General features: G+C 46.2%; 1 protein-coding gene and 1 long non-coding RNA gene across 7 annotated transcripts in view; both read right to left on the bottom strand.

Annotated features, from left to right (window-relative positions):
- The window catches only part of LOC135315179 (uncharacterized), a 12,077-nt gene extending 4,954 nt beyond the window's left edge, over positions 1-7,123 (bottom strand). Inside the window, exons 1-3 of one of the 2 annotated variants that reach the window (XR_010374613.1) lie at positions 6,336-7,123; positions 4,805-6,220; positions 1,587-1,662 (exon numbers count right to left, since the gene is read on the bottom strand). This is a non-coding gene — a long non-coding RNA (uncharacterized LOC135315179). Of the gene's footprint in view, positions 1,663-4,804; positions 6,221-6,335 lie in introns of both variants that reach the window. The other variant, XR_010374612.1, reaches the window with a different exon arrangement.
- A 7,061-nt stretch (positions 7,124-14,184) lies between these two features.
- PDGFA (platelet derived growth factor subunit A) lies at positions 14,185-51,431 on the bottom strand. Of its 5 annotated transcripts, XR_010374610.1 has the most exons (8): positions 50,516-51,430; positions 49,248-49,344; positions 41,731-41,835; positions 39,382-39,569; positions 31,151-31,277; positions 29,430-29,512; positions 28,312-28,425; positions 25,004-28,204 (listed from the first exon to the last, which is right to left on the bottom strand). XR_010374610.1 is itself a non-coding variant. In XM_064461685.1 (7 exons), exons 1-6 carry the CDS (start codon positions 50,576-50,578, stop codon positions 23,107-23,109), a joined length of 714 nt encoding a protein of 237 aa, XP_064317755.1. In that variant the 5' UTR covers positions 50,579-51,431; the 3' UTR covers positions 14,185-16,947; positions 23,067-23,106. The 5 variants fall into 5 exon arrangements, 3 of the variants coding, with proteins under 3 accessions (XP_064317755.1, XP_064317756.1, XP_064317757.1); XM_064461685.1 differs by lacking the exons at positions 25,004-28,204; positions 28,312-28,425; positions 29,430-29,512 and adding exons at positions 14,185-16,947; positions 23,067-23,240 and having other exon boundaries at positions 50,516-51,431; XR_010374611.1 differs by lacking the exon at positions 29,430-29,512.
- Positions 51,432-71,288: the final 19,857 nt, after the last annotated feature.

Raw genomic sequence — 71,288 nt, 5'->3', positions numbered from 1 at the left:
TCAGAGGGCACATAAAGCAGCCCCACGTTATCTTCCCAAAATGTCAGTTATTTTCTGCTTAATGGCATCTAACTTGTGGGGAAAACCTCTTTGCATGCAACAGCCTTCGTCCTAACTCTTCATTCAGGAATAACAATGATATACGGAAGATCACAGGTTATTTCTAAACTAATACTAAGCCTAAAGCAAAGGTAAGTAGGGCATGACACATGTGAATTTAGAGGCAGCCTTTAGCTGTGGTTAAAGATTGCTTGCAGATGTTGGCTACTGATATTTTTTTTTCTTCCTTGCTCTGCCTCTTAGAATATTGTTTTCAATGTCCTCATTGTCTCATTAGCTTCCCTTCCCCCTGAATCCAGCGACATGCAAAAGGAATGAGGGTAGATGTTACTTTTTCCTGCTCTGTGGCAGAGAGGAGTGTAGGGTTTCAGAGACTGTAAACTATTTCTTCTGCACTGAGAGATTGACTGCATGGGTAGAGCCCATTAAATATAGCTATGCTGACAGTATCGCTTCGGAGAGTTCTGTGGGAAAAAATCTGTCTGCACTATGTTGGTACCTCCAGCCAGGCAGCGAGCTGTCTTGATAACTCATTCAGATAATGAATAAAATGTGGAATGAATTCCATGTAGGATCAGCGCTCTGTTGATGTGAGAACCGGTTGCAAAACGTACGACAGGATCCTCCTGTGGCTGTTGTTTTAAGCTTGGCAAATACCGTGGATTGTATATGCTAGAGTCAGGATATTATTAAAATAAACCCCCAAAACTCCAGAGAGTTAAGATATGATGCGGCTTCCTTTGAGCTCAGGTCCCCTTATTGCTGAGATATGTTGTATGTGAATGCAATTTACATGAAATTCTTCAAGACTGGAACAGCCTGTTATTTCTGCCATGCCCAGGAAAATCAGGAAAGGTATGTAGCAGTAATAAATCAATTATTTCTTACAAATTAGACCGAGATAGCATTGCCTAACAGCAGTCTTCCAGATGGTTGGGATGAAAGGTGGACAGGGCTGGAGGGAAAGGGAGGATTTCTAGATAACCAGAATAAATGGGATACAGTTTAGCGGTAGAACTGAAAAGATCCAGAGGAATGACACCTGTGTGCGAGGAAACAGATATTTGAGAGCTTAGGTTATGTCAGTGGGTTGGCAGAGCAGGCTTAAACAAAGACATTTCCTAGACATCGTCAAGGAGGCAAATTCTTTACGGTGTTGAATTAGGAGTAACCATGGGGATAGGAAATGACAGATTTAAATAAAACCAGGGTCATTTCTAAAAATTAGGGGCAAACTATACTTTTCCCTAAGAGAAAAAAAAAGCCAAGGGAGGAGTGGAGGGGCAGGCGCTAAAGCAGGCGGTAGGAAGCGGAGGAAATGGGAGGGCAGCCCCACAGCTAGCTGCTCCACCGTGCAGGAATCAGCTGCCGGCCACCTCCAACGCTGCGTGTCCCTGTGGCCAGGGCAAGACTGAGTGCTGTCACCCGCTCTTCTTGGGCTAATTCCCACTCTGCCGTTGTGCGTGTGGTGGAAAGCACTCCCTTGACAGACAGGGAAGCCTGTGATGTGGCGTGTTTGTACTCACCCAGTAGCCCTCCCTCAGATGACACAGGATGCCTTCCAGCTATGGCTAGGAGAGATCGGTCCAACATGTCCTCAGACTGGGATGTTGAAAACAATAGTAATTCCAAAAAAAAAAAAAAGGTTTTGATACTGCAAGTCTATTTCAAATGTAAATCCCAGAAGCGGTAGATTTTTCAAGCAAAGCCCATAAACAAAGAAACCTGATGCTGATTAGTTAAAAATCAATGTTAACACATTAATTAATTAATAATATTTGGATATAATATGAAGTATATTAATATTAATATATTAATATTATTTTTAAAGTTTATCTGTTCCTAATCACAGGAGTAAACCATTAATGTTACTGAAGAACATCTATACATCAGTTCCCAAAAAGCAGCATAGATCACTGAGCAAGCTTGACTGTCAGCAAAACAGGCAATTGCGTGAGTCCCTCAAGGAGGCAGAGGTTCAAAACCCAAAAAAGTCCCTGACTACCCACCATGGGTGGCCAAGGGGGAGTCCAAGTAGCTGAACACAGGCTATGAAGTAGTTTTGTATGGTTCCCGTGAAAAGCCAAGTGGCTAAAAAGTATTTTTGCAGGTATTTGTCAGCAAGGACTCGAAGAGTCTGGTGAAGCACCGCACAGATGCCAGGCCCACCTCTGAACCCTGGCTGGGACTAAGAGTGGCTCTGGAGCGTAGGGAAGCTGACTGTGGTAAACCAAATAATCCCTGCTAACTCTCTGCATAACAGGCCAACGCCTCTCTCCCTGCTAACTCCAAGAGGGAATTAGTCACACAGATGATTTGGGATGAACCTGAAGGAACAGCTTTTCACTCCACGGGAAGCAAGAAACACTCAACACCATTTTGTTCCTACACCTAAAATACTGGTGAACAAATACATGTTTTACCAGAGGCATTTTTTCCCAGTGTCTCTCAAATCTCTGCCACTTTCCCAGCATTCCTAAGACAATTCTTCAACATAATTCTTCCCTCCGTCACTAGGTTTGCTCGGGTCTAATTGCACTTGGGCAGCTGCTGAGAGCGCGCAGGGCAAAAGCTATGTAGCTCAGGGCGGACACACTCCAAGGAACAGGGCAAAGAGAGACAGAAGTTTTATGTCACTTCTACTCTATGGATATTCTGGCCTGAACTTGGTCCTGGTACAACATGGAATAGCCCCAGGTTCTGCTATAATTTAATTAGTCTCCTCACAATTGCCTCCAGGATGACGTGAAGACCAAAATCAACTGAGGGCTCTCACCTGGTACTCAGGTCTGACTCTGCACTTTGCATATGCTCTGCATCGGTCCCACTGTCCTCATCAAAATGGCTATTTTTCTCCTTTCAAAGATGGAAAACACCCACATCTGCCATATTTAGATGCTGGACAGCTGAAAAAAGAATCACCCATGAAAACAGCCTGAATGAACCTGCTGAATGGCAAACCACTGCCAGCTGGACAGAACGATTTTTCTTGCAGAGATGTTTTTGCTATTTTCTCCTCTGAAAGCAATAGAAAAGGATGGGGGAAAGAGCTGGTTTCTTTTCTCATGCACGCACCCATCATCAACAGCTTTGTTAAGTCCAAAGAACAGAGTCTCTCTTCCCAGCAATTCCAGTCCAGAAATTTCAGGGACAGAAGTATTTTACACAGACATAGTGAAACAGAAACATTAATCTCTGAGAACGAGGCAAGAGGACGAGGGATTGTTCTGAGGTCCCCCTTGCGAGCGATGAGGGTGGGTGGTGCAAGATAAAATCAGGGGGTTGACTTCTCGGGACAGATGGATTTGAAAAAGAAAAAAAAATCTACAGGCCAAACTAAAAATGGTTATCATGGTGAAGTTATGGGCTGTTTCAGGCTGCCAAAACAAATAGCTTGCATCCCGAAGCAGCAAAGGTTACATGCATGGAAAATGGAGCTATCCCTGAGGACTAACTAATATACTGCAATTATTATTATAATTTTTTCAGAGATCTTTGAGAAAACCAGGGCACACTGAGCTACCTAGTCTGACTGCATCTACAGAAGTCTTAAGAGGAGATGTTCCAGACTAGAAATGTTTTCTTATTCCTAGCTTGGCTAAAATCAGCTAATGCTGTTTGAGAAGAAAAGGGTATTACTTTGGCAATTACAAGAACTTTCTGAGGTTACTGATACACTAAAAATGCTTTGAATATAAATAAGTTTGAAGTTATTTCCTAATACAGCTTGTACCACTTCTGCAGGCGATACACCCAAGTAAAATGCAATCACTTCTGGAATTTCAGCTAAGTATGGGTACTACAGGGGAAAAAAAAAATCCACACTTCTGACAAAGTTGTATCAATCTCCACTTATCTGTTGTTTTGGTAAGTCTGCCAAGGTATTCTGAAAGGCACAGTCTCCAGCCTTGCACTTGCACTTAATGCAGCCTTTTGCCAGAGTTTACTGCAGATTAGTTATATTATTATGTAATTATTATAGATTTATATTAGTTATTATTAAGAATATTGCTTATTTTGGAGCAACCTGAACAGTTGTGTGAATTTCCCCATGTCCCATTTTTCTTCTAGGAGAAGTGTAGCCTAACAGATAGAGGACAGGACGGGACACTAGGGTCTCCTGGGCTTCTTCCCCAGCTGTGCAAACTATTTAGGGATGGCTTCTCTTCCACAGAAATCAATGAAACTCTGTACTGAGCTTTCCTGGGAACATGATAAAATCCTTAATCTCTCTCTGCCTTCCTACCCTATCCTGCAAGATATCAAGCACACTAGCTGAGCCCGTCCGGCAAAGCCCTTAAGCATATGCATGTTAAGTGCGGAATTGCTGCAGCCAAAGGCTGTGCTTGCGGTAAGTGTGTTTCTAAGTGCGCTGCCGTTTCCAGAGCCAGGAATGAGTGGGGGGCGATTACATTCATCTACCTCTGAAGGATGTTTCAAACATTAAGTAACAGGATTCTTGGAGACTGGGCACAGGATGCAACAGAGTGAGTTTATCATTTCTATCCCTATTCTTAATACCTATTAATGGAAATAGACGATACAGTATCTATATCTGCACATACACAACATCTCTCCCATCCTGTCAAGGCAGAGCATTATCTGGTAAAGAAGCAGTGGTTTCAAGTTTGAGGAGGGGTTTAAGAAAAAGGTTTAAGAAAAAGGAAAAGCTGTTTATTACACATTAAGCAGACACTGTTTGGAGGTTTACACTATCGTTCTCCCAGGAGAAGCCAGAACCTACCTACAGGGTGTGTTGAGTTAGTTCCTCATTCTTTCTTTCTTTCTTTTTTTTTCAAACCTTCTTTTGAAATCACTGAGTGTGGAGCATGCCTTGCCCCGGGGGGACGTATTGCTGAGCTGTTACTCACACTATAAAAGGGTGCCACTTCTCGCTCCTCCCTTTCTTTGAGGCCCCATTTTGAGGTGAGGAAAGGGCTGACTGGCCAAACCACCAGACCCCGGGGCTCAGCAATCCTGGGGCACACAGGGGGATGCTTTGGGGGGCTCAGCCTTGGCGCCTGCCTCTGAGGAGCTTATTCTGTCTGGGAGTGCTCCAGCCTGAGATCACGGTGGGCTTCAGAAGCATAGTCTGCAGGTTCAGCATGTCTCCTGAAGTTGTTCTAGACTGGAAGCTGGGATTGGCTTAAGAATGAGCTTTCTTTGGGATGAATACTCTCATATGAAAGACTGCAGTTTCTCTATCCTGAAATTTTCCCCCTCCTTTAGACAGGCTGGGGATTGGAAAGGGGAAAAGAAGGGGATGTCCTCTGAAATTTAAAGCTAAAATCCCTCACTCTCTGTTTCAGCGGACTTTACCCCTCTTCTGTTTGCTTTTCCCTCGGTGTGCGCCAGAGGTTGGCCCACAGCTGAGACCGACACAGGGTCACATTGATGCCCTAGTGTCAGCAATCTCAGGCACTTTCCCCTTCCCCTTCAGCGCAACACGCAGGCGAGGCACATCACAGGCCTCAGGGCTGCAAGGAAAAAAAGAAATTCTTTGCAGTTTAGAGACTTCATTGAGTTCAGACATTCCCATGAACCTGCAGCCTTCCAGCTCCCTAACGCACTGCAACACAAGCTATGTGAATGAGGAGAAAATCATCAATGTAGTTAGCAACCTACCATGAAATTCACTGATTAAATCACTGGATAAATATTTGAGTGGATCTAGCTGACAGGCATGTCACGCATGCAGCCTTAAAATAGGAAGGTAATGGGAAATGAGGGAGAAATGAGCCAAGGAACAGGAACAGGAATGTGATTTCTGGTAATACAGCTTGTGTTCATCAGTGCCTTTTGAGCAATATAGAGGACGTGTGTGGTGAAACTGAGAGCGAGGCACCATCGTTAAAATAAACTGAGAGAAATTGCAGCTCTGAAGAAACAGAGCATTAAGCAGCAGTTCTCCAGGAATAAAGTTGGTGAATGAATTTATGGGGATTTATGTCGGCTGAACCTGGCAGGTAGTTTTTAACATGCTCGCAAGAAGCAGGCATGGCTATTTCCAGTAAAATCCTGGGAAGCTCTGGTGGGTGTGGGCTCGCTGGAGAGGCACGATGCTCACACCAGCTTCTGACGGCGCTGGGCTTGTGGCTCCACATTGACTCCACCGCCTGCCATCTCCACGAGGGGTTGTTCCTTCTGCAGTCCAAGGATCCTGTGTTTAATTTAAAAGATGAAAGGAAGAGGTCAATCCTTCAGTACAAATGCATCAGGCTGCCACACGGCAGCCAGCAAGACTGCTCATGAGCTGTTGAAACAGGCACACGCACCACTCCAGGCGGCGTCAGTGAGGGCAGGATTAGGCATCACCACATCCATCGGGTCAAGTCCGTGAAGGCCTCTAAGGACAGGCCGATCATATTTGTGTCATGCAGAGTAAACAGTCTGGAAAGTAATTGCTTTAAACACATCTAATTCATTTTTGACCGATTTTGCAAATGTTTCCGCTTTCCTCAATGCGGCATTGACTGGCCCTGCAAACCATTTGGCATTGGCCTGTGTGGCATGTGCAGTCGCTTTGCTTCTTGATGTTACCTCATCAAAGAGCAGTTGAAAATGATATTTCCAGCCAGACGTTGTTCAAGTGTGGCCGGTGAACTCGCTCTGCCCTGTGCCCTCCAGCTCGTGATTAGATAGGTTTCCTGTATGTCAATTCAGCTACAGATCAGTGATAAATTTAAGATTGTGACATACTGACCAAAAATAATAATAAAATCATGACAGGCTATTTTTGGTTTCAAAAGAAATTCCTCTCACAAGGTCTTTTGAAGCCCTCACCTCCATGTACAGCTGCAGCGGATAAGGAAAACAGGATGCAGGGTTGTAGTGTTGGAGGAATCGAGCGTAAATCAAAGGAGACAAGCTGGTCCCTGTGTGTTGCCTGGGTTAGACCTCAACATTTGAGCAAGGTGAGCAGTTGTCGCTTGCTGGGGACTCTCCCGCTAACAGCACTGCCCAGCTGCCGGAGCGTTTATAGTGGGCCGTAGCCGCATCTCACTTTTTCCTCCCACTGTGTCACCTCCTTCCCTTGTGCTGACAAGTGATTTAGACAGCCTGCCCTGCTGGCCCTGCATTTGAAATGTAAATCAAACACATGGGACATAAAGCTGGGTTTCAAAGTTGACTATTAACTAGGGCGGAAGGGGTGGCGTAGCAAAAACAAACAGTTCCAAGTTCAAGTCTGAAACCATAAGAGCAGGCTGAAAAACCTTCCTCCTCTTCCATCACCAGCCAACATGAGTGTGAGCACTTTTCCTAGGGCAGAACATATTTAGTGGTTCCCTGATTTCCTAACCCAGGTGCTCAGACTCCAAACCAAGCCCGGCAACCGACTTCAAAGGGAGAGGATGCTGGGGTGCTAAGGCTGGCCTTACCCATTAGTATGCAGTGGCTTTAGTCAAGGGTTTCTTGCAGTTCTTGATGTCCTGAAAGCTTTTGACATAGAGCTCTGTGGTGTTCTTGGGCCAATATGTAACACTCCAGAATGCTAAATTAACTAGTCTCTGATACGGAAAATCTGGTGTTTAAAAGTAGTGTTTACTCAGTTTCCCCCAGGAGAGTTAATGACCGACCATATCTCGTAAGGCATGGGAGTCTTAAACCTGGAGGCCCCCTCTGCTGTCCTAATGCTTTCAAAACCAGTGGAAGTTTTCCCCAAAAAATATTGGAGGTCCAAAGCAAATCGGTATGAACATGTTTTTTATCAAGTAGGAATGTACCTCTACCACTACAGAATGTAGTTTAATATTTCTTTACCTGTCACCTCAAATAATTTTGTGGAAAAAACCAACAGCAAATCCTATTTCCTTTGAAATAATTTCTGGCATGACTTAGATAATTTATCTTCGATAATTCTATAGTGACACTCTTACTATGAAGGTCTAACTTGGAAATCAGAGACATGAGCACAGTTCTGCTAAGCCCACCCATTCGGGACTGAAGCAGTTTCCTGGGCTTGGCCAGGTGAGCAGCAAATTCTGTCTGGATACGAAGCAAGGTTTTGTTGCTGTCAAGGACAATCTAACAGGAAAGAAAATCCTCATCTTTTTCTGAACTCCTTAAAGAAGTATTTTTAATGCAAATTTTCTGTAAGTGAGAGATGGTGAGAAGAGCAGCTGGGAGAAGTGCTGTCCTCCAGCGAGTAGCAGTCGTCCCAGCGCTGCTGGGCACCAAGCTGGCTGAGCAGGGGACGGCTCAAGCCTTCAAACACCTTACTCTGATAAATGGGTCACGGCCCCTGGTAGACAGGGCAGTGTCCTGGGACTCCAGGCAGCACCTTTGACTGTCAGCCAGGGCAACCTCGGACACATCATTGCATCTTTCTGCACCTCAGCTTCCCGATTTGTGGAGTGACAACACTTAACACTTTTGAAAATTGCTTTTGGGGAAGGAAGCAGCACTGTGGCACTGCTGAGCGATGTTTCCCCATGGACTCGGTTCTGTATTTCTGTCCACAACACCCTCAACAGCGGGAAGGGCTCTGCTGGCATATGTGCATGCACAGGCGGCTTTTCCATCTCAGGGATCAGCTGCACCCCGGTTCTCTCTGAAGGCAGAAAGCACTAAGTGCAATTTCACATGAGCCGCTAACCAACATACCTGTTAATAACATTCCTTTGTTGATAGTTTGGACCATTTTCAAACAGGCTTTGTCATCTCCTCCAATATGGGAAAGCGTTGTCCAAAATCATATAGGATTATAATTATGTAGTAGTCTTCCTGTAAATAACGTGTCGTTCTAGTGAAGCAATCCGCTCTGCTCCTCATCAGGCTGCATCGCAGAGCAAGTGGAAGCCAATTTACTAGAGCAGCAGCGAGGACATCATTGCATGATCTTCATTTCCATTGAACAACTGGATCTAACTCTCTCTTACTTTTAGGCTAACCATGCTGAGCTTTAAAATTGCCTTGATTATAATGTAGCTTTTAAATGATTTGTGGTGCCTGATCATTTTGCACATGAAAGTTGCTACTAGCTGATTAGGAAAAAAAATCCACCATTGCTTCTTCTATTGCTTAGGAAATTGCAATCCTCAATCTGCAGCTTGAAAAGCATGTTGCCATGGAAATGATGCTTATGCTGTCATAAATAAAAGTATTCTAGGGTCACCAGGGTCTGCGGCATAAACAGGGGCACAAATACTGCCTGGAAAAGTGCCAGAATGGTTTAAACATATAGGAAGATAATTTCAGTGGTATCTCACTTTCAGCGTTATCGTCAGAAGGACTGATGAAGGTTAACATGTAGCCGTAACCTTTGCACAAAAACAGAGCAGAAGAAAGTCTTAGCTATTGGTATTAATAACAGAGTAGAGAAAACAGTATTTTAGCCCTCCTGACCAGTATTCCTCTGCTCAATTGGATCAGTGTTCCTCTCCCATTGTATTTCTCACACATTCAACAGTGAAATCTAATGTGTATTTGTTCAGGGGTAGTTCTATCGAATTCATGGGCACAGCACATGAGAGCTTAGGGAAGCCAGTGATGTTACACAGTGCTGTATCACGGGCTACCTGATCATGCAGTGAATCCTCCCCAATTCCCCGGCTACATCCCACCTGCAGCCCAGGAGCAACCACGGGAAATTGGCTTTTCCTTGGAGGGGAGACACTTTTGAACAAGAACCCAGCAGAGGGAAGGAGCCCATGTGTCTTGTGCTGCTCCTGTGCAAGGGCGATGCAAACCATGTCCACGCGGGACAGAGAGACAGCACTGACACTGCTTCAAAGGAGAAATAGAGGGGCCAGCAATGGATGGGGTTTGGGATGGGTTGGTTCATGTGAATTTTCAGGAGGAAAGCAGGCAGTTACTGTTTCTGGTAGGTTCTTAGTTGTTCAATGGACTGCTCAATGGCATTAAATGGGCCATACCATGAAGCTGCCTTGGGCATGCTTTTCGCTTTGTATTTTTATTATCCACACAAGCATTTAGAGCACAGGCAGTCACTTTAAATAAAACTACAGAGATTGCAAATGCCACAGCTTGCTTATTTACTTACTGTCTCTTAGTCTGCCCGAAATGTGGAAATAATGTTTCCAGAGATGCTGGAATTCATGTGCCTGTTGCGGATCCTGGCTCCTGTCCTGGATGATATTGCATATTCAAGGGATGATTCGCTCACTCCTGAGAGGGAGGAAGGACTGTACCAGCTGTACCACCTCTCCTTCACTGATTGACAGCGTGGTGATGTTTCCACAAGGAAGCCTCCTGCCTCCAGGTTAAGCCAGCAATTATGGAACAAACAAAACAGAAGTAAAATGGAGAGATGATTCACAGGGAGAAAAAAATAAAAAAGAATTGGAATGGTGATGCCAAGACAGACTGACAACAACATTTTCATTTGTTTCATCCCAAAATGTGCAGACAGGATTCTGCATTTCTTTTGTGTGTAAATTAACAATGTCCTTTGCCATCTGCATGGGAGGATCCAGGAGGGAGCAGCTCAGTTTCTAGGGCTTTGCCACCCCACTCCTGCAAAAGGGTGTTAAAACCTACAGCTGGCAGCCCTTAGTTAAGGATGAGTAAGACCCAGCCCCGATACCCTTGACTGCTCCGTAAAGCAACTTAAAAGTTCAAGAAATGGGTTTTCCCTTTTGCACTCCAATTTTTAAAAAATGTCATCCCTGCTGGGACAGGAACTCTGTGGGATAAGGGGGCCGATACCACTCGTGTTACACCCCTCACTGTGGATTTATCACAGAAGGGCTGGCTGAGGCTTTGAAGACAGCTGATGGCTCCCAGTTAGCCGGGGACTCGCTTGTGTTCTTGATGGGAACAGGGTGGAAAAGCGGGGCTCAAAGGTTGCCCAGAATGACCAAGAGAGAAAAAATTCCTCCTGCCACTCCTGTGCTAGTCAAAGGGGTGTGGAGAGGAAGTTTCGATCTCTCATGTCCTGCACTGCCAAACAGGAAAAAAAAATAAAATATATATATACACACACACACATATATAAATAACACAGCCAATTCCTATACTAAGGAAGAAGCCTCCACGCTATCAAAATCAGCCTTGAAATTAATCTTGCCTGTGGTAGATGGAAACTGAGCCAGATAGCCCAAACTCCCTTAAAACGTCTTTCAAACACACCTAATCTGTTTACTCCGGGCTTTTACTGCTGGCGGTACCTGGGACTTCGCCTCAGAGATTTCCTACAGTTTGTGATCTTAGCAGGTCAAAGTTTCCAAAGGTGGGGAGAAGAGAGGCAATCCCTTCCCTGCCTCTACGAAAGGTATGTGCCTCTGAGCTACTAATTTAGAACCAATGAATCAGAAATAAGTAACATAAAAACCGTCTAACATCTATGTTTACAGAGCACCTCCTCTAAGCAGACAAAAGCATGTGTCAACAGGGAAACTGCCATGTAGAGCCTGCGTGGCAAGCGGCTCGGCGTATTTAAACAGCTTTTGCAAAGATGTTAACATGTTGCTAGGGAAGCAAGAGCCTGCACGGATATGGGTGCCCTCCTGCACCAAGACCCGCCGTCCTTACAATAGGAAAATGGAGCTGCCCCTGCGCTCACAGCTTTTTGTTTTCAGCTCTGCAGCCTAAAAAAAGGCAGTTCTTCCAGCAGCTGATTAATGGTCCTTCTGCAGAAACTGCATTTTGCACATATTTAAAAGTCTTGGGCTAGATAACACTTTGACCTAAAATATAATAGGGTCTTTTTTATTTTTTTCTGATAGTGTCTGACATTTGTAAGTTTTAATACCTTATTTTTGAAAAGAGTCTTTTCTAACTTGACAAACAAAGGTAGCCAGGCTGTGGCTCTGGGTGCGTGTGCACTGCCCTGCACGCGTGCGGCTCATGGGTGCTCTGAGCACGTCGCCAGACCAGCTCTGGGACATACAGACACATCTCAGACCACCGGGAGAGACGTCCCAGTCTGGCAGCAGGAGGACCTCCTGGGTTGTGGAAGTACGCCCAGCGCAGTTCCCCCTCCCATGGGGTGTGGTCCCTGGGGAAATCAATGTCGTCCCCTGCCTGTGAACCATTCCCCAAATTTTCTCTTCCCCGAGCTCTCTGTCTGTGTGTGATACAAGCCTCAGTTATATTAAGCCCATTGCTCAAAGGACCAGAAACGGTGGCTCCCATGGTCACGTAGCAGCTACATTACAGAAAGAGTGAAAACTTCAGGGAACAAGCGGCACTGTAATGTATCATACCTACCCGGAATATATCTATCCATGTACCGATATCTATAAACACACCCATTTCTCCATATGGGTGGGTATATATTTATATGTACCCGTCCCAAAATACCGGTAAGTTTTTATTAGCCATTTGCAGTGCGGTAACAACGACAGACAAAGTGCTGTGGTCCCTTTGGCTGCTCTTTCTCAGGAGGGGAGAGTTTGGGTCTTCTCTCTCTAGGAAAGGTAAGAGAGGGAGTTGAGCTTTCCCAAAACCCAAGTAGCTCCTTGGTGCAGGAGTCTTGCTCAGCTCTCGCTTTGAATCATGCTGGCAAATAAACATGAAAGTGAAAACGGTATTGTGAGACAATTATGCAAGAGCGGGCGGATCCCAGGACCGAGCCATTGTTCCAAACATTTAATTAACATTATGAAAGCTGATTAAAGGAAAATCTTTAACCTCCAGGGAAATCCCATTTTCCTTCACTTCCCATACCTCTGCAATATTCACAATGTAAGAAGGAAAGTGTTATTTCAAGGCATGATTCATATCAGCTACAACCTGATCTTTGCCACAGCCATGTCCTGCAGCTTAAATAATCGCTAGCAGTGACACTAGATGGGGACACTTCTGAGGCAGCATTTTTCCCCGGTTAAACCATGACCCGAATTGCCATCATAATTTCTAGACTTTGTGTCATTCTGGCACGATGACAAGTGTTCACCCACGCTCAAGAGCTAAAAGTTAGTTCGCAAGGACAGCGATACCTTCCCAGATGCAGCATCTCAGATACAAAGTGAGAATGACAGGCCACGGTCCGGCTCTGTAACAGCAGGGGCTGTTTGCTTTGGTCGCTGCAGCGAATTCCTTTGAAGGCATGAGACTGAAGCTCCATCTCCAGTGACTCCTCATCTAACCTTCAGCAAATCACTTACCTTTTCTCATCTTTCAGAGTTGGGGATGAAGGCAGTGTTACCTCTCTCGGGGGCACTGCAAACAGCAATGAATGTAACCAGGCACGGGAGACATTTGGGTGGAAAGTGCTAATGCAAAGTTATGTTAGTGGAGAGATTTGCTTTCAGCTGCAGTGGGTTTGCGAGCAAGCACAGCCCCCCCAGTATTCAGCTGTGTATGGGTTGCACATTGCCTCTCTGCTCTCCTAGGCCTATTTTAATTATATGGCACGGCCAGCTTGTCAGAGACCTAATCCCAGGATCTAATCTTGGAGGCAATGGACAGCTGACTGTCTGCACTGGTTACTCGGAGGAGTGCCCTCGGGGCTGCGTGGAGGGCCGATGGGGAGGGAAGGCATGCACCCACCCAGCACGCAGAGCCCAGCTAAGCAGGGATCTGCCCAGGGGATAGCCAGCACTCTGCTCACCCCGCCTGGCCGGCCCTCAAGCTCACCGGCCTCTCTGACAGGGATGGCAGGTGGGTGGCACTGGGAGACCCCATGGCCCTGGGTCCTCCCCCAGTTACCACAGGCCTGGGTGGAGGATGCATCTACAGACACCCAGATCTAATTCTTGAGACTACACACAGGTTCAGTCCTTCCCAAGCATCAAGCTTATATAAATACACACACATATAAATACACAATATAAATACTGACCCTGGCAGCCATAACAATCTCATAGGCAGATTTTCAATAGTTCTTCCCATCTATAGATCTTGCAGGACAAAGGCTTCGCAGAACTTCAAGGACCATTCTGAAAAGGGCAACGATTATCTTTTCCCACTGTTGTCTGGTGCATCTGGTGTTCATCTGGTGCAAAAACCATTTTAATTATGATGTGGCAGGATCATCCTCACTACTGTGACTATGAAGAACAGGTATAACTTCTGCTCACAGAGAGACATCGATAAAGTAGAAGCTTTATTTACAGGATGAAATCCCTCCTTCAAAAAGCACTAGAGATGAACCAGAGGAATATTAATGCAACCTTGTGAATACCAAATGCATGAAATTCTGACTCAATAAAAGGCAGGCAGCTGGGTATTCTGATAAAAATGGGCCTTTATTTTTAAATTCTTCCTGTCATTACCTGGATTCTGTGTTTGTCAGAGCAACAAAATATAGTTTCTTTCATATGCGGCAAATCTGAAAACAATTCTGCAAGTAGCACAACACAAAAACTCCCACAAAAAAGGGAAAGCTATAAAATTTGAGAGGCGACGAGGCTTTCAGAAGTGCCAGTTTCCCAGTGCAATGGCTGGAAGGGTGGCCTGGCCTGGCGGCAGTTCAATCATTTTGTAACGAAGGACAAATACTTTCAACATCCTGAGAAAGAGGGCGGGGGGGAAGGGGGGCACGGCTCCCTTGCTTTCCCTCCTCCTGCTATTCTTTCTCCTCCCTCCCCCCACCCCTTGGATTTTCAATAGCTCTTTAGTGTTTCCATCAAAGGCTTTTACCATTCATCCTCCCTTCTGGTGCCTGCCTTCCACCTGTCTATCCATCACAGCCCTAAGCCAGGTCCTTTTTTTTCCCCCCCTTTGCTATTTTTCATGCGGTGGGATTTGTTTATAAGCTTCTGTATTACCTAAGCTTGAGGGGAGGAGGCTGCTGGGAGGAAAGTGAGAAAGCAGGATTAAGGAGTAATAATTCAGCTCCGTTGCATTTCCATCTGAACAGTCATAAAATGTGCAAATCCTGTTCCTGAGAATTTCATGTCAGAGGCCCTCCCTGCCATTGCCCTTCCCGTGCCCCCTCTCTTCCCCCACTCACGCAAAAACAAGCATCGAGAAAGATGCTTATAACTCCACGGACACCAAAGCCACGACGTGTGCACTGGCGGGGAGGAGGCTCCCACCAGCACGCGTGCAGGGCAGACACTTCAGATGTGGCCGTAAACTACAGACGAGGGGGTGGGAGGCAGCAGGGACTGGATCTGGCAGGACGACAGGAATAAGCAGGGAAAGGCAGTTTAATACGACAGCTCCCAACACCCCCAGCTATAATTAATTAGCCTGGGGAAAAAATAAAAATAAGATAACTTTCTAGGCTTGTTTGTTCTGTAAGAAAAAGATATAGAAATTATATGTGATTCAGACGCCATCAGCTTGAAGAGCTTCTGCTGTCTCCTTTTTAGCTTATCTACCATCAAAAGGCACCAAAATAGACATGGGCTGGCTTTCTAGATCCGAGATCCACCAACAATCCATCTTTGACCAAACCGCAAGACAGAAGAAGGACCACTGCCATATACAGGTCAGTGAAGCTTTGTCATTGATTCAAGCAGGGGTCAACGCAGCTGCATGTGGCCTCTGGGCACCCTTGCTGCCTGAACAAACATATTCAGAATAGCAAACAGTGCTAAAAAAGGGAGTGTCCCTTAACCTGTCCCCACCCTAGTGAGCCCACACACCTTTTCTTGGTGGAACTTCATGTCACGTCTGCTGAACCTGGCAACAGCTGGCAGTTTTCTTCCACTTACAGACACATCTTGGACATACTAAGGATCACCCAACAGGTAGCACATGTCAAAATAAGTTCCTTTGATTGATAATTATTTATTATTTTTAAATAAAATGAGAAGAGATTGAATTGGTTGCCCATCAGCAGCTCAGTTCTTTGTTTGGCAACTTCTTGGACAGTTTGACCATACATATGACAACACAAAATAAATTTCACTTGCTTGCAGTAGCAGTTTGCTATAAACTCAGTCCATCAAGGATTTATAATTCTAGCAGCAGTGGGATATACGAAATGAGAAGCCCTTTCATCCTTAAACTGCTCTGCAGTCTGGTCGAGATGATGAAAGTCACTGTTTCTAAGGCGAGAGAAGAGCAGCAGTTCATCCAGCCAGTTCGGCTGTGCTAGGAGGAGGCGTGCAAATGGGGTCCAAAGACGAGAGGAGGCCCGGAGAAACAGCAGCCCTTGGTTTTGCAGAACAGTCAAAAAGAAATCCTTAATGATGTCAGCCTTGCTTTGCAGGCTGGAGGGGAGCAGTATTTCCATCAACTAAATTATCTCAACTCTTTGGCTTCCCTGAGGGCACTGCAACAGGACAGACAGCGATCCCTCACCAGAGTCACTCTCAGATGTTTGTGTTCTTCCCGCCCACCAGCAGCCTCGAACCGGAGCACGTCTTTGGCACTGCAGGTGGTATCCTTAATCCCACGGAGGGCCAGCCCGAAGCGAAGATTAGCAGAAGAATTTGTTTTCATTAAAATCCAACCTACCATTACCATCCTATCTGATGGTTCGGGTTTAAAATGCGCAAGTCCGGCTATTCTAACAGCTCTGTTTCTGCAGGGAAAGGGCAGTTCAGCAACCTGCCTCTTCACTTTCTAATGTCTTTCTTTTAATCAACAAGTAACCAAGACAGACACATCGAGGAATGTTAAATACACCTCCTCCTGCAGAATTTTGCCAGCAAGGTCAATGGAATTGGGATTTCACCTTTATTATGTTTCTTTTGACCCTGGAACTGGTCTGATTTTCTTCCCAAAGAAATTTTTTTTAATGGGTCCATGAAAAAAAAACAACCAACAAAACAGAAAAAGACATACGAATAAACACTAATACACGTGCAGGAAAAATACAAACCTTAGCACCACGCACTCCCCTCATTATTAGACAAAGGTTGGGAAGGGTTCACAAGTGTAAAATGCTCATGTGAATTATGAGATTACTGCTCAGTTTTCTCTCAAGTCGTGGGCTGGAAACAGATGGTGGCTGTAGCATTTATGACGGCACAACATGTAACTGCAAGCCTAGCCATCTCTCTCTCTCTCTCCTCAAAAATGCAGCTGCAAGGAAAGTTGTGGAAAATCACATTAATAGTCTCTTCCACCACACAGTTTTCCAGCCCTTCATCCCTGGCCAGCACATGGACAGAGCCATCTTGTATCCCAGTAAGAATACCCTTCTAATCCCTGTCTTGAACAGTTACCACTGACTGGTTTATTTAACGGTTACTTAAAATGTGGGGTTTGTTAGCATCATAAAAAAACCTCCAGAAAGGAGGTCCTTAAGGTCAGAGCAGATGCCATGTCACCCCAAGCACTCCATAAGGGAAACACTCAGAAAGAAGCAATCAGACTGTCCTTCAGCTGTTTATTATTTAAACATTGAGCTCAGGCCAAGCAGGTTGATTTATAGAGAAACAGAATGAAAGACACAACATTTGCAAAAGCATCTTTGTGACTTTGGAGTCCAAATCTCACTTTCAAGCATGAGTAGAAACTTTCACAAGGGCAAACATCTCTTGATTTTCAGTAAGACAGCCTTCCGTGACCACAAGTTTAGAAGTATCTGGGTGCCTAAAGACACATAGAACAACTAACCCAATATTTAAATATCTTGCCTGTATTGAAGAAAAAAATGCTCAAGCTTCACCAACCGTGTCCTTTTAGTCCTGATGGAAATACCTTGCCGTCTAAAATATCTTCAAACATACAGCAAATCTAGCCTTAAAATCTGAGTGAAATACAAGAGCTGGCGGGCAGACAGATTCCCCCACGGTGGAGAACAGCAGGGTGACGAGCACGTGTGCAATGCCCTGCATGTGACAGAGGCACATCCAACACCGGCTGGTGTTAACCTGGGGACAGCACATTTGGACTTGAAACCGTGAGCTGAGCCTGGCGCACAACCCACCAACTCTCTAGTCACCATCGAGGGGCCTGCTTACGCCAGGGGACTCTTTAAGTGGTAGGAAGCTGTTACTTGTCATCCATAGGATCTCTGGGTGCTTTACAAGTATGAAATATTACTGTTTCACAACACTTCTGGGAGCATCAGCTCACTAACAGTAAATCCAGTAGCTTGGGGTTCAGGCCCTTGTCCAAACCCAGGATTTTAGGATTACTTTTTCAGTTGAGTTAATTAAGAGTCTGTCAAATATGAATTTTCCAGACAAGCGTCACTGGTAAATCTAAGCATCCATTTTGCTGTTCTCACTTTGCTGGTCTTGCTACCTGATTGACAACATCAGTGCCAACTTTACCGTGTTCACCCTTAGTCACTCACACGTGTTCCTGCTGTCCTCCCCGCAGCTAGACATAGGCAATGCAGTATTTTTGCCTCCTAGGGTGCAGAACAGGACAAAGGAAAACAAGATAGACTTTTACCATTCCCTTTACCACTTTTCGCAGCTAGAACTGGAAGATGCCACAGAAATTCAATAGTGTGGACACTTGAAACTTTAAAAAGCCTTTCCCAGAGGTAGAATCTTTGCGGGTGATATGACCACACACATCCACTGCGTACCTAACGTAACTGCAAAGCCCTGAGACCTTTCCTCTAAGATATAGAAGGTGCCATATTTTTTTTTACTTTTGGAAACCTCATCCTGCAGAATTCATTAGTATCCTATGCAACAATGTACTTCCTGTAAGTAATGAGCTATAAAGTGTATTAGAAGTTTCCACTTCTGGTTTTATCTTTTCCTGATCTACCCTGAAAATTCTTTTGAAGTTGCTCAAAGTGTTCTTCATGTATGCTTGTTTTAGGAAATACCAGATCACTATTGGCAAACTTCTCCTTAATTAAGCGAGATAAAGGAATCAAGATTATATGATCTGCTTAATTTCCCACCTTTTTAAGGTACTTTTTTAAGACTTTTTTTTTCACTTGCCTTAGAAAAGAAACATGCTGAAGAAAACTGGAAGGAAGAGACCTTAGAGGCCCAGAGAGGGCAGACAGTGCTATGGACTTTCTAGGGGAGCTGAGCTTGCTGGTAGAAAGCCACTGAATAGTTAAAGCTTTCCCTCAATACTATGGAATAGTTTACTGTAAGGCTGCACACGCTTCTGAAACTAGCATCACTCCAGGCAATGCATAAAAGAAGAAGACTAAGCTTACACTGTGTTAGCACAGTAGGCTCTTCAGGGCCTCAGTTCAGCAAGCCAACTTGGATCATGCCTAACTTTAAGCACAAGTAACTTCAAAGAAACATCTCACATGCCTCAAGTTCAGGTTTGCACTGACTCTTGCTGAATCACAACTTAAGGGAATGCAGGGAGCTAATGGAAAACATTTGTACTTGCTAACCCCAGCTACAAGGTCCCCAAACCCCCGTTAGATATGCAGACATAGCCGAATCATTTTGGATGGGCCAGCAGGCTCTTCACAATAAATGGATACAAGATGTTAGGCAAGCTCTTCTGAAGAACGTGTACAAGAAACAGATATCCCTGAATAAACAGCAACTATTTGATTTAAAGGAGCATTTGGGGCAATCTGCGAAGTACACAAGCTGAGCATTAACCTGCAGGACTCATACATGGCCTGTTAAAGTTACCACTCCATCTGTGATAAATTGCTACTGTCACTTTTGCTGTGGAAACCCACTGCACTCAAGGGAGAATTCAGATTCTGAAGATGTATTTGAGTAGCTTCTTGGCTCCAAGGACACCTCTGAGCAGCTTATTTTACTGTGGGTGAATCTGGACCAAGGAGGGTCTTCACTCCTGAGCGTATGAGCACAGGGCCCCCAGCCTGCATGGGAATCTTGCTACCAAGTAGATACCAGGTCTCCTCAACGACATCATGCAGCATGAGACCCTCCCCTGCATGAGGGACACGTAGGTAGGCATCAGGGAAACATCAGCCCTCAAGGCAAGGGGGAAAGGGAGAAACTGCAGCGCTTGGAGGTAGCCACGGAGGATGCATCTTCAGGCAGGACCGTTTGAGCACGAGGAGGCATATCTTGGCTTCCCTGAAGTGCTGCAGCATCCCTCCCTCCTTCTCTGGGCCCACACAGCAGGCGCGGCTGGGCAACAGGCTCCAGCGGAACGGGGCCCATAGCAGAAAACCTGGCCTCTTGAAATCTCCCTGGTCTTACAGCTTAAACCAGCACCACCTTTATATAGAAAAGACATGTAAAACCAAAGTGCTAAGGAAGAGGTGAGGCATGGATGGAGTAAGGACTCCCCATCTGAAATGTCAGGCTGTTCCAGCAGTGAACAGGGCGTGCAACAGGCACTTGAAAAGTCACTGCTGGGAAACACCTACACCAAACAGCAGAAAGTTAACCTGGGGTTTGAGTGCCGCTACCTAGGAAAGGAAGGCAACGCTCACGGTGACATCCCTGGGTCAAAATTAGCCTCCCTGTACAACACTGACAGGGCGTTTGAAGCCAACTGAGATTTATCAGAAGTCTTGTAAAAACAAGTCAAAACTGGATGCCCAAACCCCTTAGACTGCCGAAAAAACTCCCAGTCAGGGATGTCCAGCAATTCTGGAGGGCTCTTGATACTTCACTGAGGTCTACAAGTTCAAGTTCATCCCCAAAGGGAGCTGAGGCCTCTCAGCACTTCACCCACAGGCCCTCTGTGAACAGTCTTCTTCCTTGTGGTCAAACAGGGGATATCTTGAATTTATGTCTTGCTTCTCCCCTTGTGAGCAAACTAAATAATTTCTATGAGTAATTCTTCCCGTTAATTGCCAAGGAAAAGTCTGGTAACAAATGCTTTGCATTTTTGACAGGTCAGAGGCTTCCCTAAACAAAGTTGCTGTTTTCTGTTTTCTAACAGCCCATGTTCACATCCGGGGACCCCGGCAAATTCCAGTGTGGATGAGTCTCTGTGGGAAATTGCTTTTCCAGATTTTCTTGTTTTAGCTGCTCCAGGAAATGAGTCTATTTTTACAACAACACTAAACAGCAACATATGAAACCATTATCTGCTTCGTGGCAAGAGTTTCGGGTCAATTCTCAGGTAACTGTCATCTCCAGTGAAGTCAATGGAGTTGTATCTATTTATGCAAGCCAGCGATCTGGCCAATTATGTAATTGGTTGATCAGTTACTAGAACATAGAGCTACCATTGGCCTAAGGAGTGTCCCATTTTCATACATCTCAAAGTTCATCCAAGCCCTGATGTATCGATAAGTGAAGTATTCAAGTATTATGGTCCGTAAAGATTATCATTAACTGCTGAAAGATTTAAGTGGGAGCATTTTCTATGAACACCCACTTTGTCACTGAATGTCATTTTATGTAGTATATTTCTTGGATTCTTTTTTCACCTGCCAAATAAACCAGGGTGGGATTTTCAGAAGGGTTTAAAATGCTTTTCTTCTACTTATTTGTGATAGCTTTCAAGAACCAAGATGTTTTCAAAATCCCCAGGGGATTTCAAGCACTATGGGCTCAACTGCAGCTCTCTCTGCTTCTGGTTTTTGCATACCTGATCTTAACAGCTACTCTCAATTTCAAAGACGGACAGTAAAACCAGTTGCCTTCGTTACACAAGATCAAAGACAGTACGTAGAGGCCAAAACACCAGGTCTGACCTTGGGAAGGTGAGTGTGCAACACTTGTTACAAACTTGGCTCCTTGTTTCCCTGTTTGAGGGACTACTCCAGCCTTCATATGTGGATTTCTTTTCTGCTGAAGCACATAAATCAGCCTGTCTTTGCATATTTTTGTCTAAGATCCTGGAAGACATTTGGCATGCACAAGCATCAGTCCCAACAGACATTTTTAGATGCTAAAAACTCAAACCAAGTCAGATTTGATGGCCTGCTAATGAGTCAAATATAACAATAACTGGATTCCCCTCCAGGGGAAGACATAACACTGGAAGAATGTGACACTGAAACCTTCAGCGACAGAAATTCTATCACCAGGATGTTGCCAGAATTTCATCTATTGATTATGAACAAGATGAAGGGTTAGGACTTCCTTAGTTTCAGGTTGGGAACTTCTTGACTTTACACCTACCTGAAAAGCTCACCAAATGTCACTCAAGAGCCCAGCATACAGAAAACAAACCTAGAGACAATATCTAAGGAAAACAGTACCTAACCTATGACTTGTTCTTTGATTTACAACTGTGATTGCAGGCCCCACCTCACAGTCATATACCAGGATAATAGGTAGCAGGTCATCGAGAACCAGCCATAACTTTTTACATGTCATAGTGATTCTAAGCTACTTCAGCACATAATTTAGCCTGATGCAGCAAGTAATTAGAATGACTAAAGGGATAGGTAACATTCCACAACTGAAAAATGAATGACCAACCTTTTGATCTTGTTAATTTTATTATTTTTTTTTCCTAAACTAAAAATTGCCCTATTTCACATGAAATGCACTCTCATTATTTTTTCCCATCTCAAATTTCTTATGGATATGACTGTGAGTTCTCTAACTATACTCGCTGATGTACCCAAAAAGATCACTGCCGTTAGTAATTGCAGTCCTGAACCCACCCACGCCAGGAAAGTACTTTCCCAAAAAAGAACATGTATTTCAAAATGGCAACCTCCATGGGAGCAGAAGAGAGTGGAATTCTCCTAGCTGTTTTCCTAGTGTTACTTCATCTTTGGGGTTGCTTACAACATACTTCAACACTCTTAGAGCACGAAGACCCCCATCCCACTCTGGGATCCTGTGGCAGGAAGGCACACTCTACTCAAAGAGAGTAATAAAGCATCAACTCTGCTCCATTCGCCTGAGGTCAATGGGATGTTTGTCTGAAGTTACAAGCATGCTTAGGCACTGGTTTGAAGAGGGCAAACACAGGCACCTCTTAAAGTGCTTTTCCACGTTAAGGCCTGGGAAAAAAAATCCGGATTGGGCCCACGATAAAAACAGCTCCCTTAGGAAATGTTGCCCACACTATAAAAGGGATGAATGACACTGAACTGAAGGGAAGCACGATGAAAATTGTCTACTGATTTTTTGTAAATTCCCATAAAATCTGAGTCTTGATTTGTTCTGTGTGCATAATTTTCATTGTAAGTCATGAAAGGTTGACTCCTTAGAGATGCAGGAAATGACCAGCTCATGACAGCATAACAGGCTGTGTAATTGCATGGGCAGAAAGCTGGATTTTCATCAGTCACTACATTCTCTGACAATACGGCAGTGGTTTTTGATCATGTATCCGATGCACAATAATTAGGCAAAATGACTTACCCTCAATCTTTTCAGTATTTAGCTCTAAGGGTGCAAGGATTCATTCTTGGAAAGGGAAGATGGTCGTGTGATTTAGGGCACTGGATGAGCACTCAGATCTGAGTCCTATCCCTGGTTCTGCCATAGCCTTGCTGTGTGACCTTGCACAGTCATTTCTCCATGCCTCGGTCTCGCCTAAAATGGGATAACAATAGTTCTTTATTTCAGAGGAGATATGAGTACAAACCAGTTCAAGGCTGTGCCGCAGAGATGCTACAGCAAAGAGCGGCACAGAAAAGCTCAGACATGGAATAATACCTTGCTATTAAAATGTGGGAAAACACACAATAATTGAATGAAATATAAGTACAAAACACAGGCTGATTTTTGAGGAATGCAACACTGATAGGCTTTTCTCTGTTACCTCAAATTAAAGCAAACTTAAGTGGGATTCTTATGGGCTTAAATGGCTTTTACCTGACTGTTTCTGAGATCTAGAAGCTGTGGCGTAGAAACACCACGAAAATTACTTCCTTGAAAACCTCCACATTGTTTCTGTTTTAAAGCAACCACAATTTCCAGCCCAAGAGAGGGTCAAATAAATATTCACGGTAAGATTGTCGAAGCGATGGAAGGGCCCTACAAACATTATTTCCTTCAAATTACAGTAAAATATGAGCATGCAAATCTGAGGTAACTTTGAAACTTCATCTTTGCTTTTGGGTACACTTTCAAATTAAATTATAAACGGGGCCACTGATCTTAATTGAACTGTCAGATGTCTGGAATAGCTTCAATACCACTATTCCAGAGTTATACTGTTGCCGGAATTGGACAGAGCTTTAGCAGGGAGCCTTCAGTCATGAATATTTTTCCAAATGCAAAGATGAATCTTTTTCTCTCCACAAACACGTGTCTATATAAGAGCATTTGTCTTTCATGTGGGGGTCAGCTACGGGCCTGTAGGCCTGGGAGACAGGATCTCGGGGCGCATGCCTAGATAAAGCAATTGATTTGGAGATAAACAGATCAAAGGCTGTTCTGTCAGGCAGGAGAAGAAAGAAGAGATATATGATGAGACAGATCCTAGGAAGGGAAAATGATTTTTGAGAGACAGAAACACAGGGATGGGAAAGGCAGGCAGAGAATAGCTGGCAAATAGGCCACAGAAAGGTAACATGGACCCGAGGAGGACAGCCAAAAGAACCTCACAGCTGGAATGCTGAAGGCCGTTGGAGAGAGGAGGCCCGTGAGATGCTGTTCCAAGCAGAGTAAAAAGCCTAAGGTCAAAGACACAGAAGTGCTGGAGCTGCCTAGGAACCTCCAGGGCTGGAGAGGAAGAACTGCCTGTAGTCACCATGCACTGTCTAATAAAGCAGATACTAAGCACGACGGAGGGCAGGAGAAAAGGAAAGCAAACTGGCACGCAATCCTTGATTTCACTCAACAAAAGCAACTGAAGGGCAGCTCTGGAAAGATGAAGCACAGAATTAAATGTAATGAATTGACTAGAGACTCAGCAATCATGCACCATATTATAACACTCAGATTCCTTTCGGACAGTCCACTACAGGTATACTTTCTGACCAGAAAAGACCTCAAAAAGGATTAAATCAAACCAATCACTTCTGAATCTCTGGACAGAGGCAGTGACTGCAGAATGTAAAACAGAAAAAACGTTTTACCCCAAATTTCTACCTAGTACGTTCAAGGACAAAAACAACAAGGTGTTAAAGGATCACATGGAAACGTGACTTACAACTATCATCTTCAACTCCTTCATTAAGTCCCCTACTCGCCCCCCGCCCCGCAAGTAAGAGAGATGTCAATCAGGTATCTCACGGCTCCAATTGCTCACACCCTTCCCTGTAACACTCCAAATGTTGCACTTCAAAAGTCCAGATGGAGTCCACCTCCAGCAGACAGCGGAAGAAGATATGACACGGCATTCACGAATGCACAGAGAACTGTTTAATTTACAGCCACAATGGTGAAACAAACCATTTCAGAGCTTGGACATTCAAAGTTAAGTCTGACACCCATTCTTATATTCACTTATTGTGCTTAAGTATTAGAGAACACAGGATTACATTAACAGTACACGACAATCTGAGATCCCTGCAGGACCGAGTAGTGAAAGGGATGAGCAAGAATGAGGGACCAGCCCCTCAAGTGGTGTAAGCTGGTACAGCTCCATTGCAGGCAATGGAGTGATGGTGATTTACACCAGCTGAGGATATGGCCCTTGAAATGTCCAACTTAACTTTGAATTAATGTCTCCTGTGTCACAACCTTTAAAACGTTACTGTTCCTTCTGATTGTATCTGCCACCTTGGAGAAGGAGGACTAACACCATAGCCTGTGGCGTTCGAAAGGCCAGCAGGTAATACCTCAGCTGGACGACAGTAAATGACACCTATGTCATGACACTCTCCTTGTATTTTAAAAACCGCAGACTGGATCCTCATCTGATGTAAATTAGCTTAGGGGCAGCTGAAGTCAAAAACATTTGCCAATTTATACTAGCTGAGAATATAGCCCTGAGATTTTTGTGTTTTCTGCTGCATGCCGTGTAAACACTGCGCTTGAGAACAAAGACTCTCGTGCATTTCATTCCTGGTAACAAAATTAACTCGAGACTACAAGACTCAAACAAACAACTACTGGGAAAGAATACATTCAGTCTTCATTCTCTCCTGGTTTTCTGAATTTGGCATAACACATTTATTTGCTGGCACCGATCAAATGCATGCCTCTCAGTTTGCCTTTTTTTCAAGACTTTAATATAGGGCCAGACTCGCTCGTGATGTAAATCAGCAGAACTCCATTAAGCTCAACGGAGTTACTCCAGGGAAGCTGGCCCACAGGTCCGAACGCAACCTTCTCAGGCCAGTGCAACCATAGGACTCTCAAAAGGTTGTTTTGCAAATTATTCCACTTAAGTGACTTTGACATCCTTTCATACCTGCACAGTGTCTGAGTGGGTCACATAATGCTTTTCATCTACATGATTTTAATGGATATATGGTTTTTTCATTAGATATCTTTTAGACAAAAAAGGAACGGAGCAACATTATTGGCATCCCACTGAAACATAAATATATAAATTACATTTTATACACTTTTTTAAACGCAGACACATACATTCATGTGCATAACATCGTGAACAGTACACTTAGTGGAAAACAAGCACAGACAATCTCAGTTAAATGTATTTCCAGTTTTGGTGCTCAACAAATACACTGGGAAAATGATCACAAAATAGACCGGTGGCTAACTCTATCTCTGCATTAGCATCTGAAGCCAATAACGCCTGTTAGCTAACATTGCTTTGTGTGGCTGAAATTGGACATGGCTACAGGAACAGGAGGGGAATGTTTGAACTATATTTAACAAAATGGAAAGGTTAAAATATCTTTCTCTCTTGTTGTTTTAAGGTTCTGCAGTTCATTCACATTTAAAGATATCTTTTTATTTGAGTGGAAACACTGTCTTCAAGACAAACTTTTTAGTCGTTCCAAACTAAGGAAACTCTTTCATCTCTTTAGATGTTTCACAACTGGAAGAATCCAGTAGTTCATTTTACATATCCAATGTGATAATCCAACCAAAACAAAGGGTACGTAATCCAAACTACTGGGGCGGGGCAGCGATTTTGGCCAAGTGAGTAGCCATGTCGTATCTGGCACAGCCCTAAATTTCCAAAGCAGTACAGAAGGATTCAGCCATGTGGCTCCCACTGCAATCCGTGGGGAACTGAACATTTAATCCTTTGGCACTTTGAAAACACAGGAGCTGGTGCCAGAGTCTTTTATCTGCCCTGCTATAGTTCAAATAGATTTTGATGTTATTTGGGCTATTCTACTACAAAAATATGACCACAAAATGCTCTTTTTTTTAATTTTTTTCTTTTTTTTTTTTTTGGTTCAAGAAAACATAGCAGGCTTTCTCAGGTATATAAAACTGTTAATTTTTAGATAAAAATACAAACTTCACCTTTACAAAAACACATATTTCTGTTGAATACACATAAAGCATAACATTTTACCAAAAATAAAGAATTTTAGGTTTTGTTCAAATATTTGCAGCAAGGTAGTTCCCATGCCACCATGACATTGTACAATGCAGATACAAGAATTTGTACATTTCACACAGCTCCAACAGGTGAAATAAAAGTATCTGTATACTGATAAGAATGACAATTGCTAACACAACATCACTAGTAGGCAACTGGCATAAGTCTTAAAGGAAAAAAAAAAAAGGATTTTTGCATGGATATCCTATGATTTGTTTACGCACATCTCTCTTTTTTTCTCTTTTTTTCTTTTTATGTAATGCTTTAAATTACGGGGGAGGTTGGGGAACATAAACCAAGAAACGTCTAGAAAATTATGCATAGGTATACCATTTTTATTTTAATACATCTCATTAGTTTGCATCCCACTAGGAGAAATACCATAATGTTTTGTGTTCTGCTTATTGTTATACCAGTCTTTTATATGTGTTATTGGCAAATGTAGTCCAAGAGATAATAAAAAGCTAGGCAAAAAGTAAAAAGAAAACTTAATAATCACTTTATGGTGTAAAAAAAAAAATCCACTTAAGGCTCCCCAGAAGGTTTTCTGAATAGACTTTTAAAACACCACCAAGCCAGGATGTATTGTTCTATAGTGTTTGCGTGGCATTTGATCATTTCATACATTCCTGCTTTTTTTGTGCCTGAAGTCCATCAGTGTCCATCCATCTTCATCAAGAACGCAGGCACATTTCTTGACGTAAAGCACCGTTGACTGCTCTGACAGAAATCCACTATTCACTTAGATTTTTGTCATTTTTTGAGTACTTTTGGTATCCTCCATTCATTCAACTGTCTTTTTTTCTTTTCTGCATTTCTTTCTTTCATTTTTTTTCTTTTTTGGACAGGGAAGCTTCCTATTGTTTCACAGAGTGCTACAATACTTGCTTTGATGTCACATTAAACAAATGTACATTGTCTCTTTGTTCTCATTAAGTGTTCTTTTGAGCCATTTTTCACATAGGAGAACAAATAAAGTATACAGTCAATAAGCACCATACATAGTAGGTTCAGGAATGTAACAAACCATGTACATCCATGTCCCAGAGAGAAGTTTTTTTTCTAGCTTATTTTCACCTTACATCTGCAGGAGAGAAAAAAGATACAATAACTCTATGATTAGAATCAAAGGTCCTACCCTCTAAGTAGATGACTTAAAAAAAAAACTGTTCTGCATGAAGAGTCACTAACCTGGGACAAGAAGTTCTAAATGCTGTTTTGATTGAGTTTACATGCTCACTTTTAAAGTTGAATTTTAGAAAATCTTTGCTTCTATCATACTACTCCCAATAAATACCTGTTAATCTGAAACAGGATATCAAGTTTAGCATTCTTTAGAAACGATACATCAGTATAAATGAAAACTGCCATTGGGAGTCTATGTGCAAAAACAGGTGCTTGAAATTAAATTCACCATCATCCAGGCGCTAGGCACATACACTGCAAAATCCAAATCATTCCCGCTCCAAATACTAGAATCATTTGCAAGTGCTGCAGTTTACATAATTTCAAGTCATTAAGAAATGGAAATTCCACATTTAATTTGGAATGTGTATCGCCATCATCATACACTGCTAATATGTTGGCCAAAGGATTTCAGTCATTTTTGCATTGAGAGGGTGTTAGTTTTTCACTACACCGAAAACCTCATGAATTTTGATGACTGACTGACATAATCCTACTGAGACTGAACCAACCAAAAAAAAGATCTCAATTTTCTGGTGTAAGTAACACAGGGCCCTGTAACACAAAAACACGGTGTTTCTAAGTATCTTCCTTGGCAGGTAGGCAGATCATCAGAGTGTCTCAGGTGCATGTACAATCAATCCCAGTTCATCCCAACACATGGGTTTGATGGTCATGCATATAATAGTATTTGCTGTATGTACACTCAATGTTTTACAGCCAAAAACTCGGAACACAAGAATTTGTAACCTGGCGATTCATTCATGCATTATTATGGGACATTTTGACCCCAGAAATCAATAATAATGAAACAAAAGCAGAGGCAACAGAACTTGAGATTTCAGAAGCTGAAGTATTAGCGCCCTCAAAATTTAAAAAAAAAAAAAAAGAAACAAAAAAGGCAAGAAAAGGAAGTAGCTCAAGAATGTAAGGTGTTGATGGTGATGTGGAGCTTAAAGGAAAAATACCAGCAGGTAGAATTATCAAAGCCAATCAAATCTAATCTTTTTGCAGCCTTGAGGTAGCAAGTGTCAAGATTTTGAACAGTGATTAAGTTGAAGTGATGATATTTGATTAAGTTTTCCAGTACTTGTGCTATTAGGTGTTCAGCATATAGGTCCTACCTGAATATCAAATAGTTCCAGTAGGTTTTATGTTGGTTTTAACTTTTTTCGTTTCCGTTTTTTACCTGATTCCCTAGGCCTTCCTGTTAACATAAGGGCAGGGCTGGTAAAAAGCCCTAAGGTAATGCACTTTGTTGAACACTGAAGTAATAAATACTCAAACCGTTTACATTTCAAAGAAATCTCATTACCCTTTGCATTAACATAATAACTTTATAACGTCTGATTTGACATTCCGTTTACAAAGTAATTATACAAAAGTAAAGAAATAATAAACGAAGTTGGCATTGCATACGTCATTTCCAAGATCCATCTATAATTACTGTTACCATGCAGTATTCAACATTTGCTTTCAGCTCTGTAGTTAAGCTATTTTCAGCTCATCATCCACTTGCTGGTGCAAGTTTTGTTCCTATCAGTAATTAAATCCTAGAAATCTACATTTTTCCATGACAATTCTACCCCATTTTTCACACACACCAAAAAGAAAATTTTTCATCTTAAAATCTTAACTGCTTAGTCTTTGACAATTAAAGACATTTTGGAAAACGGAAATTGATCTAATGAAACTTTTTTCCAAATAGAAGACATAGAAAAAATAGCAACCCTTCCACACATAAAAGTAACCATTTAAATGTGGTTTTGTCTACTCATAACTCAACCTAGTTTCAGTTAAAACACTCAGCTCAGATTATAAATTGATGTCCAAGAAAATCACAGCAGAGGCCTAACTTTGTTTTTATACAAATTCTAATTCTTCTCCTCTGTACATAGCAACTGAAGTTTACATTCGCTTAGACCAGATTTACGTCTCCATGCTGGATGGAGACAGTATAGAAAACCCTTCCTTATCCAGCCACCTAGGAAATCCATCACCCCGGGCAGCTTTCCTCCTGTATTTACCTGCTCTTCACTGACTCTCATTTTGGGGCTGGGTCTACCGCACCCCTAAATTCCCGGCAGAGGTGAAAGCAAACTTTTGAGGCTGCCTTCAACCAAAATCAGGAGAAAGGGAGGTGTCCTTTCTACTGTAGTGGGTTTCCTGAATATGTGTCGAGTTCTGCATTGATTGCACCCTAGCAAGAGGATCTGAGGTAATGATTTTAGGTAGTTTTATGAAAGTCACATTGAAAGTAAATATCTTTCCCCTTAGATCTTTCCCCACAGTAACTTAAATGTTGGCTTGATAAGGCAAACTTATGTTTAACATGACAACTAACAATAAGTTCTTGACTATACATAAGTAAGAAAACAACAGGAACTGGCGGTGTTGTTTCAGAACTCCTTACTCCTGAATATTGAATTTACTCCCAAGTGCTTTACATTCTTTTCATTAATATTTTCCCCAACTCAAGTAAATCTCAGCCTTAGCCCTGTCTTTGCAAAGTCTAAAGAAATTAGGCAACAGAGTTCACCAATAAGCTGCAACATGACAACCTTTAACTGAGTTAAGCAAGACCTGAATACTATCGGGCACTTAGGCTTATTTAAAGGCTAATCTAATGAGAATTGATACACTTTAAACTTCAAATGCAAACTCTTTGTCCAGCACCAACTGTCCCTAATTTTGCATCTCCAATACACAGAGAAATAGCTGGGAGCTTCTCTACTGAGTTCACTGGAAGCAAAGTTTGCTTTACATTCTTTACTAATATAAAAATAAGGTCTATATGAAATCAGCATTAATGCAACAAAAAAAAAAAAAAAAAAGGAAAACATACCAGTTTCTTCTTCTCTATAATCTGAATTAGTATTTGATGATGTACAGGTGCATTCCATATGCTCTTCTAATCTCACCAGAACTTCTTTTAATTTTGGCTTTTTTCTAACATATTCCACTTTTGCCACCTATAAAATACGATGAGGTATGTACTGAGACACATTAACACAGTTATAGTTCAGAACTGAAGACAGATAACTATATAGCTCCATTTTTTCATGTAGCCAAACCCATACAAAATGTTAGCATACTAATTGTCTTTTATCTTAATTGTGCATCGTGTAACTATTTATTGCACAGAGTATTTGTTTATTCAAGTTCAGCAGTTTGAAACAGTTTTCCTTTCCCCCAAGAGATAAAACAATTTCCCATTCATTTTGGTTTGAAGTTTTAAGCAACTCAGTTTTCACATATATACAATAAACTTCTAATACAGACTCAAATCAGTGGTTGTTCTTGTAGACTGCCACCACCTTTAGCATGATCTTCTGTACATGATGACCACTTCTTAAGTTCTTAAGCTGAAGGCTAACAGCAAAGGCATTAGGTTGGTTTGTAATATATTTTATAATTTACAAATTGGTGTCTCCAGAGCCCTCTGAACCTGAAGTGCCCAATTCTTTACAGAACCAGAATCTGAGTATCAGCTTAGAAAGCAGTAGTCTCAGTCTTGCTCACTTCTTGCAGTGACCTGGGACTTGTTTACAGGAGTTCCCCTGCACTGTTTTTAGGTCCAAGGGATCTAGCCTTCAGCTTTATTGTGGATAGCTGGCAGGTTCGCTACTTCTCTCCAGTCCATCCAACTGCTTCCAACTGCACTGCTCTGCTTTGGGTCAAAGCACTGGCATCCTTAAAAAAACATGTGGAGGGCAAGGTGAGGTTGGAGGAAGGAGTATGCTGGAGAAGCTCTGGCTACATGCAGGTCTCACATCTGAAGGAAACCAACGCAGACAAGAGGGACACTGAGATGACTGGGATACTGAACATGAAGACATCCTGACCAGCTTGGTGCCAGCAGCCAGGAGAGAAGGAACGGCACAGCAAGCAGGAACGCTGCTGTGCTGGGGCACTGACATGGGTTGTGGGATACTGGGCACAGACTTAGGCTAAGTGTAACAGGCATGATGGTCACAGCTGTGAAAGGGAATATGGCATAATGTGGGCAAAGACAGTACTAGACAGTGTGTAAGGAGTCCAACATATAGTTTACAATGGTGTTAAATGCTGCATGAATAGGTGATAACCATTTGCTTGAAATGGAAATCGCTGAAATGACATCACAGCTTCTCAGCCCTCCTAATGATTTATCTACCATTTGACAAAACGGGGCTGCAGTGTGGCTGTCCCAGCAATCAAGAAGACTACGTAGTACAGGTACGCATTATAAGTAAGATAGATGAGGGAGCAGAAGGACAAGAGAGGCTGGACGTGTCTACAAATAAGTTACATGACAAAACTGTAAAGTCTGACCCAAAAGCTCCTGTTACTACCAAAAAAAAATACACACAATTACACTAGACTCTCCTGGTAATGGCTTACTTTTGTGTTTGGTAGGGATTTAATGCTCCAAATCAATCTTCACACTATGAAAATCTTTCCCTGGCCCTCCCAAAAGTGGAACAACAGTGTCACAAACTGAGAGTGGTGGCTGGAAAAAAACCATCACATTCCCAGTTCCCAGAAACACTCTTCTGGCTCTGTGGACACAAACTACCAAGGACCTCTGAATGACAGTAACAGAAGCTAGAGCAAAACCCTGGCCTTGTTAAAGTCAATGGGAGATCTGCCATTGCTTTCATGGAGCCAGCTCAGATCCGCATTTTAGTCACCGCCTCTTCTGTCAACAGGATCTGAAGACGATTTTCATTTACCCAGCAAACAAAACTTGCAGAGAGAAAGATGCAATAACTAAAGCATCCACATTAAAAGGTACCTTCCAAAGCTGTCAGCTCTCCATATAAACAGACTAAGAATTGGCCGTGACATAAAAGAATGCTTTTGCAGAAAGACTATGGGTCGAAGCAGTGTGTTTCAAAATCTCCTATCAGAACCCAACTCCAGCAAGCCTTTGAACACAAAGATTCGAAAATGTATGGTACAACTGAGTCATCTGGCATCAAAGGACAACTAATCCTTAAAATTTACAAAAACAAACAGTAATTAAGACACCTCCATCATCAGAGACAAAGAAAGAGACCCAGCAATCATGAAACAGCTTTCAGATCTGCTGTGCTTATTACAGCTGTTAGAATAAACCAGTCTTACTGAAAATCACACGCAACAAAAATAAACTATAATCAAGCTTTTTAAAGTCTGTCCTTGTTTTGCTTTGTTTTCCAAATGGAAAGATATATGTGGTCCCTGTAGCTATTTGGTATTAAACAACAGAAAAAAAAAACCAAAAAAGGTAATACTTCTAAGAACAGGATCGTAATTAATTTATACAGCAATTTAAAGCTGGCTTTTACTGCACTGTAGTTAAAATACTATCCGGCATACGTTCCACTGCCCTAGTTCATGCTACACAAGTTAAAGGAATGTCATTTTCTAAGATGTTGCAAATACTCAAACTGAAGCAGCACAAACCGGATAAATTGCTCTGCTTGTGTCATCTGTTAATACCTGCTGCCACACAGGATCTGTAATTAATGCTAATCTAAAATGATAAGGGTTGCAGGTCAGATTTTCAGTGGGTATAAACAGGGATAGCTATGCTAACAGCATGGGATTTGGCCTTGTGTTATCATCTTTTTTCTTCTTCGTATTTTTCTCCCTGGTGTTTATCTTGTAGAGTTACTCTCTGGTGTATTACTAATGCTTTGAGGCGGTCAGTCCTCGGCAAACCAACATCAGCTTCCTCTATTTGATGCTAACACAACAAAACTAAAAACCATGACAACCTAAAATCCTCCAAAACCGCTAAATATCACTATGTAAACACTCTGTAAAAGACAGTGAAATAACTGGCTAGCTTAGTTAAATGGCATATAATTGGTGGCACCATACTTGTATCACTGTAGACTCTAGATGCAATCCTGTGGTATGGTGTGGTGGCTAAGTAAAAATGAAAATAAAATCTGGTAAAAATATGTAGCCTAACAGAAACATCACGTGAACACCTTTCCTAGAGCTTCTCCAGGAGAGATGAAATCGGGGAGTAATAGCAGGACAAAGCCAAGACTGTAAGTAGAAGCGCCCAAAACTTCTGGATGCATTCCTGTGCCCCCTGCTCTAGGTGTACCCGCTCAAGCAGGGGGGCTGGACAAGATGAACTCCAGAGGTTCCTTCCAACCCCCACCATCCTGTGATTCTGTGATTCTGTGAAAACACCTCTAGCACAAAGCTGAAATTTATTCGGCAGGAACTTGCAAGAGAAGTCTCAGCCCAGAAAATTATTCATAACAGCAAAACTCCTGTGGCTGACAGCTAAATACAGGATGGCAAATAGAACCAAAAAAACAACTGGCTGAGGATGCTTTTTGGAAGCATCTGTTTCTTCCATATTGAAATAGATGCGTTCTGATATGGCGGAGGGAAAACCCACCTTCACCTTGCAGCTATGATCTTTACAGCCCTCAAATCTGCAAGGAAGGCATAACTTAACAGGGCATAAAGGTACCAGGACTGAGCAGGGATCTGGGGTCCTGCGGGGCCTGGCAAGGCACTGAGCATTTCGCCCGACAGGAGCCGCCGCTCCAGGGGTGCGAGGGCAGGACTGACACGGTGCCTTCCAGGGCACACCACGGCAGCTGTGCGCACCTCCCTGGCACAGGCGGGCCGGGGGAAGCGGAGGGGAGGCCAGCCACCTCAGAGCCACCCGGCCAAGATACCCATTGGAGACATTTACAGGGCACTCCTCTGGCAAAATCTCTAAGAAACGCCGTGCACAGTTACTTAGGGTGGGGCAGGGACGAGTTCTCCCTGCAGGGAAGTGAGGCCCAGGGGCGCCTCACGGTACGCTCACGCTGTACTAACCGTCCTGTTAGTACACGGGGCGGTGGGGGGGCAGCTCTGCCACAGCTCCAAGGACAGGGGGTGGCCTTGTCAGGGCCCGGGACAGGGAGAAGCCCTGTCAGAACCCTGGGTGGGAGGGCTGCGGCCGGGCCGGGCCAGACCCGGTGGCAGCAGGAAGCCCTGTCAGAGCCCCGCGTGGGGGGCTGCAGCCGCGCCGGCCCGGGGGCGGCGGGAAGCCCTGTCAGAGCCTCGGATGGGATGGCTGCAGCCGGGCCGGGCCCGAGGGCGGCGTGAAGCCCTGCCACAGCCCGAGGTGGCGGCGGGGACGACGGGAAGCCCCGTCGCAGCCCCGCGTGGAGGCGGGGGCGGCCGGGCCGGGCTCGGGGGCGGCGGGAAGCCCTGTCACGGAAGCGGGGCACGCTGGGAAACGCAGTCCCCGCGGCGCGGGAAGCTGCGCGGCCGCGGGGCACGCCGGGAAGGCGCCGGCGGGGGGCAGCAGGCAGGCTCCGCGGCAGGAGCCGCCCCGAGGGCGGCTTGGCGGTGCCTCAGAGAGGGCGCGGCTGGAGGAAGGGTCCGGGGCAGAACCAGAGGGTACTGCCACAAACCCGCTACCCCCCGGGGCACGGAATAGCTGGGGGAGGGTGTGGTGCGTGTGTCTCTACATCCTCTCTGCAAGTGGGAACAGCCGAGCCTTGCCTCTGTCAGGCAACTTGGATTCGCTCATGCTCTGAGGGCACCTCTCGTTTTCTGTCTTGTCTTTACCTGTATCCGCATTTCCCTTGTTCCTCCCACTCTTAAAATGACCTTTGATACCTGTCAGCTGGTCCTGCAGGTCCCACCAAGTGCTGGCAGTAATCTCCAGTTAAGCCACAGCTAAAATCAAAGTGCTGTTTATCCTAATGACAGAAACAGTCACTGAAGAAAAATGTTCTTAAACCTGCAGACATTACATACAGCCACTTTACCTACACATGCAATTGGTTCTGCAAGGCCTTTTTAACCTCTTCAGAGGCTCTGCTGAACAACTGGTTTTGAATTTCTGCATTCTTTTCCATCTCTCTTCAAAACCTCTCTGAACAACTCCCAGATGACAGCTGAGTTGCTCCTGCGTTCCTTCCTTTCCAGCTCCTTTTCTCTGCATTTTTTACCTCATATTAATTTACTGTAAGAATATACTTTCCCCAAATCAGCTCAACATTGAACATTCAGAAATGGCTAAAGCTGGTATGGCTGTGGCTCGAGGCCAAGCAGAAGGCAAAGCTGAGGTAGATGGACTGATCTAGCTTTTGTTTCTTAGTTTGGAAATGAGCGTTGCTGCAAACAACGATACTCAGCTTGGCTATTCAAAATTAGCAGTGTAGGCAGGATTTACTCTATAATATTAACCGGTTTTTGCTGCCATGACCAAATATATGAAAAACATCATGCTCAACATTACGAGAAACCTCCCAAATAAATTACAGTCTGGTACTTGGTATTGGTAAATACTTGATCTCGCTGTACATAAGCAACAGAATCTGCAGATGTAACTGAAATGCATTTGCAGACAGGAGAGGAAATATATCTGTAATAGACACCAACACCCCTGACTCACCAACCCTTGTCACCATTACTCTATCAGGAAAGAAATGCAATTCTTTCCTTCCTATCAAAGAGCAACTCCCAGCCAGCTGCTTTACTTCAGTCCAGGTTTTGCAGGGCTGTACAGGTACAGCTTGCTGAACAGAGATGTCTTTAGGACTAGGAGGTTGAGCTCTCATGCACTCACTCTGTTACAGTGCAGGGCAAGCCTACCTTTTGCTAACCCACCCCATGAAAGGGAATGAAAGAGAAACCTTAGAGGACCCTCTTCGAGGAAGCTGTGCCACCAACACCCCTGGCCTGGACCCTCCTTACAGCTCCAATTCCACAAGCCCATTACCAGTACTTCACTGACCGAGGCACAGTGGAGGCAAAGTAAGGATATCCCCGACCCCTACAGCCTTTGAATCATGTTCCCAAGAAAGGAATGCCCCAATACAAGCACCTCCACTGCTCCTCCCACACTGCCACGGCTGTCTTTTAACCTTGACTACAGTGGCCCTCAGAAGACAAAGAAAACACCCTTTGCTTTCGCCTGTTGGATGATGCAAACCCACTTGCTGACCTTTCTGGGTGAACATTTTTCTAGTGTGAATGGGCCAGCTATGATCTCACTACCTTGTCAATGAAGAGGAAGTGGGGAAAGCCTTTTCAGCGTTTAATCAAAAGAACGCTTTTATGCAGTCTGACATCAGGGGAAAACACAAGACGGCTTTCCAACCGCACTGCAGGAACAGCTGAGAAGGCTCTCCAAAACCGCTCCCCCTACCTTTCCAGCGACCCTCACCCTGGGCCAGCTACTTAATGGCATGAGCAGACATTCAGCTCTGAATGTAGGATTGGCAAAAGGCTCATAAAACCATCAAATATATCAAAGCTACAAGAGGATCTGACTCTGGAGGGCATAAATATGGATTCTGTTCAGAGACTTCTGGTGTGACAGTGGGGTCAGCCTACAACCTTTACAATGAACATCCTGTTCCTGCTTGACCTCTTGTCCTTTTTTTTTTCCCCTTCTACTTAATGACTGTTTGGAGCAATCTTGGAGCTTGGAAAAAAAAAGTCCTCCAAAGCTGGCTGACGTATATTGATATTGCTGGTGGCAATATATTTACACAGCCACAAAAGCAGCTGCCCAGCTGAACCTACTTTTAGCTTGCACCCTAAAATGAATGCAAATCTAAAAGCACTAAAACCGTATCAGTGGTCTGAATGAGAAACTAAGATTCTTCAACGTGGTGGTGTGCTGGGGAAGCAGGAATGACATCCCGCAAAGCTGCTGCCAGTAGTGGAGTTTGCAGCTTCTAGGGAACCCCTGGTGTCTCCAGCAGCAGGGAACTTTGACAGCCAAACCTCCCTCTCTATATCTATAACCTTTCCCATCACTGCAGGGGTAGCAAACAAGCACGGGGTTGCAATGTCACACACAAGTACCAAGAGCAAGTTCACAATACGTGGCTCAGCTCTTTGCTGGGCATCTCCAGCTGCTTTGTACGTTTTTAATTGCCACACAATATTAAGTGGAAGCAGCATCAAACCCAAAGGCAATAGCACTAGATATTATAACCCTGAGGCACTTTGCTCTTTAGCTTCTACTCTGAACGGCTTAGAATTGTAGCGCTTCAACTTCCCTGGTTTGTTCTCAGCCCTCAAATAATGATTGCTCCTAATTTCTTCCTAATTTTTAACTGTTTTCGGAAAAGTGTATCCCCCAAAGGAAGGGCAGCACTAACTATTTTTTGAAAGACTGAGGAAATCTGTTCAGGTATTTCTCCAGCTTATTTGGGTACAAAAAGATTTTTCAGATGTTCAGAAATGAAAAAGAAATCCTGCTCAGATGCGTGCCTGTGTGCATGAAAAACAATGAACCAGCTTATTTTGTGTTTGGGATGTACAGCGCTACGTGGGTTAACAGTACCTTTCTCAACAAGAAATCCATTGCAAGCACAGTGATCAGCATGTTGTGCTGGGCAATTTTACGTTCAAGAATGTGTTAGGTTTTTTTTAAAATTCTGCTCTTAAAATACTCAGGGCAACAAGAACTCAGAGTCTTAACAACATAAATGCTAAGTGTAAGTCTAATCCCCTACATGCAGATGTAAATCAACATTACTTGTAAAAAAACTGATAAAAATTAGAACACAGTGAAGCCAAATGAGCATACGAATATTTCACATAATATTTACTGGAAAAATTGCAACAGGGATTTTGTCTAATGAGTAAATACAGCATGAAGCCGTTGAGTCTTCCATCCCTGGGGTAAGATAATTTGAAACACATTTTTTCAGATCAAAAGTGTTATGTTGACAAATATAAAAGCCCAATTTAGGCTGCATAATATTTAATTAAGAAAACAGCATTCCATACCATGATTTATTTATTTTTTTAAGTCCAATGCCCCTTGAGTCATTTTATCTTCTTAACTTTGTACTGTGCGAGATCATGGGAAAGACACAATCAACTTTATTTTCATTACAAAAGAAGAAAAACCTAAAAGGAATCCTGTGAAAATCAAATCCAAACCCAAGATTTTCCAACGATCACATACACTCGAGATGGAGTGGAGCATTGTATCTGATCCCCCGGCTACGAGGATGGATAATAAAGATCCAGGTCATACAGAACAGCCACAGGAATACCTGGAGATGTTAGACCGGAGAGGACCCTCTTAGGGCTCTGCAGCCACCATTTGCTCACCTTGACACTTCTATGATGTATCCGTGATGGCTGGCATTTCACACTGCTGGTGTTGCAACAGCCAGTGCAACGTTTCACCTCCACGCAGGGTGGCCATATCAGGAAGTTGGCAGAGGTGGGATCAATCTGACTCCGAGGTATCTCATATATAACCGTCCGAGTTTTGCAGACAGCCGGGATGGCTTCCTCTGCGAACACAAGAAATTCACACCTCCAGGTGAGCAGCTGCTCTCACCTCAGAGCACCCAGATACTTTACACCATCGATTTATCTGCGGCACCCTTAGCTGGCGGTTTGAGATGACGTTCTCAGTTCCCATTGCTTACTGACAGGTCAGTGTTGAGTACTGTTTGCCTACCACTAAACTGCGGGTGCTAGCCTGGAGAAAAGCCTGACTCGCTCCCAAAAGCCCAGCCCTAAAATGAGGGTTTACAACGGCCTGGCTCCCAACATAGCTCAAAAAGCATACCATTAGATAAGACAATTCTGGCTCTTTAGAAGTGACAGCAAGCCAGGGCCTTCTCCAGATTAGATGATCCTCTAATACGGCCTCATGGCCACTGCGTAACAGCAGCTGGTATTTCACAATATTGGGGCTATCACTGCACACATGTGCAATTATCACACAAACATGCGACACCTGGCAAATACCACCACAGAAGTTGCACTGAGGATATTTATATCACACCCAAACTGGCTGAGCTGGAAAACAACCTGCACCAGCTTGAAACTTCTGAGTCTTGGGTTTCCACTTCCGAAACCTTAACATCCCCTCATCAGGGAGTCTGTCCCTCTGCCATCCCAAAGGGCAACTGTCTTTTTTTCTCAATGAAGCTACCAAAGCTTTGTGCATGCTGGGTCTTATTTAATGTGTTATTTTTTTAATTAGAAGAAACCACAAGAGTAGCATGACCAAAGAACCTGCAGTGTCATTTTCAGCTAAACCAATATCCTGCCAGGCTCAGGGAGGTGAGTTTGTAGTCAACCGTTTTGGCCACATGAGGATCGGAAAGAATAGCTCTGTGCTGCTGCAGGACATTCCCATGAAAAATCCAAACCATGTATCATTCTCAACCTAAGGACTGCCTAAGAAGTCAAGCTGACAATTCAAAATGGTCCAGAAAATATTAGCAGTTGCAGGGACAACTTGCTTGATGATAAGTTCTCAGACGGCAGCTTGGATTTTTTTGCCTTACAGTGGAAGCAGTGATAGCTTCGGGTTAGATGTGTCAGGGAACTGGAATACTGCCTGCACTTCTTCAGTTACTTCTGAAGTACAAGAAGTTCAGGCCTGGCCTGTGCCTGTAACATGAAAATCTAGGCTTAGTTTTGAAAGAGATGCATTTCAGTCAGCTAAATAGAGTGAAAATTCTTCTTCTCAGTCCCCAATGCCATGAACTCAAGAAAATTAACAGATCCAATACTGCAAGATAGCTGGCAACTCCTACAAGTTATTGAGCATATCCAGTTCCCACTGACTTTTATGGGGAGGCATTCAACACCTTGCAGAGTAAGGTGCCAAGTGTAGCAGACTGTTTCAGAACCGCTGTTCTCTAGAGGCATTCAATGTGACGAGCGCGCTTGCCAATTCACTCCGCAAATCCATGCTGACAGCATTCTGTGCTACCTACTGCGTACCACGGTAGCTTAAAGTACAAATATATTGACTTTGAATTACCTGTAATAGGTAAGAACATGGACCTTTTCACAGTCAAAGGGAATGGTAAAACACTCAGATCTAATCAGATGAACAAACATTGCATACAGATCCTGTTCTAAAACTCATTACCGTCTCTTTAAATGTACATTTGGGCTTTCTTGGATCACCATCATTATTGTTTAATAAGAAAAAAATCCCCTGTAAAGCTGCCTGGTGCCCTACGCAATGATGGAAATCAATGCCCCAGCGTTTCAGTCAATGGCTTTTAAATTTTTGGATAAACTGGTTTTTTCTTTTGAATAAAGAGTCAAGCTGTTTCCTTTTGTGGAGCTTCTGTACTGAAAACTCTACCAACTGTTGATGTTTTTTAAAGCACACTGCTGTAGTTGTTCCCCACACTATGAATTATACATTGAATATCACAGCATTTTCTAACCAAGGTCTAGCTTTCTAACATGCTGCAACAAGAAAGTGAATGTAAAGAATTTGTGCTTGTCTGTCTCCTATGGACATCCTCCAGAAGACAGCTTCTCAGGCAATGGCTTGTTTTGTGCAAAAAGAAAGGCAGAAACTAGAAATGGCCTTTTTCCTTTGTGCATGTCACATTTTTCCAGTGAAACGTCCTGCTTGGCTGACCAAAAGCACCCCCTCTGTTTCTACTCCCTAAGTACAAATAGCTTGTTTCTTACCAATGCTTCTTTTTCTGCGAATGGGCACAGGACGATTCTCTCGCACATGTTTAGCAGAGTGGACGCTATAAGGTCTCAGGTTTGTTTCTGAAACATCATCATATCCTAAAACAGGAAAGAAAATGTTAAACCTCAGCTATGTTATTCACATCATTGTCGCTACAGTGCTGTTCCATACGTATATATCTGTGCTGTACGTATGCACGAGACCAAATCCTGCTGCAATTAGTCTAATGTAACTTCTGTCAGTGCAACTGGAAGGCCATAAGGCAGGGAAGACACAGACGTTAAATGTCATATATAAGCATGCACAGTTTGATTCTCATATCCATTTTACTGAAAGCCCCCAGAAGCAGTGCACACTCTGTGACACAAAACCATATCTAAAGTAAAACAGTCGTATTTTTATATGAAAAACATAATAAAGCTTTTCTTACTGGAAAGGTGTAGAAATAAGAACAATAATATTTCCCGTGAAATGCTTTTTACAATAAGTTTTTTTAAGTTCTGGCATGAGGCTATGGTAGAAAATATGGCATCACACACCCAACAGCAACAATGCCGCCTCTGTAAATTTTCTCTTGTTTGGTTTTCAGGGCAGCACCAGGACAGAATCAAAAGCAAAAAGTAACTAGCATGGGTTTCCTTTTAGCCTCTCTGTTGCAGAACAAATCCCCTGTGAAGTATCCTAACCTTTGGAGGGGCATCTGAAGCTACTGCAAACTCTGGGACTGCATCCAGGCTTGTCTTGTTCCCTAAATAAGCCTACCACATGGGTTAAAGGGCCATGAGAAAAAGCAAAGATGGAAAACTTGGCATTTCATTTATCATAAAAAAACAACAAAATAACTGCTCCAACTATTTGGTTTTGTTAAGTGAAGCAGTCCAGGTCGTGTCCCATGCAGTGGGGTTCTGAAAACGACAAGCACGATCTGCAAACAGGGGATCAGGAAGATGTAAGCAGACTGAGGACTGTGGACAGATTCCAGTACACCAAAACTAAGATTTTTAGCACCCTGCTGCTTGGAGTGCCCTCTGTAACATCCCTGGGGAGTTTCAAGGTTTCACTGCTGGCTCCAAAGAAAACTGTGATGTACACTAAAAAATGTAAATAGTTATTACACAGTGCTCAGTTACCCTCTCTACGTGCTACCAACATCCTGCATTCCTCTGCCTTCTGCACTGTCACACTCCCTGCTTCCAGTTCATTTTGCATCCACAGTTGACTGTGACTCTGGAACTTGTTTTATTCTCGGCATTATCAGTAATGCACATCATAAGGGTCTCTACAAACCAACTCCTTTTCTCCTCCCTCCAAGAAGTCCTGCCCTAAAAAGCGTGCAGCTGGTGAAATCACCTGCAGAGCCTGCTGAGACATGAAGACAATGGTATCTTCAGCACCTTAAAGAGCTAGAAAGCTCTGTGCCTCGAAGTCTGTCTTCACTCCTTGGAAAATACTATCGCAGGTAGCTAAGAGAAGATGGAATGGGAGGTCCAAGAGGTAGTGCCAGGATCACCCACTGGTCCCGTCTATTCTCCTAATCAGCTGAACAGATCCTTGTCTGAAATAAGTCAGAGTGAAATCGAGACTCTCAATTTATCCAAATAAGTGGGCTCCTACTTCCTATGTAGAGTGCTTGTAGCCCATTCATTTCAATGGGACATTTTGGAACCCAATTAGCGGAGAGCGACCCTTATTTGTGGATCCAGTCCTGTAATGTAACACAGCAATAACCAATAGATTTCATTTCTGCTTTTATTGTACCCCATACTCCAGAAAACTCACCAGTGAGGTAAGTAAAACGCTTGCCTTGAGGCAATGACACCCCACAGGAAGTTTGCGACTGAGCTGGGAAGCAGAGCCAGGCCTCCTGTATCCCATTGCAATGGCACCAGGCCATCCAACTGACCCCAAATGGTGTTATGCAAATTGAGGGTCCGTTCTGATATTCCTCTAGCCCTCATCCACTTCCTAACGCTCAGCCAGCCAACACCTTAATACTGATCTCCTTTCTGGCAGCTTCGAGTTGTCACAACCTCTCCCTCAGTTTGAGGCAACGAAGTGATACTCAAAAGCAAGCAGCATGAATTCTGCTCGGTGTAAGATCCAAGCTAGGCTCAGAGCAAGAAGCATCTCTGTCCGCGTGCAAACAGTGTTTAAAAAGATTAAACACGAAACTAATGCCTCTAATCCAAAGTGCTTGGTGGGCACAGACATCTTGCTGAAAAGAGAAACCATGGATGATGCCAGCTGTACGGCAGGCCTGAGCCACAGGTCCTAATCCCACATTCAACGCGCTGGCATAGCTCCCTTCTAACATGACTGATTTCTTGCTGTCTTGTTTAAAGAAACTGGTAAGACTTAAGGAATAGTATGATCAGCTAACCAATATGTTAAGCCATGTGCTTATATATAACTGCTCAACTCAGCTGCAATTAGCCATATTCTATCATCATGTTTATAAAGCAAAATGACATGTCGAGGAGCATGTGTTGCTTATAAGATGATTTCTAAGGTGAAGAAGGCCTCTGGCTCATACTGCATCTCACTGTCTCACTACATATCTTAGGCATGTATATCATTTCTTAAGTTCATGTCTCGCTGTGGGGGTTAAAAAAAGAGAACTACACAGCTAGCAGAGCAGACTGCAAAACCAGTTCCAGTCAAACCTCAATGCATTATGCAACACAAATTGTATTATTTCTATCGACACAGCATCGATGTGTTTTTTTCCTTTTAATAAAGAGAATTACAGAGCACATGGCTGGTGCCAGAAGACACTATGATGCTAAGGGCACTTGGTGTCCCCCTGATCCCCACAGGCATTTGGAAGGAACTCCATTTCCCAGTGAAGTCAATGGGAAAATCACTGCACTTCAAGCAATCTTTAAGTCAACAGGAGCCCTGCCTGAGCAGGACTGAAAAATCAGAAAGCTTTGGAACCCCCACTTGGCTCTGGATGTGTGGCCGCAAGACTTTCTTGTACTTCATTAAAACAATGATGCTGTGGTAATTACAAATAGCGCTCTCTAGTTTGCCTTTAAAGAAGCCTGATACCTAATTTACAATCTGGCAAAAGGATTCCCAAACGAATCACGTCAGAATTTGCATCAATTTTCCCCCCGATGTACTGACTTAGGAGCATGAAGCTGCAGGATACGGTGTTTCAGATCTTAGCAAAGGAAATGGGAGTTTATGGGTGCTTAGAGCCTCACAAAATGAGGCTTAGAGCAGAAAGCTTAGAAACGGTGGTTCTTAGTTTAGAAATTGAACATTGCTTGTCACTAAGCGAAGATGGAGGATGCTGCACGGAGCCAGATTAATGCAGCTCTCTTTTTAACGTTTTAATAATAAAAAAATGTTTTCATGGCAGCTGATCAAGAAATTTCTCTGTAATCTTTTATGTACTGACAACGTATCAATGATGGGTAGAAAAACTCTTGCAATTAGCCTTGGTCAATCCATTAGTGTAGCTGAAATTGTTCTTTTTTGTCAAACTGGCAATTTTCCACTGGGTCACGGAGGATAAATCACAGAGTTCCTGTCACATTCTGCCAATATGGGATTACTCTTCTCCCTAAATAAGCATGTGGAAAGTATCCTAAGACTACTGTTCTTTTATATTTATCAATTTGTACTTTCGCATTGCCATCTCCCTCCCAAACAGTTTAGGTACAATCTCCGCTGTATGCAGTCTTAGCACAAACCCTTCTAGATGTCCCTTTGATGTGCATCCAAAAAGTACAGGTCCAAGCCTTCTAGTACCAACAGCAGCAGCTGAGGAAATTCTCATTATCTTTTTTTTCAGGAATTCAGCGTAAGGTACAATAAACTGAAATGGTCTGTCTTACAAATCGGTCCTAGAGCCAGAAAGCCCAAGGCAACGTCAATCTGTTTGTTTGATCTTCTTTCTGGCTGATGCAAAGTATGCCCTTCTGACATCCAACTGCAGAGATAGATGTCATTAAGTTTTCAACTTTGATCTATTAAAGGAAATATAAGTAGCAGCCTGCAAGATCCTGTTTTGTTTAGGTTTTTTCCCTTTACCTAGGTGCGATCAACCAGCTGTAAAGGAGGAGGAGTATTGCCTCTGTCTGTCCCAGGGAAAACACAGGACACGTGGCACTGGAACATCCTTCGTGGCATTGTAACATCCTTCGAGGGCCACACCAAAAGCCACAAAGTCAACAGAAGATTTTTCAATAGACTGAGCTCTGCAGCAATCTTCACGCTTCCCCATGACAGTATACTGTTAATTTAGAACGTTTCTCCACTTAACAAAAGCTGCTCTGCTAGTTCTTAATCACAGGCCGTTAAATTCGCATGGCCTAAAGTGACCCTGTGGTTGATGCCCTTAAACCATGCAAAGAAGCACACTCAGCCCTGCATTTCCCCACGCAGGGAGATGGCTGGGGGAAAATCTGTTCCCAGCAGGAGGCAAACATAATAGGTGATGAAATGAACTCTACCTCCCACAGGACAGATGGGAGAGGTGAAGCGCGAGGAGAAAAACCACGCTGCTAAGCCAAAGAGAACTTCACAGGCGGAATATAGGAAATGCCCCCGTTTCGGTGATTTAGTCTGTTAGTAGTAAAACTGTACTCTGCACGCTACAGCTGCCTACTTCCTGGGATCACGCATGCTTTCTGTTTCAAATAGGGTCAGACTCTGCTCTCCGTCACGCCAAGGAAACTCCGTCGCTGACTAAGGATCCCAGCCACAGCAAATTAATATAAGACCCTGTTTTCTGATATAAACAGAGAATTTCCCTGTCGCCTTTACAGGGCTTTCTCTTTGTATCGGACATGCAGCACTGGGCCCTGACAAATTGGCCTGGATTCTCTTTTTTGAATACAATGATAATACCACTCCATGTTGGGTAGTGTTTTTCTTTAAGTAATATGCCAGATGGTCTGGGGGTGTGGTTTCTAATTTTATGAAGGGGGTTATCAGTCATCGCTGCGCTACAATATAGAGACCAAATCTGTCAGAATAGAAGAAAAACCTGCCCACTCTGACTTACAAAACTTATTTTTCCAATTAAAAATATATGCTTTGCATTGCAGGAGAGAAAATGACTGTTCTCCCTTCGTTTTCCACAGATTCTGCCTTGTTACTCAGGGATCTCAGACATTTTCTGCATGCATGCCTGATCCTGCAAACTCTTCCCCAACAAGATCATTCTTAATTCTCAAGTCCACCCACTGAGTTTAAACAGGGCTACTCACATGCAGAGGGACTGGCAATACCATGCACTAAAATGAGGGAGAAAATAATCACTGGAGTGCTTTTATTCTGGGCCTCAGTTTAAATCAGTATATGCTATAAAACAGAAATACATCTACTGTATAAGCCCTGGCTGAACTAGCCCTTCCCTAAATGCAATTACAGCCCCAAGGAAACACATTTCACACATTTCAGAAATATCACCTTTCAGTGACAACTAGAAAACATTTGATTTGCTAATCCAAGCCAATACTAAATATAGTAAACAGGCCCGATCCTGTTTACTGAAGAAAACATGGTAATTTCCACGTTCGATTAGTCACTCTGACAAACCCTTAATAGGAATTACTCATGACAGTAAAGGCTGCAGGACTGTGCCCAGCAGATGTAAATGCGGGTAGTAAAGACCGATTACTCGCTACAAGGATCCAACCCTGCCTGAGTAGCTCAGAAAAGGAGCACGCAAGCAAGAACAGGGTGAAAGGCTGAGTATTTTGGTCTTATTTTTTAATGTTGTTTGAGTTCATGTCTTAAGGCATCACTGTTTCATGTTGAAATAGTAAAATATTTATGATGTGCCTTGTTTCTCCAATGGTTTCTAAACTGACAAATTGCACGAAGACAGCAAAATGAAATGGCAAACTTGTGGCTGACCTCCTCAATTTTTCATCATGCACACTCGGGTTAATATTTGCCACGAGTTAAATAATTATTTTCTGAAGTAAATTTCTATCCTCTGTTACATCTACTAATTTATTCAGCTCCTGCCGTTGCTCCACTTCTCTGCTTGATTCTCTTGCAATGGAGCCATGTGAACTTTTGCTCCCCTTGTAAGTGGTATTTAAAAATGAAGCATGTGCTTGTTACACTGGGGTATTTGAAAAAAAAAAAACAAAAATCCTGTATTCTGGTAGCTACAGAATACTGACTCGAACGCAGAAGAACCATGCAGTATTTTAAAATGCTAGCGCTCAGATCCAGCCCTTCTGCAACAGCAGCCAAGCCTTCCACCGAGTTCACTGGGAAAAAGATTTTAGCAGTAGTGCACTTGTCTGGTCCAAAACAGTCTTCAGTGGGGAAACATGTATTGCATACCCCTTCCCTGTTGTGAAAGCATCATCTTTCATTGCAGCGATAAGCAATAATGATGAAGCACTGCTCTCCAAAAATATTAAACCGATGCCAATGAATCTGGTAATTAGTAATTAGCCTCTATGGTAAAGTGTTGTGCAAGAGAGAAATAGTCCCCTTTTCAGTGTAATGGGAAACTGTTTGCTCCCTAACCACATGAAAATTGAAAGCTATGTCTGCGAAATACTAGTTGCTAGCGCATTCCTGCTCATTAATACCGTGCGGTACAAATAGCAGCGAGCTAAACTCTAGAAGGATCCTGCCACGCTGAATGAAGGTGGCTGAACCTGGCACAGGCTCTACAAAATACACAGCATATGGTTTAAAAGGAGATGGCCCAGTACCAACGCAAGCAAGAACTCATTCATTTTTCTCCATTTTGTTCCTCAGAAAGATGCAGGTTTCCCTTGGGCACATCAAAGGTGCCGGGTTTATTCTCTCTCAGCGAAGGGAAGAGATCGCCAGGAACAAAGTGCATCAAGTGAAACCAAACGATAAGAGACCCAGTAATACAGTGCTTCCAGATCTGATTTACTGCTGCAACGATCTGTTTGAACTGCACGTTCTCACTACACCCATTTGCATGCCTAATGATGCAGAAAATAACCCTGCACTGTTTTCTCTTGGAAAAAAAGTGTATTTTTAAGGGTAAGCTTCATATGCAGGTTCCTGTTTAAAATCAGTGCGGACGGTTTATTTTCCTTTTATTAAAGCCCAGCACTTGAAGAGACATTACTTCATTCATAAATATTGTTTCAAATATTTTAAATACCTCTAGGACAGTAGTTTAAAGATAACAGAGCAATGCAAGACCAACAACAAACCTTATGGAAATTCTTCTCCGCTGAGGGATGGAGAGGTCTGAAAACACCGAGGGTGGCTCGGTCCCTCTCCACCCTGAGCCCCCCCCCCCAAAGTTTTCATTCCCGTTCGGCCTCTTGGCCGCCGCCTCCCTTTGAAATAAAGCTGCTCTGCCCTGCGCAGCCCGGCTTTTGGGGCCGGGTCCCTGCGCGGGGCCGGTCCCCGGGGCGAGGCAGGCGGGAGGCGTGCGGGAGGCGTGCGGGGCGTGCGGGGCGCTGCGCCGCGGCCGCCCCCGGAGCCTCCCCCCGGGGCGGCGGCGGCCGACGGCGCGGAAGGAAGGAGGACGGGACTAATTTACCTACGGAGTCAAGCTCCAGGAGGCGCTGCAAGTCGCGGATGCTGTGGATCTCGCTGTGCGCCAGCCGCTCGATGAGCTCCTGCGGGATCTCGGCCTCCTTCAAAGACACACACACACGGCGGGTCACCGCGCAGCCCCCGCAGCCCCGGGGACTGAGTGCTTCGGGGCTGGGGGCTTGGGGATTTGGGGGTTTATGGAGGGGGCAGGGTGTTTGCTGGACGTGGCTGGACGAAGCGAGGGAAAAATTCACACGCGCCCCCCCCTCCCCGCTCCACCGGGAGCCGGCGCGGGCCCCGCCGCCCCCGCCTGCGCCCCCGCGGGGGCTGCGCGCCGCCAGCCCGCCTGCGCCGGGGGTCCCCGGCCGGACAGCCCCCCCCTCGGCCCCCGGCCCGGCGGAGCCTGTGCCCGGCAGAGCTGCGCCTCCTCTCCCCGAGCCCCGCTCGACGGCTGGAGACCCACCCGGGGCAGCCGGCTGATGAAGTTTGCCCAAGCGGGCGTGAAGCCCCCCGCGGGCGCCGGGTTCCCCCGCTCCGGGGAGGACCCCACGGGGCCACCGCCATCCTACCGGCGCCCACGTCGCGGCTCCCAGTGCCCAGCAGAGCCGGTCCCGGGAAAAGTTAAGCGGCTCCGTGCAGCGCCGAGCACCGCGCTCGCCCCGAGCGGGGCCACCTGTAGCCGCCCCGGGAGGCGGCTCCGCGCCCCGCTCCGCAGCCCTGTGCGGGCGGGCTGGAGCCCGACCCTTGGTGCCGCGATCCGGGTGATCTCCAAAGCCCGGGGAGGGGCGTTTTGGGGGCCGGAGCCGGTTATTAAACCAACTTCAGCCCGCGGCACTAACGGTGCCGGCGGTCGGCGGTGTGCAGCGCCGTGCGCCGCGGGGGCGGCCGCTGCCAGGCGGCTCCGCGCCCCGCTCTGCTTGCGAACAGCCGCAGCCCGCGGGCACCCGCGGGGCGTGGATACATATATATATATAAAAATATATGTATTTTATATACATATAATTTCTAAGGGCAGCCAGCAGCCCCGGAGCGGAATGCACGGTCATTCCCCCTCGCCCCTGGCATGCGTGAAATGGCAACTCGCTCCCCGCCGCGCCGCGGAGGGGCCGCGCAGGGCGAGCGCTGCCGCCGGGGCCGGGGCGCGGAGATGCCCGCCGAGCCCAGGTGGGCAGCCCGGCCCCCCCCCCCGCCCGCCCCGGCTCGCCCCGACCCCCGACCCCCGCCCGCCGCGCCCCCCGGGGCCCGAGAACGCGGAGAGCCGCTCTCACCTACCTCGGAGACGGTAAAGGACAGGTAGCCAAAACCTATCAGCAAAACGCAAGCCCAGGTCCTCATCGCGGTCTAGTGCACTTTAGACACGGAGGGAAGGCGACGCCGATGGAGGGGAGCTGCAGGCCGGCTCCTGCCGCGCAGAAATTCAGTACCATCCCTCAGGGGAAAGGCGGCGGGGCGGCGCGGGGGTCCTCCGCATCCAGGGCGGGCCGGGGCTGCCTCGGGGCGGCGGTGGCTTAATTACGGCTGTTTGTACGTTCCCCTCGCTACGGGAGCGTGGCCGCTCTCCTCTGCTCCTCTCGCTCGCTCCTCTTGGCTCTTAGGACTAGACCAGCCGGTACTTCTGCATATTTGCTTAGATCAGACCAAAGTGAAACCCAAGGAGTCGATCCGGAGCGCAGCCGAAACGCCCATCACCTGTCTGGGGCGGCTGGCCCCCCCCGGCGGCGGGCGGCGCTGGGGCCCGCCTCCCCGGGACCGGGGGCAGCGCTCGGCTCGCCGGCTGCGCGCCCCGCTCTGCGCGCCCCCCACCCTCTCCCCCCTTCTCAAAAAGGGGGAGGGGGGAGAATTTAAAAAAAAAAATATCTTTATTGATACGGATCGAAATGGTTCTCTTGCTGGGAATGGTCCCGCTTTCCCTCCCCGGCTGGGGTGAGGTTAAAAATAATAATTAATTACGAATAATAGCAGTGGTAAATCGGAGCAATATTGCAAGATCTCGCGGGCCGCCTTGGTGCAGTTCCTTCTCCACTTTGCACGGGAGAAAAAGAAGGATGGAAAAAAAATTATATATATAGATATATATATATGCAAGAAGGTTTAAATCCCCAGGGGATCGGAGACGAACTGCAAGTCCCGGCGCGGGCGGGCTCCCGGGCTCGCTCCGGAGCGGCGGCCTGTCTGGAGCGTGGCTCCGGCGAGGAGCAGCATATACCGCTCCCCTCCCTGCCATGCGCCTCCCCCGCCCCTCCTCCCGGTACTCCCGGCACCAACCCCACAAACAACAAGTAGTGGGGGCCGCCGCCAGCTGCAGCCCCTGCTCGCAGGGCCGGAGGGGCTCTGCCCACATGGGGGGGGGGGGGGGGGAGGAAGGGAAAAAAGAAAGGGGGGGGCCCCGGCGGAGGGGGCCGGGGAGGGGGCGGCCGGCCGGGCACCCCGGCCCTCTGCGGCACCGGGGCGGGGAGGGCTGGGAGCTGCTGCGCCACAGCCGCCGGGCGGCCGCCCGGAGCCACCTTGTGCCCCTGCCTTTTATGTAAGGCGGAGGAGATCGCCATGACCGCGCAGGGTGGGGGGGGGGTGTGTGTGTGTGTGTTTAATCGCTGGGGTGTATTTTTGCGGGGGGGGGGGGTCGCCTTTTGCAGAAGGAGGGGCAGGGTGGCGATGTTGTGGGGTTTGGTTTTCTTAACGTGGCTCCTCCGCTGCTGTGGCAGCGCAGCCTTCCTTGCGAAGGAGGAAAGCCCCCCTCCCCCTTACAAATACAAAAGCACCCCCCAAAAATAAACAAAGCAGTCCGGGGGAAGGGGAGGGGGGCAGCGGCACCCTCCGCCCTGCGGCACCCGGCTGCGGCATCCGCGGGTGCGGGGCTCCCCGCCGCGGCCGCGGGGACGCGGCGCCCCGGGGCTCCGTCGCAGCCGGTCCCGGCCCCCCGCGCCGGCAGCCCGCCGAGCGGCGGGGCCGGGGCCGGGCGGTGGCAGCTCGCTTCCCCTTCGCATCCTCCCGCCCCGCCGCCCCGGAGAGAAAATGCCCCCCTTTTCCCCGGCGCGGATTGGCACAAGGTGCCTGCTGCACCCTGACATCTCCCTGAACTCATTGTGATTTAAATAACAGCCCTTTCTCATCTAAACAAAGCATCTTAATAGCAGATGCAAAGAATTCAGCTCATCTGAAAATCCAATAGCATTTAAGTGGATTAACTGCAATAACACAACTGAGGAGTGATACTATCCTTCATGGAAGACAATAGACTGTAAATGCACAGCCAGGGAGACTTATCCTTTCATCTCTGAATTTCCTTCAGCATTTCAAAAGCAAATGCTTTCTAGAAGCCCTGAAGGGGTTTGCACGCTACTGGCTTGGACATGCTTCTAGGAAACAACCTGTGCTTTAATGGGCACTTTGCAATTGCATAGAAGTTCCCACCAAAACAGAAGTGGCCTTTCAAGTACGTTTAATTCTCTCTCATGATGTCATGTAGACTTACAGGGTGGTCTCCAGGACCACAAGGGGGAAAAGAGAAAAAAAAAAAAAAAGTGGGGGTTGAAAAGAGAGAAAAGGAAAAGAGATGTAAAAGATTTGGAAGCACTTTAAAAAGGAGAATGCCTTTTTTTTTTTTTTTTTACAGACAGAAAATGCTGAGCCAGTGTGGAGCCATTCTCAAATTCCTCCTGATATTAAAAAAAAAACAAACCTGGTCCGAGTGCCTCACTGCAGCAGACGCATCGCTCGGGCTGTGTGGGCACGCAGCGGGGCAAGCCGCAGGCAGACCAGGGCAGGTCGCTCTGGTGGTTGCCGTCACTTTCTTACGTGTGGGTTGACATTGCAGAAGTAAAAAGTGATGAGTTAAAAAAAAAAAAAGTCTCATCTGCACTTATCATTTGCTGGGGTTAAAGAAACAATTCCTGCGGTCTGTGTTGTCATAGTAATAAAAAAAAAATGATAACGAAACAGATTCTGACAGTACCGGCTCGCCGAGCATTTACTCCTCTCCTTCCTTCCTTCCTTGGCCAGCACGCCTGGGATCAGAAGTGCTGGGTATTTGTAGTTCTTTCAAGTGGTGCTGCACTGCGAGAGCCAACATAGAGATAACTCCTGGTCTATCTATTGGTTAAAAAAAATCTATGCAGTTTTGATTTTTCTTATATTTCCCTCATTTTATGGGAAACATAACGCATCAGCATCCGTTTAAAATCTGTCATTGTGGACCTCAGATAAGCATCTTTCCTCTGGGTCGAGTTACACTTGGAGTAGCTTTTAACATTAAACTGCTTATATGAATCATTGCAAATATTTGATAATAATGCAAAATATGTAAGATCCCAGAAGAGACCAAAGACCCGGGAACTTAAATAAAACTCACGCAGATTCTGCAACCAACTTTATATTGGGTTGTCTGTCTGTTACGAAACACATTTTCTCATCTATTGTTTGATCTGGAAATGCATTTGTGCGGTGCCAGTCCTCACAAGCATGCAAAGATACGTCTGCGTGAAAGCCATCACACGAGCGCATCCTCGCCTCGGCGTGGCACCTTCCTCCAGCCGGCAGGTCTATTAAACACGTGCACCAAACACGAAATACCATCTTTTATGTAACACCTACAAACCACACATGTGGACAGTGGCAGGATGGTATTTGTATTTGTAGTTTAAAAGAAAATCAGTACAAAGAGCAGAGCACCAGAAAATTAGGGTTTGCACTTTTTTCTTTACCTGAGAGTCAACGAGCAAGATACTGCGTGTCTAATTTAAAGCACGTACTGTTAGAAGTCCCTCAAATGTCAGGAATTATAATAGAATTATACTATGACAGTGTGTTGAGAGGGAGGATTTCCAGGGTTTGCACAGCACTTGGCATGGGGGAAGGGATGCAGAAGCTCCTCGACACAAGATGGAACTACTTCGGTGGCGCCGGTGCTTTCTGCCGGCGGTGACGCGCGAAGCCAGGGTGCCCCAAATCAGGCTTCCAGCACCGGCTACAAAGCTCATTTAAATCTCTGCTGGCTCCGTTATAAATACAGGTCAAGCCACGTAGCGGGACCAACTCATGTTTCAGAGAAGCGTGCCGGGGCTGCGATGCGTGAGAGCAGCGGGGCCGCAGGAAGGTCGCTGGGAGAAGCGCGGGCCGGGGCCGGGCAGCAAGGCAGGCGCTGCTGTGCTCTGGAGGGGGCTGAAGCCAGCCAGGGCACTGGGCTGGCTTCAAAATGGTACCTGCAACCCCTGGCAACTATTTCAGAGGTCAGGCTGAAATGTTGATGCTTGCTTGCAGCTTCTGACAAGCCTTACAGTTGCAAGAGGAATCATTTCATTGCAATCACATTCCTGCTGAAGGAGTCTTGGGAAACTTGTCTGAGTCTTTTTCAGGCTTGATTTTAGTGGGGATTTCACTTCATTGATAATCACGTTAAAATTAATAAAACAGAATGAGTTTGGGTAAGGTTCTTTTTGGAAAGGTGGCCTGCTTTTATTGTAGTGGCTGTTTGGGGCTGGCCAGAGTGGTTCGGTATGCCCTGCGGGACGCCTCCTGCCACCGCAATGAAACGGGACCAAGAGCCGAGAGTCCGGGCTGCAGAAAGGGACCGAAAGAAACACTCTCAGTGATTTAAACCCGCGCCATGCAGTGCCAGTGCCGCACAGTGTAATACGAAGGATAAAAAGTCAGAACATAAAATGCAGAAAGCTAGACAGGAAGCTCACCCACTTTGGGTGGTTTCTCTCTGGTTTTGAACTTTTCTTTGTCCTGTAGTTTCAGAGGGGCAGGTGCCCATGGTGGGGGAAGGTCATCTTGCCCCTCGCTGCGCGGTTGCTGCCTGCCTGCAGATACAGGCACACAGCTGGTGCAGGTGCAGGTGGAGTACAGGCAGTGGATTGCAAATGCAGAAAGCGCTGATGGCAGGCAAACAGCTCCCTTTCCTGAAACCTGGCCCAAAAAGAGCAACAAGGAAAGCTGCGAGGAGAATAAGCACGGCAGTTATTATTCCAGCTGGTACACCTACAAACATTATTTCCTCCTTTTCCAGCTCTTCCTTTTGGATCCTTGCACTGGCTCCATCCTTCTGGCTGAGCTTTGTTTTCTTTGACACTGTTGCTGGTGGAGCTTTCCAGATGCTTTCACGGTTGATAATTTTCTTAAATAGTCATAAGATGCAAATCTGCTACAAGCAGAGTGAGCAGAAGGGGCTCAGAAAAGTTTTGTGATGTCCCTGCCCCTGAACGCAGAGGGTAGCCGTGGCCTGCGCCACCTACGCGGGTTGACGCTTAAAGCCACAGTATTTCTGGAGAATCTTTGCCCTCCTATGACTGGGACAGGGTCCCACCAGCGATGATCCTCCGCCCAAAACTGCCCCTTTGACCCCAGTGGGGGTTAGACCCACCTCTCCCTGGAGAAATGGTTTGGTTTAATAGCAAAGAAAGACAGTTAGTAACACTCTTGTTAAGGTGCTCTTCTCTCCCCCCTGCCCCGCTGCGTCTTACCCAGGAGGTTCAGCAGCACAACTGAAAGCGAGGGGCTGTTTGACCTTCCCCGCTGCAGGAGCCACTGCTGAGTGACACACAGTTCACCTTCAGGGCTGGAGTACGAACTGGCAGCCCTGCCAGCCTGGGTAGCAAGATACCATGTTTAGGCATCAAACTAGGGCACTTGCATACCAGCACAGGCCGCTATTTTAGTGGGTATATGAAGTTGCTCCCTGCTCTCCACTCCTGTGGGACAATGGAGCTGCTGTGAGCACGGGATATCCTCTGCCTGGTGGATAAAGCTATTAAAAATGGGCTGTGTTTTGTTAGTAATATTTAGTTCATCCAGCTGAGTAACTGTAAAAGTACCAGCCCACTTAAGGCATACTGGTGTACGTTGTAAATGCAAGCAGTACGCCCAGGGCTCGGCCGCCGGGGTCCTGTGCGTGGCGTGCTCACGTCTCCTCAGCAACGTGGGTGTAAAGCTCTTCTCCTCTGACTCAAATCAAAGCCAGTCGCAGTGATTCTGTGGAGACCATCCAGGATGTAACTCAGCCATGCTAAGTACCATAAAATTGTGATATTATTCCTCATTGTTTGTAGCTTGGAAGCCTGTAGAGGCCTAGCTTGGAGCAGTCCATTTTATTAAGCTCCATCCAAACGCAGTGAGATAGTTGTTCTTCTGAAGAACTCGTATTCTCCAAGTGCAAGTTTGTGTTCTTGTATCCATGCAACCTTGTTGCTCCTACAACATTACACATTTGTCCTGTGAGATTCCCTCCCTTACAATAAAAACTCAGGAGAAACATACACACATTTTCAGCTCTGCACACACCAGAGACTGCAGGATCCAGCAGTACCCGAAGGACAAAGGAGATGTGAAGGCTGATGTAGTGGAATCGCTAATTTATTTCAAACTGCAGATATTTGTAATGGCTGTGAAGTTTCCTAATTGAATTTCTGACCCTTTTTGTCACAGAAACCCAGTTAATACAGGGAAGGAGAAAAGCAAACAGAAGGACTGATTTGCCTTTTTTTTTTTTTTTCTTTATTTTTTTAACAGAAGGTCCAGTGCAGAGTTCTGTACATTTTTCTTTTCATTTTCTTACACCTAGGAATAGAGCAGCCTGGTCCTCACACGGCCTCAGTGGTTGTGCGTAGTTCAAAGGGCCATGCATGAAGGCCTCAGTGCAGTGCAGTATCTCTCCAGAGGGCTTCACGGAGCCCACCTTACCAAAGTCCCCCAAAGCTAATCCCCTCTGAGCGATTCCATCCTTTCGAGGCACGCTGTTATACACAGACCCACTAATGGTGGTGGCCAGACGAGAGCAGGCAACCTATGTTGTGTCGTCTGTTCCTCAGCAGAAATTCCCAGGGAGTTCAGTGCTTTCCAGCTGCTGATTCTCAATGCTTTGTACTTACGCGATTTCTTACTAAAAGCTGACAAAGATCCTCTATAACCACAAGGCACATCAGTAATCAGAAATGCAGAGAGGACATAGTGAAGCTATGTAGTGAACCTGCCATGTAACTGTGGCCAAGTTGCAGATGAGAAGCTGGGAGCAACCGTTTCCAAAGCTCTTTTTTCTCAGCCACCCACCACCTCAGGACAGGTTTTAGCATTGTCCTGCTACGTTCCAGGTCCAACAGACCTCCTAGAAGCACGCAGCGGTCACATCACTTGGCTGTGTCACATGTAGGCGTCTTAGCTCGGTCTGTCACCTGCTAGCTACCATTGCGTGCTCACTAGGAGCATGTTCTTACCCGTGATATGCTGCCAGGCTACAAAGGGGACACGTACCCACATTAACACCAGAAGGGAATTTCTTGGTTCTTGCAAAAAGTGAAGTGCAGAACCACCTTCTCCATCCTATTGAACATAGCATTTGTTTACCTTTCAGCAGTGATTTGTGATGCTGTACCCATCAGCCTGGATACAGAACTCCTTCTTTCTTGGAAATCAGCGAGGAATACAATGGTAAACCAGAGCACAGGCAATGGCCCTTTAAGCATTGTCTGTTTAACTGTAGCACGATCTCTCCTGCACTCGAGTGCTTTCCATAAACAGCAAGTCATCCTGGAAGGGGAGGGAGAGGATGATAAATAATCCTGTTATTCATGCGACTGCGTTCTTTCATGAAACTGGGAAAAGGCAAAATAAAGTGGCGACTGCAAGACTGAGAACAAAATGCATGGCAGTGGGTTGTGTTGCTGCAGTTATTTTGGGCTAGAAAAAAAATCTAAAAACAGAAAGGTGAGCAGAAAAGGTTTAAAATGCCAAGAAGAAAAGCAAGAGACAGGGCATAAAAGAACAGCTTTCTCTGCACCCCTGCTTTGTGTCTCGGCTAACAGCTAGGGCTGGCTGTAGCTCTGGCTGCTCACCGCCTGCTCCCGTGGCATGGCTACCCGTGCTGGAGGCCTTCTGTGCATGCACCTTGCCGAGAGGTGCAAAGTGGGAGATGCGGAGCTCCAGTAAGGGCAGCTGGTCAGGGAGAGAGGCAAAAGTGAGCAAACCCTGGGAAAGAAATCCTATGGAGTAATGGGGAAGCAGAGAAGAAACCTGTTTGCTGAGGGTCCTAGCAAATGAGCTCTCATTAGTTTTGCTGGGAGAGCCCATGGTGTTCCCTCCGTCATGCTTTGCCCCTGTGCCAGAAGTGCCTCCCTGGTTCACGGCGGAGGCGTCGGTGCCCACGCTGCAGCCGCTCCGGTTCTCCATCTGCCCGCTGCATGCATCCCCCGGGCCCTGAGCCCGGACAGCTGAGGCCCAGGCATCTGTCCCGTCCGGTCGCCTCTGCTCGCGGGCAGCCTCCCACAGAGAGCCTGGACAGACAGCTGTGGGGTAACATCTTAAACCACTGCAGCTGTTAGCTCTCCGCATGTGAGTCAGAGCCTTCCATCCCTGGGATGCTCCTGGAAAAAGCCTGGCCCCGAACTGCAGCCAAATTTCCTGGTACCAGCCGGGTCTTTGGTTTGTAAGAGCATCTTATACCAGGAGAGCGTGTCCTCCCCTCTTAAGACTTCAGTAACGACACACGTCTGTTTCAGTAGCGCGGCATCGGGGATTAGGGCAAAGCGGGCCACATTGTTAGAATCTTCCAAAAGTGCCTCTTCCCCATGTAACTTCATGGCATCAGTGCAATTCCTTCAGGCTTATAAAAGCTTAAGCCATTGTAAACAAGGCAGCCTTGGAGCCTAGGTATTGTAGAGAGAGAATTCCTCTCCATGTCCTAGATACTTCAGATGGAAAAAAAGGAAAAAAAAAAGAAGAAGAACATTTAAGACGTCAGCTTCTCCGCTAGTGTAAATGGGACCTGCTCCATTTAACTTCAGTCCGGCATCTCTGCTATACCGTCACTGTGTGAAGCGCCCGTTAAGGCAAATGGGAATTACACATGGTGCGATGAGAAAGCAACGATACCTTTGTAAATACTGCACAATCACATGAGCCACATGTATCTTTCCTGAGACACCCTGCCAAACTAGCAGGTGTTTTTTACATCAGGCCTTATATTAACACACTCCTACGTATGTCTGGCTTCATCTGCTGCATTAACGATCGTTCGGTGCATAATGGCTCAGTTAGTTTGTGAAGTTAAATACGATGGGCAAGAGCCCAGCCACTATGCATACAAACCTTAAACCACTTCTGTTTGTATCACAGGGTTTATTACTCCCGTTCCTTTGCTATAACTTCACTTTCCTCTTCTTGCTGCATTTTTGTCTTGTTCCTGCCCTTCTTTTCCTCAGTTTGTGGTTTCCAGATCATCTCCGTCTTTTTGTTTTCTCCATCTTCTGCCTTAGCTTTCCTGTCTCACTTCAGTTTCTGTGGAGGCCAGCGAAAATGAAAGCTGCAACCAGCCAGCCCCAACTGCTCCAGCACACCCTGACAGCCCCGGAGCGATGGGGTGCTCCTCTAGCCGGAGCGTGCCTGGAGTCCCCGGGTAGTGCTATGAGGGCTGCAGGTTGGGGGTGCTGCCATTTCAACTCTGGCTGCTCTTAGTGGCTGCTGTGGAAGTGAGAAAGGCCAGATCAGGGGCTGATGCTGTTTGAGTGCCTGGTCCACTTCTACTCTGAATGCAGACAACAAGCATAACTGGCGGATCTGTGTCCAAGTCCAAAGCCTCTGGGGAAAATATGTGCCCTTAGCAACACCCAGTGTAAAATCTTTCTTTTACAGAAGTCAGTGGTAGAAGTCTTTGGGGATTAGTCTTCTACTGTAATTATCAATGACTTAAAAACTGTTCTGTGGCCAGGCATGAAAGCCGTTCAGGAACAAGAATGGGCCGAATCTGAAGCCAGCCATCACAGACTTCTACTGAAAAAGCCCACCTGTCTTTGTAGGGCTGCTGCTGAAGTTAGGTGGAAATGGCCAAGGGCATCAAAGAGGTGTGTATGTTCAACTCCCACTGAAATGGGAGCTGGGAGCATTACTTACCGAGAGGGATTTGAAAAATACTCTTCTATCCTCCTTTGTTTAAAATTAAGATGCCAAATTCAAACATCCATACTAGCATGGTGTCCATGTCCATTGCTCATGCTTTTAGTCTTGTAGTTGTTGTCATGGTCCTTCATGGAGGTCTCACCTTTGTTCCCAGGCTCTCTTGGCCTAAGGTTTAGTTTTGTGCAGCACTTCCATGGCATATGCACTTACACAAAGCACAACAGCTGGTGGATCTCTTATTCATGGCTTAATCACTTCCCCCTGGAGGTGTGCGGTGTGATGTGTGGTCTTACTCAACCCCGGCTTTCTGAGGGATGGAGAGGCAGGGTCAAGAACAGCCCAGATTCAGCCCAGCACTATAAGAGCATGACTAACCCAGAGTATCTCTTGACATCATCAGGATGGACCTGCTGCTTTTCCTGGCATTAAGCAAGATTTTAGTCTTTTTGGAGTTTGCCTTACCACACCCTTCCCATCTCATGTTCATCTCAGCATCACATTGCCAGCTGCCCACTGGGTTTCCACACATCTCTGCTGACTTTCCCCAGGCTGTCCATCTGATCTCATAACCACATCTTCTCGGGTGGTTCACCATGTGCCCCTGGTCCCACCCTCCGTAGGGGTTTGCTGTATCGCTGCTACTTTCCCATCCATCTGGAATTTCCCCTGAAGCCCCTGAGCCACCTACTCCCATAAATGTCATCAGAAACCTTTTGCTGGGAGGGACTTTCTGCATTGCGTCTTGTGTTTCTTTGCTTCATGGTTGCATAATTCAAACTGGCTGTTGATTTAATTTGAAACGCCATTACACCAGAACAGGGCCTCAGCATTCACAGCACTTGAGAAAGATAAAATAGTGATAGGGAGCCAGATGGCCCAAGAGACCGGGAGTCAGTGATGGAGTCTTTAACTTCTACATCACTGCTTCAAAATGCAGCTCTGATCTACGGTGAACATCGTGGTCTCCGTCCAATTTCTAATGCGCCTATGGTCATGTCAGAAAGGCTTCCCCCATAAAGCACCACCTGCTTTGTCTGGGAGGCCTGAGGAGGTGTGTGGTGGTGGTCTCAAACCGGAGTGAAATGTCACCACCTGCACAAGGGGGACATGGTCACAGTGGCACTAACAGTACTCATGCATGGTCTGTGGCAAGGGAAATCCCAATTGCAGCACTGCCCACCTGGCCGGCTTCCCTCTTTCCCAGATTACATTTCCTTCTCTCCCAAATTACCTTTCAAGCCATTTTTTAAAATAGCCTTGTTGCTAAGTCTTGTGAAGGCTGTAACTCTGCAGTCCCAGAGGTCTGACTTTGACCCCACGTGCACCTAATGAAAGACTCCTCGGAGGTGAGGGAACCTTTGCCAAAGTATCAGTAGCAAGAGTAAGAAGCAAGTAAGAACTTTGTGTCTGGAGCATCCCTAGGACAAAAACAGTGTGAGAACCAAATCTGGCCATGCACACTGGAGCCAAAAGCCATACTAAACTAAGATACAATTTCTTGCGGCGTAGTCTTCCTTCCTGATGATGATTATTTTCTAACCTAGAATTGTTGATGCACGCATGAATTAGTAAGAAGCAGGTGCCAGAGAAGAGGTGACACACGGAGTGAGGAAAAGCAATGCGGCCTTACAGGTTTCATTTACTAAAGCCATAATAGTCTGATAGGGCATCAGACCCCTTACTGGCAAAGTCTTCGCTGTATGTGAAGGCAACAGAGCAAATGACTGTTTTTCCTTGCAAGGCTTCTTGGCTCAAATGTTCTCCCTCCTCAGCCCAAGTTCACTCAGCTGCTGTCTCCCCGGGTTCCCCTTGCCCCTGCTGGAAAGCAGCCCAGAAACTCCCTCCCCAGCTTAAGGTCTAAGACCAAAACAGCCGAGTCAGGCTTGTTATTCGGGTCTCTGCCCCGCCTCGCCTCCCCGACAGGTCCGTCTCGTGCCTTCATCCTTGTTTTGGCTGCAGGCACTCCCTACATCCCCCGGTGCTCCTGGCTGTTAGATGCAAGTAGCCAGCCAGCGCGCTGCTGCTCCCGCGTGCCCCCATAGCCGGTCCCACGCCGTACGTCTGCAGCCCCACGTCGGCTCTGGGGATCTGCTCCGTACCATCAGCAGTTGTTTGGTTTATATTCACATATCGGGCTATGACCCTGAACTGGCTTCTCCCTTTAAATTCCTTCCACTTGGCTCTGCCCACACTGTCCACAAAGCCTCTCAAAGAAATGCAGCTTGAAAAACAAAAATATCTAAGAAGACAAACCCCTTCACAACAAAATGTCCTTCTCTCTCCCGGCAGCTCTGCTTGGGTGCGGTTTTCCCAACACTCCCCCGCAACTGAGACGCAGAGTCTGTTCGGCACCGCTCACCCCGGCACTGCAGGCGACGGGGTCACCCCACTGCTGGGCACAAAGCACTTGCAAGATGTCCCCATCCGCAGGGCTCGCGCCGGCTCACGAGGGGCTGGGTGCCTGCCCAGGGTCATCTCACTGCTGCAAAAATGTGCTTTTATCCAGCTTTCACCCCAAGACCTGCATCGCCCTTTCAGCACGTGCTGTTATGCAGTGCTGCATCGTGCGCTGAGCCCACGAGCGGGGCAGCGTGGCCCGCAAGTCTCCGCAGCGAGGAGCCTGCGGAACCCCCTTGCAGTCTCATTCACTCCCTTTTATATATATAGGATTGTCCCTGTAGAGTGGCAGCTCCACGCGTGTGCCGGTGGGCGGATAGCTTTGCATTTGCCCTCATGATTTCATGCCAAAAACATTTGCAAGTTCAGCTCGTTGCTTGATTTCCCTCTCTCGTTCTCCCTTCGCAGTTACTCACCAAGTCCAACAAAGGCGCCCTGCATTCGTCCCCCCCGGCAGTCCATAAGCTCTTGTGCTTGGGTTTCTTCTTTCCCCACAGCTTTATCATTCCCTTGTCCTGCCCCAAGTTCTTAAAAATTTTCTTAAAGGCTTTCAGAAAGATCAAAATAAATTATGTCATACGCATTGCTGTTATCAAGCCTCCCCTTTCGCCTCTATTTTCAGCAGCTATTTTGGGATGATTAATAATTTACAGCGAGGCTTGGCACAGCAATGGTTAAAGGGACGAAGCTGATCTGACGCAGGAGCCTTCTGGACAGAAGCAGTTTTATAAAGTCTTACAAGTGCTATTTTTTTCTTTAGGAAAGGAGTGGATTTTTTTTTAAGTGTTGTGAGAACAGGAATGTTTCTTTTTTAGCCAATTCCACATACTTTTTGTTATAGGAGAAGATGTGGTCTGAGGGTTTTAGCAGAGGCTAAAACAGGGGAGAACTGGATCTATTTTGGTGGTGTATCAAGTGAATAGGAAATAATCGAAAATGCTGCATTAAAAAAATGAGTTTAGCAGCAGCTCCAGGCGAACCCTGTTCCGCAGACAGCCCTCCCCTTACCTGCGCGGCACCCGACGGACCGCGCCGCTGCGTGCAAACGCACAGATTTGATCCAGCAGATCAAACACATCTAGATCAGATTTGACCCTTTGGCCAAAATGCATTCCTTTAATCATGCCCTCCTGGGGACGGAGGTTGGCTGTGTAATTGTTTTTCTGTGGGTAAAGCGAAGCATTTTGGCTCCCAGAGGTTGCTGCAAGTCTGGTTTCAGGAGTGGATGGTGGACAGAGAGGTCTTGCCTGGGGCTCCGCAGAGGTGCTCTCACACATACAGGTTAATGGGCAGCGTGTGGCTTTGCTGGGTCTGAAGCACATGGAATAACCCTTGCTCCCCGGTGACGGTAGCATGGCAGCAGCCTTCTGCAGACTATTTCTCTTTCCCCACCTGCTGCTTGGGCTGAAACCAGAGCTCGGATTCATCCATTCCCATCCCAGCGCCCTCTCTCCATCACACCCTGCTTGGTGGAAAGGCGATGGTGTTTTTTTTGGGACCCCAGGTGACAGAGACATCCCCTGCTAAGGACAGGCACCGGCCCTGTCACTTCAGATACACATCCAGGTCTGCGACAGCCTCCCCTATAATGATGGGTGGGACGTGAAACAGATTAAAAAACAGAGGCCAGATTTTTTTTTTAGGTTGAACTGCTAATGCCAAAGGATCGTATTTGGCAGCAACATAAGGAGAGTTCTCATCGGTTTGTATTTCTGCTTTTCTTCCCTTTGACAATCTAATTTTGTACGTCGCTGTGTGGAATACAGATACAGACAATCCTCCCCCAGTTAACACCACCCTAGTCGTGCCCTGTGGAAATCTGTGCGCTGCCTGTGGGAGCTGGAGAGCTGTGGGTGCCGTGCCGGTCTAGAGACAATCTGGAGGGGCTTCAGAGGGTAACGGATAGCTTGGGGTCACAAGAAGGGCTGCAGGAGACATCTGCAGAGCTTTTCATGAGCACTTTTGAAGAAAATGACCTTTCATGTTTGCTTTGTGCTTTGGTGCAGGGGATAGCTGGTAGCTATTAGAAAATGAAATAGTTTGATTGTCGCAGAGGAGAAACTCATAATTTTCTCTGAAAGCTTTCGCACCAAATGGAAATTTTCTGACAACCTCTTCAGCCAGAGCGACCTTTTGTACCGCAGAACAAACTGCGATGAACATTTTTTTGTGCCAGGTTTTCCTTCTGACATTATGAATCCTGATGGGGTATTAGCTAACGTGGCTCATTCTCAGTGTATGTAGCATCAGAGAGGAAGACTTGAAGCTATGTCAGGTCTTGAAAACAACCACCCGATGCCAATAAGCGATTTGAGATAGCGCTAGAGCCAACAAGCAGGAACCACGGGCTAAAGTCAGCGCTGATGTTATGCCTAGCTATGGGTGAAGTTGCCCCAAGGCTGAATTTGCCTCAAGAGAGCCAAGCTGGGGAGCGGATTAACTTCTAAGAAACTCAGAGTGAATGAATTACGGGAATTAATTGGTAAGGTCAGCAATGAAATCACGAGTTCATTGCAGAGGAAACAGGATTCATTTCTAAAGGGCTACGAATGGCCCCTTTGCTAGATTTATGGGGCTAAGGTGATGAGAGGGAGGTCAGATAATAACCTTTCAAATCACCAAGGCAGACCAAATATGCTTTGCCATCGTCCGCTTGCTTTTCAATGTATGTGTGTCATGTTTGGAAAACAAGGCCCCGTCTGTCCCTGCTGAAACAGAAGCAACAAAATAACACTGCTTGTTAGGGAAATGCCAAAACAGAAAAAAGATAATTGAAACATTCAGGCTGGCAGTAAATGGGGGATAAAGACAATAAATCTTGCGAGCACGCTGCGTTATCTCGGGCAGGAGCTGCTGGCACTACTCCTTGGGCAGTGTTTCGCCAGCCCAGGGAGGCTTCCTTCGGTGCCCGGTTATCTGGAGCACCGGGCTTCAGCCAAGGCCACCAGCTTGCGATAGAATAGGGTTGTTGAATTGGAAAAGATACATGTCCCTCCTGCTGCAGCTGTTCTCTCTCCTAATCAGAGATGCTCTGCGTGGGGAAACAGCTGTAGGTGAAATGGGGTTTATGAACTCACCCTGCAGGCACACGGCCAGCAAAACGCTGCAAAACAGGAGGTGAGAGGGGTGGCTTCACCGGGGAAGGACACACAGTCCGTGACGGAGCCGCTCCAAGGCCACCTAGCACGGCCCTGGTGCTCCCACATTGCCCAAAGGGCTCGGTGGGCTGGAGGCTGCTGCTCCGGTACTAGCGGCCTCCTACACCATTTCAAGGGCTTTCTTGATGCCTGCAAAGCCAGTCATCCCTAGTGACACTGAATTTATTTTAACGTGAATAAACTCAGAGTAAGTGGTCAAGGAATGCCCATAATTCAGCTACAACTTTATATAAAAGAAGACACAAACTTTCCTTCTGGGTTTATGTATAGCTGAAATGTGAGCAATAGAGGGGGGGAAAACCTGCAAATGAAAATACTATCCTTGAGTCTTCTGCTTATTACATGGCAACAAAGGTTTGTGGGGCTGCGAAGCTCCTGCCTCCTGGTCACACCTGGCTCTCACACAGTCTTGGAGAGGTTATGGAAGTCCAAAGGGAATCCGTGAGTTTTGATGAGGACTCCCCTGCCCTCGTGACAGGGGTCAGCAGAGATGTGTGGCAAGGCAGCACGGGGCACAGCGACCACTTCATTGCTGCCCAGCATTGCACCCTGCGGCTTTGTTCACCCGATTTTCCATGCTCAGCGCCTGCCCTCCTGTTGGGGTGCGAAGGTTCACGCCTCGGTGATTTCTCAGCCAGCAGCCTGTGTGGCGGCGAGGCCCAGCCTCAGCCCGCCGGAAGGGGTCACCTGGTGGGCCGTGGGCTCCAGGGAGCACATCAAAGCTGGAGGGCCACAATCCTTCTCTGAAGAACATCTCCCTCTCTGAGATTTTTCAGAGACCACCCTCTGCCCTTTTGCTCGCTTTGATGTTCTTCATCATGCTTGACTATCGGGGAAAAAAATATAGAGGGGAACGCTATTTCTTCCCCCACTTCTTTCCCCCATCTGCGCAAGGGCTTGATCCTGCACGTACTCCCGATACAAAACTGCAGTCAGGGGGGTAAAGATGTTTTCCAACACAGGTCCAAGGTGGGCAGTAAGCACAGAGCAATCAGCTCCTGCCTGTGTTGGTTTGGGCTCGTCAGGCAGTGACCAGAGACTCCCCACGGAGACCTGCTTTTTCTAAGGTGCCAATACAGCTCCTTACACAGAGTACTTCAGTCTGAGGTCTCAGGGCATCACTGCAAGACCCCAGCTTGCTATGGAAGTGTTGTTGTGGTAAGGGTTACCTCTCTCTGCAAAACACAGCCTTTTCTTTTTCTCTGCTGTAGTAATTTTTCTGCAATTATAAATTACCACTGACCAGCTTAAACTGCAGGCACTAATACAACACAGGCAGCAGCCTCCCTCTACCTTCGGGTGGACAGCATGTATCAGATGGCACCCGGATGGTTTCAGCATGAATCACTCACTGCCTCTGTAACCAACATTCCCATAACCTAAATCTATCAAAAAGAACATAAACCACATCAGAAGCCAGTTCTCAGATACTCATTTGTTAAGACTTTGGAAATCTCTTATATTAAACAGATTGTCTCTTTACCCGAGTATGAAGCTGCCCTAATTACACAAAGGGTGGGAAGGGACACTCTTCCATCTGGGTAGGCTGTTTAACTTTTCCCAGCTTCCTAAAAAGCCATTGTCTTGTAAACTGAGCATTCCTGCCCTAGCCTGGTAGACACAACATTCCCCATGTCCCAACCAAATGCCGTGCAAGGCTGGCGTTGCTCTTCGCAGAGCAGCGGTACCCGACCCGGCCAGCCTGGAGAGGCGTGGGCACAGCCCCATGGGGATCAGAGGTGTGCGCAGGCTGGTGCCAGCTGCCCCAGAAACACCCTATTCGGAGCATGATGTGCTGCCAAACATGGTCCTGCGCTGGCTTTTGTGTGTGGACCCTCAGCTGCGGCCTCTGGCCGGTTGTTTTTTGGAAGGATGCACTTTGCTCCAGGCACCTACTGTGCATCGACTCCCTTCTTCCTCCCTCCACTTGCTGGTGCTCTCCCATGCCGTCCCTGTGTGGGATGCCACAGGTCCAGGTGATGTGGCAGAGCAAGAGATGTTAGTCTTCAACCTCTTGGTTCCCTCCCCTGCTGAGCTGTTGATACCAACAGCGATTCCCACCCCTCACCTCCCCAGGGACATTTTAAATTCAGGGATCAAACCTAGGAGCTTTCACACGGCGAGTCGCTGGGCTCACGGGGATCTCACTGGGGTCAGCAGCAGCCTCTGAAGCTTTGATCTGGTGGCTCGTAAGTTTCTCCATATGGCTGGAGATACAACAAAAACCCCTAGATCTTCAGGAAGATGAACTGCTTTGTTAGAAAGGCTGCCTCGCTTCTTACCAGCCACCTGGGCAGCAAGCAGGGCCACGTTCACTCACGCTGACCACCCGAGGAGGGTGACATCTCAGGGTACTAAACAACAGCCGTCAAATGCCCTTTGCTTGCAAACCATGCACGATTTTTTTCCGCAGCTGAAGAACCAACTGTGAGTAGCAGTGACGTGTCAGCCGCTAACACCAAGTCAGATCTTATAGGGAAGATTTTATTTCCATCTTATGATAATCCCAGGCGTTTTTTATTCTGCACCAGTAGCTTTTATTCTTAGCTTCCTTCATCTGTTCGCGATAATGTATTCCGCTTCTGTTTGTGTACATGCTCTGGTACGTGCCATTGTACAGCTGATGGGCCTTAAGTTCACGCTTTGTTGAAGGTATATTTCTTTCAAAAAGGTTTTACATTACTAAAGGTAGCAAGTCACAAAATAAAACCATTGCTGCAAATATAATTTGAAGTTAATCTTCGTATAATCCACAGTAAATATTTATATGCAATACGAAAGTGGCTGGATATGTTTACAGTTTGAAATTGTTGGAGAGAGGATTCCATATAGATTAGTTGGCTAATCTGCTGTAATCTGCTTAAGAAGCAACTAAAATGGGTTTTCTTTCACTGAATCATGTTTAGTCCTATGTGCTCAGTGACTTTGGATAGGGAACGGCTTCAAGCACAAAAGGGCATTTACCTCGTGGGTGCTCAGAGCATTGCTCGCATCGCAGGAGAGCCATAAATTTCCCGTTCTGCCTTAAAGAATAGGACAGCTGCAGTGACTGAATTTAAGCTGAGATGGGTGTCAGCCTCTTCTATCCCATTTCCTCGCTGCAGCGTTTGAACTACATCGCCTGGGGATAAACTGATCTTTGATGAGGCACCTGCAAGGTGTTTGCACAGAAGTCATCCTTTCTGAATTTATTCTGTTTTATTTTGCTCCCTCCTAAGGAGGATCTCCTTGAGATGCCTCTACGCTAGCATGCTCCTGAGTTAATAAGGAAATCATCCCGCTAGTTTTCTTGATGCTTCTAAATTTTGGAGGAATAGGAAATTATCCCGTATTCTTTACTCACAACTCAACGTTACTTACAAGGAAACTGCAAGGTGGAAAAAGATTTTAGGTACTCACCATATTTCACAGAAGGTCTCTGGCTGACCTGGGCTCCCATGGGACCTGTGTGTCTCTTGCAAGGGGCTGAAAGGCTCAGGTTTGGACCTTTAATAGCCCAAGGAGTTACGAGGAAAGCAGGGGCAGCAGACTCAGAGGCCCTCCTCCAACCAAGCAATGAGCTGGGCTGCAAGGTTCATTTCAGACATGGCTGAGACAGTGTGAACGGTGGGGAAACCCTGTTGCATGGTTGTTCAGATTGCACCAATATTTGGAGGGATCCCTCAGGCCCCTGTCCCCAGTGTGGGGACGCTCAGGCAGAGGTGGCCCTGTTGACACAACACGCCAACTGCAGCTCGGTGAGTCCTGAGCCCTCTGCACCCTGTCTCTCCAGGATATAGGCAGATCCACGCAGGGAGCAGCCCCGCCAGGGAAGAAACAGGCTGAAACAATCCTCCCTGAGGGTACCAGGACAATTTATTTCCCATTTACCTACCACACCTGGGACCAATCAGGTGGCCATCAGCAGAGCCCACTGCCAGAGAGAATGGGGTTGCCCCCATCTCTCTGCTCCTCACTGGTTTCAATCCCCAGCTCCCGTACACCCTGCTCTGGGCAGGCTGGGCACCCAACGCCTCTGGCCTGCTCCTCCGTCTGGGTCAGAGCGGCACCTGCAGCCCGGCTCTGCTCTCCTGGGGGTTGAGACCGAGATCCGCCCCAGGGAAAGCCGGGGTAGGAAAATCACATCCTGCCTCATCCTGTAAACAGCAACACCCGCAGGACTGCAGATCCCAGCTTGGGAAGGGATCTGGCCCATCACCTGTGCTGCCCTCTGCCAAATGCATCAGCTCACGGTGCCGGGGCAATCACTATTTTTTTCTCTACCACATATCCCCAGTGCCGGTAGATTATTTCAGTGTGGGTCCCTCTGAATAATACATTCATCCGCAGTCCTTCCCCCACCCCGTCCTCAGCAAGGCCTTCATTAGTTGAATACAGTGGCTCAGCTCCAGCACGCACAGCTGCCGTCACTGCTGCAATTCTTTTGCCTTGAGAAAAAGCATATACAATTTAATATGCTCCTGGCACAACAGCTTTTCTGTAGCAGAGGAGGCGGGTTTGTTTATGGCTATTTTGATAGGGCAGCTTTCATCCGGACACAGGTTCTGCTGCATCTCCCCGCTCACACAAGGGCGCCTTTGTTGGGCTGGTTCTTGTGCTCCTTGGAAACCTCTGGCCATTTCGGTACCTTCTCCTGCCCCCTGCAAATACAAGTTTTAAAAAGCCCTCCTTGGCTAATCCTGTATTTCTCTAAAAGCTAAATCCCGGGCTAAGAGCCAGAAACGCAAGGCAATAGGAGAGGGTGTGATGCTTTACTGGATATGTGTCAAGGATATGAACCATCCTGCCATCTCATGGGAATTTGGCCCACAGTAGCATGTGCTGGATGCATCTGAGCATACACGTCAGTGGGAGCAGAGCTCGTGATGCTGCCGGTGGCCGCTAACGGTGACTTACAGGCTTGCCAGGCTCAGGAGCAGCGGTATTGCTTTCCCAGATAGCTATCTCGGCCTCGCCAAGACCCATAGAAACCGTGCACGGAGGCGTGACTCCTTTCTCCCGATTGCAGGACCAAGACCAGGGCTTTTCGATCTCTGCAGGAGTCGATGCTAAGAGACGCAGATTCTCCTCCGGCAGCGATTCCCGTAGTCATCGTTACGCAAGTCAAACTGTGAACAGTGACACATCTCCCGGCTCGGCGCTTCTGCGGCATGTTCAGCTCCCTGGGCAGGGTGGGGTGCGGAGGAGATGCACCTCCAGGCTGGAAAGTCTCAATCAAATAACCCAGAGTCTGCAAACGCAGCCAACTACTTCTATCTGGCAAATTGCTTGAGCTGCCCCTGGATGAGAAGGAGAAATAATCTCTTGTATTTTTCAGCTGCTAAGTCTGTTCCCGCTCACTGCCATAGTGGAAATAAATGGTGGGAGGGTTTAGCCAGCACTAATTCATTGCCACGTTCGATGTGTAGTTGCTGCGACTTTGTGCGCGGCCCACAGATACAACCGAGAAAATGAAACCGGCTGGGAGCACGACGAATCATCCGGTCATCGTAAACACATGGTAACGAAACAGAGTCACTCTGTAGCGCGTATAAATTCCACACATGTGGAGGAATGCAAAGCAGCTATTGTACCCCCACTTTGCAGATCCATTTCACTATTTTCCC

This window comes from Phalacrocorax carbo, chromosome 10 (genome assembly GCF_963921805.1).
Source record: "Phalacrocorax carbo chromosome 10, bPhaCar2.1, whole genome shotgun sequence".
Lineage (NCBI taxonomy): Eukaryota > Metazoa > Chordata > Aves > Suliformes > Phalacrocoracidae > Phalacrocorax > Phalacrocorax carbo.
Note: the sequence above shows the minus strand (reverse complement) of the source record. Positions and strands in the feature narration are given on the sequence as shown.

Excerpts from the sequence above, each read along its gene's own strand:
- PDGFA (XM_064461685.1), bottom strand. The coding sequence starts at position 50,578 with ATGAGGACCTGGGCTTGCGTTTTGCTGATAGGTTTTGGCTACCTGTCC. Across the intron at positions 31,278-39,381 it reads TACATCATAGAAGTGTCAAG|GTGGCAAAAGTGGAATATGT; the intron begins GTGAGCAAATGG and ends CGTATTTTATAG. Across the intron at positions 23,241-31,150 it reads TTATAGAGAAGAAGAAACTG|GCGAGACCGAGGCATGGAGA; the intron begins GTATGTTTTCCT and ends ATCCCATTTTAG.